The following is a 71,724-nucleotide window of genomic DNA, read 5'->3' as shown; positions in this document are numbered from 1 at the left end:
TGCACATAGAGGTACTCATACCCCTTGGAAGGCACCATGTACTTCCGTTCGACCCCCTTGGCTGTGGGTGGGATGGAAGCCAGGGATTGCCAGATGGTGTCAGCTCTAGCCTGGGTCGAACGGGAGAGCCACTCTGGTGGGTGTCTCTGCGGATAAGATGCTAGTCACCGGGTCCTCCACCTCCGGGACCTTTTCAACCGGCAGGTTGATATTCTGGGCAACACACCGCAGAAGGTCCTGGTGAGACCGGAGGTCGATCGGAGGTGGTCCCGATGATGACGTCCCAGCTACTGCCTCATCTGGGGAAGAGGAGGATGACAGCCCCGGGACGAGTGGGTCCTGCACTGATGCCTGGTCTGGGGGGATCTCTGTCTCCGGAAGGTCATGCGGTTCCGGTGCGTGTGCACCGTTTTCCTGTGAGTCAGCAGGGAGAGGTCGGCTGACAGTGGCCTCGGGCACACGGTGCTCTGAGTGACTGGAGCGTGATGGGCCAGTCAGTTCACCTTAGGCTTGACGATATGCCCAAGGTGTCCAAAAGGACCACGGAGGAGGTCTGTGGTCCAGGCCATGGGCATGCGTATCCGAGTCTCCGTAGGAGGCACTGTCTGCCTGGGAGGAGATGGATGGATGACGCGAGGGCCATGGAGGAGCTGAAGTCGCTTGGACCAGGTCTCTGCGTCCATTGGACTCCTGTCTATGCGGTACCGGCAAATGGTACTGAGAGTCATAGCGGTGCCGGGAGCGGGAGCGGGACCTGCGACCAGCGCGGTGCCGGGAGGTCGACCGGTGCCTTGTATCGCCGTGCCGAGATCTGCTGCGAGAGGTATGGCGGTGCCGGGATCTGGACCGGTGCCGAGAGTACCGTGATGGAGAACAGGATCTCGAGCGGTACCACGAGTACGACCGGTACCGGGATGGAGAGCGGTACCGGGACTGCAAGCAGCGCCGAGAGCAGGAGTGATGTCAGGATTGAGCGCGTCCGCGAGACCTGGATCGGGACTGGCGGTGTTGCACTGTGTCCAGCGAAGATAGCCTCATCATGGCAGGCTTGCCCAGTGACTGAAGAACCCACACCAGCAGTGCCGGGGATTGGGGCAGCTCAGGGTCCGTCTGAGCAATTAGCTCCCGAGCCGTGGAGAAAGTTTCTGGTGTTGAGGGCACGACGAGCTTGACCACAGCGTGCGCTGGGGAGCTGGTAGGCACCGGACTTGACGGCTCCTGAGAGACTGGAACCAACGGTGCGGAGACAAGCGGTGCCACAGCAGTTGACGGTGCCAGGCGGCCTCCTTAGATGTATGCTCCGACTGCGGCGTAGACACATGTGCCGCAGGAGCCTTGTGCCTCTTGCTCCTCGGGGAGAGGGATTGGTGCCTGCCAGCGGGTTGAGCCGGCGAAGGCTGGTGCCGAGGGGTCTTCACTGGCACCGTGCGCTCCGGTGCAGAGAAAGCACTCATCCCCGGTGCCGGAGTCGGTGCCGAAGATGGAGGAGTTAGAGCTGCCTCCATCAAGAGTTGCTTGAGGCGAATGCCCCGCTCTTTCTTCGATTGGGGCTTGAACGCCTTGCAGATTCGGCACTTGTCCGCAAGGTGGGATTCTCCCAGACACTTTAAACAGGCATTGTGCGGATCTCCTGTGGGCATCGGCCGATGACAGGCCGTGCAAGGCTTGAAACCCAGTGAACCGGGCATGGGCCCCGGTACCGGGGGAGGTGAAGTGGCTAGCCCCTGACCCTCTAACTATATACACAACTACTATACAACTACGAATAATATAAAAGTTAACTAGAACTATAGAAAACTAACTATGTACACAATAACTATATACACGAGCGAAGAGCTAGGGAGATGGAGATCAGCTAAGCCACGCTCCACTGTTCCAACGACCGACATGGGCGGTAAGAAGGAACTGAGGAGTGGATGGGTCGGCAGGGGTATATATTGGGCGCCATGGCAGCCCACCGAGTGTTGCTAGGGTAAAAGTCTCCGATGAACGTGCACGCGGCGCGCGCACCTAACTGGAATGGATATGAGCAAGCACTCGAAGAAGAACAGGAGCTTTCTTTTGCCCCCTGCTCAGGGTGTGGGGCATGGGTCTGCAGCACCCCCACAATCTGTGTGTGGAGGAAAGCAGGATAGGGCCCGTCATTCCCCCAGCTGCAGCCTGCTCGGTTACAGCGCAGACCCGGCCCAGCCTGCCAAAGGCTCCCGCAGCCTCCCTAGCCCTCGCGGGGCTCCGTCTACTGGGCCGACGTCTCCGCCTTGTCGCCCCAGCGCTGCCCCAGCTTCTGGCCACAGCTCCCTGGCAGGCTGGGCGAGAAGTGAGGCCAGCAGGCTGCGAAAGAGGGTCCGGGTCAGCGGCCTCATGGGGGGTCCAGAACATGCAGTGGGGGCAGGGGGGCTCCTCAGAACTTGCTCAGCACCACACAGTGTCTCCTGAGTGGCAGAGGCTGCCTGGCTCCCCCTGCCCCTGAGGGCTTCCTCGCCCAGACCCCCTGCCCCTGAGGGCTTCCTCGCCCAGACCCCGTGCCTTGCACCCCGCAGCTCAGCAGGTCTCCTCAGGTTGTGGCCGGCCCCAGGCCTCATGCTGTGTGTTGACTCTCCCTCAGACTGCACTACGGCTGCCTCTGGCTGCGCCCCGGGGATGGTGCGGTGGGGAAGGCTCAGCCTCGGGACCCAGCCAGGACGTTGGTCATTCTGTGGCGGGAGTCCCAGAGCAGACCTGGCTAGGACGTGTCGGAAACGTTCCCCTGCTCCCTGCTTGCGCTGACTCAGCCGCCTCTTGAACCCCGCCTGGTGTGTCTTGGCTCCCGCCTACACGGGCGTGATCAGTCATGCCGCCTTTATAACCTCGGCCCTTTACAACGCTTGCCGCGCTGGCGGGCGCCTGCGAACGGGGCTACGCTGCCAGCCAGCCGGGGCTGTTTGCGAGGCTAGCTACATACCACCCGCTGCCCCAAAATGCCTGCCTCGAGCAGAGCGACCTGAGCCGTTGGGAGGACCAGCCCGAACCCACTGGGCCGCAGGCAGAGCAAATCCCTCACCCTGCAGGGATGAGCAGAACCATGCCATGCAATCCAGCTGCAGACAGCGCCTCTACCTTTGCACACCCAGGAAGGCTGCGATACTAACATGACGGGGGCTACACAGCGGGGTTGGGGGATAGATTAGCCAGATCGTTTGGGTGATGGCTATTAATCAATATAACACCCTATTTGTATTTATTTGTAGCGGCTGGGAGCCCTAGTCAATGCCCAACACGCACCAGTCATCTCAAAAGGAAGCTGAAAGGCTGGGCCAAGGGGCCAGAGGGAATGCACGCTCCCCGGCCCCCAGCGACAGCTGCTGTCATAGACCTGTGATGTGTGGGACTAGTTACAGGTGAAGAAGGCCAGATGATCCAGATGTGGCTGCAGCTGGGGTCCAAGCAGCAGGGTGGCAGAACCACCTGGAGGACAGAGCATGTCCAGGCAGCCCTCCTGTGCTGGCTTTCCAAGCTGAGCTGGGAGCCACAGGGCAGGTTGTTTTGGAGCAGCCTGGCAGCAGGGTGCAGAAATGTTTGTGATACAGGTGGACAGGCTGAGAAATGCCCTTCCGTCGAGGGTCCAGCCTCACTTCGCTCAGTCAGGAATTCAGGCCCCCTTCGGCTGTTTTAACAAAGCGCCCGCATGAAGCGATTCAAGGTCCAGGTGCCGCCAACCTGGCCGCCATCAGGCCAAAGCCCTGCCTGGGGAGCTGCAGGCCCCTAGGGGAGCTGGTAGCAGCCTGGCGGCTGCCCTCTGGCAACTCTGTTCTCTGCAGCTTCTTCTACTCCCTGAGCGAGGGGACCTCCAGCCCCCTGTGGCTCGGCTGGGAACACTTCAGAGCCCGCTTCCTCCATCAGGGAATGGGGCCCCTACTGCCAGGACATCCTCACCTGGTTCTCCCCTCACAGAGGGCGTGGAAGTTGCTCCCTGGGAGAGGGACCCCAGTTCTCGCCCAGATCTGATGTGGCAGCGCTCTGCAGGCAGATAGGGGTGTGTGGCAGAGTCTGGAAAGGGCCAGGACAGTGTGAGGACTCCACGGAATAGCCTGGCTGGCCTTATGCCCAGCACAGCAGGAACAAACTGGTTGCCTTGTGTGCGAGGACAGAACCGGGCAAAGGGACCGTGCACCTGTGGGTTTTGGGATGGGGTACAGTCCCGAGCCACAGCTCCCCAGGTGCCTCTCCTGGCTCTGGCTGTCCCGTGGGGGTGTCATGTTATTGATTTGAACTGGGACCATATAGAACATGGCTGCAACCAAAGTCTTGCAGTGGAACCAAATCTTGTATAAAGGGAGTCAAATGAGGTGTCTAAGACCGGGTTATATGTTGCTGGTTATGATTATGCTGTCTGTATGCAAGTGTCATTTTTGTAGTTGAAGTTATGAATAGTGGCTCTATACTGTCTGTATTTCAAACTTGTGCTGTGCTTCTGGATGACACCCCAGACAGGTTGGTGTTAGCTCTGCCTAGCCTGCTTGATGGCCCATTAAGGACCATCAGCTGAGCAACTGACCCATTGAGAGAAGGCAGATATGCCTTGTCACTCAGCAAAGTATGCAGGGACTTGCCTATGTGACTCCAGACTCCATTTTGCTGTAATTTTCCACAGTAAGGACAAAGAGGTGTTCTTACACCTGGAAAAGCCTATAAAAGGCTGTCAAGTATCAGAGGGGTAGCCGTGTTAGTCTGGATCTGTAAAAGCAGCAAAGAATCCTGTGGCACCTTATAGACTAACAGACGTTTTGGAGCATGAGCTTTCGTGGGTGAGTACCCACTTCTTCAGATGCATGTGGTGGAAATTTCCAGGGGCAGGTATATATATATGCTAGCAAGCAAGCTAGAGATAACGAGGTCAGTTCAATCAGGGAGGATGAGGCCCTGTTCTAGCAGTTGAGGTGTGAAAACGAAGAGAGGAGAAAGTGGTTCTGTAGTTGGCAAGCCATTCACAGTCTTTGTTCAATCCTGAGCTGATGGTGTCAAATTTGCAGATGAACTGAAGCTCAGCAGTTTCTCTTTGAAGTCTGGTCCTGAAGTTTTTTTGCTGCAGGATGGCCACCTTAAGGTCTGCAATAGTGTGGCCAGGGAGGTTGAAGTGCTGTCCTACAGGTTTTTGTATATTGCCATTCCTAATGTCTGATTTGTGTCCATTTATCCTTTTCCGTAAAGATTGTCCAGTTTGGCCGATGTACATAGCAGAGGGGCATTGCTGGCATATGATGGCGTATATTACATTGGTGGATGTGCAGGTGAATGAACCAGTGATGGTGTGGCTGATCTGGTTAGGTCCTGTGATGGTGTCGCTGGTGTAGATATGTGGGCAGAGTTGGCATCGAGGTTTGTTGCATGGATTGGTTCCTGAGCTAGCGTTACTATGGTGTGGTGTGCAGTTACTGGTGAGAATATGTTTCAGGTTGGCAGGTTGACTGTGGGCAAGGACTGGCCTGCCACCCAAGGCCTGTGAAAGTGTGGGATCATTGTCCAGGATGGGTTGTAGATCCTTGATGATGCGTTGGAGGGGTTTTAGCTGGGGGCTGTATGTGATGGCCAGTGGAGTCCTGTTGGTTTCTTTCTTGGGTTTGTCTTGCAGTAGGCGGCTTCTGGGTGCACGTCTGGCTCTGTTGATCTGTTTCTTTATTTCCTCGTGCTGGTATTGTAGTTTTGAGAATGCTTGGTGGAGATTTTGTAGGTGTTGGTCTCTGTCTGAGGGGTTAGAGCAGATGCGGTTGTACCTCAGTGCTTGGCTGTAGACAATGGATCGTGTGATGTGTCCGGGATGGAAGCTGGAGGCATGAAGGTCGGCATAGCGGTCGGTAGGTTTTCGATATAGGGTGGTGTTAATGTGACCATCACTTATTTGCACCGTGGTGTCAAGAAAGTGGACCTCCCGTGTAGATTGGTCCAGGCTGAGGTTGATGGTGGGGTGGAAGCTGTTGAAATCGTGGTGGAATTTTTCCAGAGTCTCCTTCCCATGGGTCCAGATGATGAAGATGTCATCAATGTAGCGTAGATAGAGAAGGGGTGTGAGTGGACGAGAGCTGAGGAAGCGTTGTTCCAGGTCGGCCATAAAGATATTGGCATATTGTGGGGCCATGCGGGTGCCCATAGCAGTGCCACTGATCTGGAGATATATATTGTCATCAAATTTGAAATAGTTGTGTGTAAGTATAAAGGCACAGAGCTCAGCAGCCAGTTGTGCTGTGGCATTGTCAGGGATAGTGTTCCTGACAGCTTGTATTCCATCTGTGTGTGGGATGTTTGTGTAGAGAGCCTCTACATCCATGGTGGCTGGGATGGTGTTTTCTGGGAGGTCACCAATGCATTGTAGTTTCCTCAGGAAATCAGTGGTGTCACGGAGATAGCTGGGAGTGCTGGTGGCATAGGGTCTGAGTAGAGAGTCCACATATCCAGACAGTCCTTCAGTGAGAGTGCCAATGCCCGAGATGATGGGGCGGCCAGGATTTCCGGGTTTGTGGATCTTGGATAGTAGATAGAATAACCCTGGTCGGGGCTCTGGGGGTATGTTGATTTCTTCTGGTGTTAGTGTAGGGAGTGTCCTGAGTAGATGCTGTAGTTTCTTAGTGTATTCCTCAGTGGGATCTGAGGGAAGTGGCCTGTAGAATTTGGTATTGGGGAGTTGTCTGGCTGCCTCTTTTTGGTAGTCAGACCTGTTCATGATGACAACAGCACCTCCTTTATCAGCCTCTTTGATGATAATGTCAGGGTGGTTTCTGAGGCTGTGGATGGCATTGCGTTCTGCACGATTGATACCTCTTCTCCATTTTGTCTTCAATCCTGCTTCTTACCTCTGGAGGGACTTTGCCACAAACAGAAGCTTTGAACAAAGGACTGATGACCCACCCCAGCGGGGGATGTATTCCAGAGACTGGATTTGAACCTGCAGTTTATTCCATCACTGCTACAAGCCTGAACTAAGAACTTTGTCATTAGTGTATGTAGTTGATTCCATTTAACCAATTCTAGCTCTCATCTCTATCTTTTTCCTTTTATGAATAAACCTTTAGACTTTAGATGCTAAAGGATTGGCAACAGCATGATTTGTGGGTAAGACTGGATTTGTATATTGACCTGGGTCTGGGGCTTGATTCTTTGGGATCAAGAGAACCTTTTTCTTTTATTGGGGTGTTGGTTTTCATAACCATTTGTCCCCATAATGAGTGGCACTGGTGGTGATACTGGGAAACTGGAGTGTCAAAGGGAATTGCTTGTGTGACTTGTGGTTAGCTAGTTGGGTGAGACCAAAGTCTTTTTTGGGTGGCTGGTTTTGTTTGCCTTAGAGGTGGAAAAACCCCAGCCTTGGGCTGTAACGGCCCTGTTTTAAGCAATTTGTTCTGAATTGGCACTCAGTTGAGTCCTGCCAGAACCACATTGTTACAGAGGGACAGAGACTCCTCACACCTGTTCTACAGGTGGGGCAGGCCCTGCAGCTCGGCTGACAGTTCGTCCCCAAGTGCCCAGCCGACACTGCTGTACAAAGATAAGGCCCTTCCAGGCATGGTGCCTGCCCCAGCCAGCTCTCTGCCGTACCAAGGTGCAGAGCATCCCCGGCTGGCCTGCAGCTCTCTATGCCAGAGGCAGAGTGAAGCCCTTGGCATGTGAGCTCCTTGGGGCTGGCACCTCACCTCCATTGCTGCAGCTGTCATAAACAGATAGCTAAGGGTTAATGTCTCTTTCACCTGAAGCACCTGACCAGAGGACCAATCAGGAAACCGGATTTTTTTCAACTCTGGGTGGAGGGAAGTTTGTGTCTGAGTTTGTGTTTTCTGTCTGCCTGCTTTCTCTGAGCTGTGGAGAAGTATTTCTGCTTTCTAATCTTCTGTTTCCAAGTTGTAAGTACCAAAGAGTTTGTTTCTTTTGTATTTACATGAATATAGTGCTGGAGTGCTTTGATTTGTATTCTTTTTGAATAAGGCTGTTTATTCAATATTCTTTTAAGCAATTGACCCTGTATTTGTCACCTTAATGCAGAGAGACTATTTGTATGTATTTTTCTTATATAAAGTTTTCTTTACTGGGAAACTTCAGGGAAGTTGAGTTTGTACTCACCAGGGAATTGGTAGGAGGAAGGAGTCAGAGGGAGATCTGTGTGTGTTGGATTTGTTCACCTGACTTTGCATACCCTCTGGGTTGGGGGGGGGGGGAGAGGGAAGGGAGATTGACTCGGTGATTCTGGTTTCCAGGACTGGGAACGGAGAGGGGGAGTCACTCTGTTTGGATTCGCAGAGCTTGTGACTCGGTGATTCTGGTTTCCAGGACTGGGAACGGAGAGGGGGAGTCACTCTGTTTGGATTCGCAGAGCTTGTGTCTGTGTATCTCTCCAGGAGCACCTGGAGGGTGGAAGGGGAAAGGATTATTTCCCTTTGTTGTGAGACTCAAGGGATTTGGGTCTTGGGGTCCCCAGGGAAGGTTTTTCAGGGGGACCAGAGTGCCCCAAAACACACTAATTTTTTGGGTGGTGGTAGCTTTACAACTCCAAGCTGGTAACTAAGCTTGGAGGTTTTCATGCTAACCCCCATATTTTGGACGCTAAAGTCCAAATCTGGGACTAAGGTTTGACAGCAGCTCCAGCTCCAAGCACTAGGCCAGCACTGAGTTACCCATGTCCAGGCGGGGAGGGGCAAGGAACAGACCCCTGGGGTACCAGAAAATGTTTGCAGAAGCTTCTAGATGACTCAACAAAATGGAGATCGTCATCAGCCTGGCTTATTCTGACCCCACATGGTGATGTCAGGCTGCAGGTGGCTGGGTCCTTTTCCTTTCTCTCTGTACCATGGGATCCGTGTGGCCCTTTCATGGATAGTGAAGAACTCCTAGCGTTACCTAGCATCCATGGCACGCCCACACCTTGAATACTGCAGGCAGGTCTGGCCACCCCATCTCAAGAAAGATGTATTAGAACTGGAAAAGGTGCAGAGAATGGCAACAAAAATGATTAGGGGTATGAGAAAAGATTAAAACTTGAAAGAGGTGGCTCAGGGGGATATAACAGAGGTCTATAAAATCGTGACTGGTGTGGAGAAAGTAAATAAGGAAGTGTTGTTTACTCCTTCTCATAACACAAGAGCCAGGGTCACCCAATGAAATTAATAGGCAGCAGGTTTAAAAAAAAGTAGTATTTCACATGATGCACAGACGGCCTGTGGAACTCATTGCCAGGGGATGTTGTGAAGGCCCAAACAATAACAGGATTCAGAAAATTAGATAAATTCATGGACCACAGGTCCATCAATGGCTATTAGCCAAGATGGTCAGGGATGCAACCCTATGCTCTGAATGTCTCTAGCCTGTGATTGTCAGAAGCTGGGAATGGGTGACAGGGGATGGAGCACTTGCTGATTCCCTATTCTGTTCATTCCCTCTGGGGCACCTGGCATTGGCCACCATTGGAAGACAGGGTATGGGCGAGTTGGACCTTTGGTCTGACCCAGTATGGCTGTTCTTATGTTCCGGCAAGGCCATTTCCTGTCCTGTTATTTTGGAGAGGACCTCTCTCAGCCTTCCTGGTCTGCTATGATTACATACCACAGGGACTGCCTGCCTGCCATGTATATGAACACAGGGACTAGCAGCACTGGGCATACAGTTCTAGGTTTGCCCTCTTCACAAGAGGAAGAATCATCTTGTGGCCAAGGGGCTGGGCTCTGAGTGCCTGTGTGATCTTGGACAAACTGCTTAGTCCCTCACTTCTCTAGCTGTGAAGTGTGGCTACCACGTCCCCTCTTCCCTCTTGGTTTGTCTTATCTCCAGGGTGAGTCTCACCCCCCCCCACAGCTTGATGTAGAGTGCCTACTGCCATGGAGCGTCAATCTCAGTTGACACGACCACCCTAGAACCGAGTAAAAAGCCGATGAATATGCAGGCCGTTGTCTAGTTTCCATGCAGATACTCTCATGCAAAACTTTCAACAGGGTTTGTAGCTCCCCTCCCTCTTCTGTTGACAGAAAACAGGGCTTGGCTTTGACAGACATGCTCTAATCACAGTCCAACCTTTCACCCAGAGGCTTTTCAGCTGTGTACGTGACATGCACTAGCTCCAGCAAGAAGTTACTTAAATAGAGTGTGTGTTAGTCACCTGCCCCTGACCAGGTGAGCCTCTCTCAGTCCACCAATCATTTTGAAGACTTCACAAATGGGTGTCAATGGCTTGGCTGAAAGCCCCCAGGGGCCTGTTCTCCAATATTCGACTTTTGCCTCTATTGTATTTTTGAACACAAACTGGGGGTGTTGGCTGCCTTCCGTGGACAAGACCTTGGGAGCATGCAACCAGATTCCATTCATCAGGAACACAAGACTGCTAATATTACCTCATCTGCTCTGGATGCTCTCCACCTGCCTAAGGCCTTAAAACGGTTAGCTAATAAGTACGCTTCACACACTCAAAGAACAAAGTAATTGGCTTGCAGAAAACCCAAGCATGCCTACCTTGTGGGCCAAGCGTGGCGGTGGCTAAGCAACTGCATAGACAATGTAGGAGAGGGATAGCTGAGGGGGCCACTGAGGGATCTGGAGCAAAAATCAGTACTTGGTCCTACTACTGAAGGCAGGGGGCTGGATTTGATGACCTTTTGAGGTCCCTTCCAGTTCTAGGAGATATAGCTATTTAATATTAATTTTAAAAGGTACTCATGTTCTTTCTGCAGATACAGACTAGCAGCTGCTACTCTGAAACCTGTCATTATGCAAGGCACTGAGTCTAGCCATATGGAATGGAAATCCATCAGCTTCATAAAAAAAAAACTCATGCAGACAGCTTCCTTTCCAAATGCAAACAGATGGACATCATACCAAAAGGACTGAAAGTAAAAAATCCATTAGAATCTACGTACCACAATGTCTATGCTGACAGATTGTGCCACAGAAAGAAACTGCAGAACCACCTGATCAACATTCTATACAGCAAACAGGGAACAATTACAAATGAACTCTCAAAACTGGATACTCAAAAAACCTTCCACACAAACTTCCTTGTGTCTGGACTTTACAAGAATTAGACAAGCCATTTACAACACACTTTGCTTCTCTACAAAAGAAAAAAAAGGACACTAAACTATTAAACTACTACATGCCACAAGGGGCCACAAGAGTGGTTCCTTTAACCTATGCAGCAATATTTTTAATCTATCCAGCTATATTCTTAGCCCAGCAGAAGAATCTGTCCTATCTCAGGGCCTCTCCTTCTGCCCCTCTAGCCCCACAAACAAGATACAGTTCTGTGGTGACCTAGAATCCTATTTTTGACATCTCCAACTCAAGGAATATTTCCGACAACTCTGAACAAAATACTAACCCACAGAAACCTTCCTACTAACACTACAAAAAGAAGGATTCTAGGCGGACTCCTCCTAAAGGTTGAAACAGACTGGATTTCTACATGAAGGGCTTTCGCTGACATGCACAAGCTGAAATTGTGGAAAACTAGCATCACCTGCCCCATAACCTCAGCTGTGCAGAGCACAGTGCCATCCACAGCCTCAGGAACAGCTCTGACATCATAATCAAAGGCTGACAAAGGAGGTGTTGTCATCATGAATAGGTCAGAATATGACCAAGAGGCTGCTAGGCAGCTCTCCAACACCACATTCTACAAGCCATTATCCTCTGATCCCTCAGAGTTACCAAAAGAAACTACACCATCTGCTCAAGAAACTCCCTGAAAAAAGCACAAGAGCAAATCCATAGATACACCCCTAGAACTCTGAGCACGGGTATTTTATCTGCTCCCCAAGATCCATAAACCTGGAAATCCTGGACCGCCCCATCATCTCAGGCATTGACACCCTGACAGCAGGACTGTCTGGCTATGTTGACTCTCTCCTCAGGCCCTGTGCTACCAGCACTCCTAGTTATCTTCGAGACACCGACTTCCTGAGGAAACAATCCATTGGTGATCTTCCAGAAGACACCATGCTGGCCACTATGGATGTGGAAGCCCTCTACACCAACATTGCACACACAGATGGACTACAAGCCATCAGGAAAAGTATCCCCAATAGTGTCATGGCAAACCTGGTGGCTGAACTTGGTAACTTTGTCCTCAACTGTTATTTCACATTTGGGGACAATTTATACCTTCAAGTCAGTGGCACTGCTATGGGTACCCGCATGGCCCCACAGTATGCCAACATTTTTATGGCTGACTTGGAACGCTTCCTCAGCTCTCATCCCCCAACACCCTTACTCTACTTGCGCTACATTGATGACATCTGGACCCATGGAAAAGCACTTGAGGAATTCCATCATGATTTCAACAGTTTCTGCCCCATCAACCACCTCAGCCTGGACCAATCCACACAAGAAGTCCACTTCCTGGACACTACAGTGCTAATGAACTATGGCCATGTAAATACCACCCTATACCAGAAGCCTACTGACCGCTATACTTACCTACATACCTCCAGCTTTCATCCAGACCACATCATATGATCCACTGTCTACATCCAAGCTCTAAGATACAACTGCATTTGCTCCAACCCCTCAGACAGAGACAAACACCTACAAGGTCTCTATCAAGTGTTCTTACAACTACAATACCCACCTGCTGAAGTGAAGAAACAGATTGACAGAGCCAGAAGAGTACCCAGAAGTCACCAACTACAGGACAGGCCCAAGAAAGTAACAGAACACCACTAGCTGTCACCTTCAGCCCTCAACTAAAACCTCTCCAGCACATCAAGGATCTACAACCTGAAGGATGATCCATCACACTCACAGATCTTTGGAGACAGGCCAGTCCTTGCTTACAGACAGCCCCCAAACCTGAAGCAAATACTCACCAGCAACCACACAACAAAACACACTAACCCAGGAACTTATCCTTGCAACAAAGCCTGTTACCAACTCTGTTCACATATCTATTCTGGGGACACCATCATAGGACCTAGTCACATCAGCCATGCCATCAGGGGCTCATTCATGCACACATCTACCAATGTGATATGCCACATGCCAGCAATGCCCCTCTGTGTAAAAAATAAATAGACACAAATCAGACAGAGAATTAACATTCAAAAACCAGTTGAACACTTCAATCTCTGGCCACTTGATTACAGTCCTAAAAGTCACAATATTACAACAAAAAAACTTCAGAAACAGACTCCAATGAGAGACTGCTGAATTGGAATTAATTTGTGAACTGGACACCATTAAATTAGGCTTGAATAAAGATGGAGTGGATGGGCCATTACACAAAGTAAATTTCCCCATGCTAATTCTGCTGGCCCCCCCCAAACAGTTCCTCACATCTAGTTGCTGGAAATTGGCCATTTTTGTTACCACTATGAACAGTTTCTCTCCTGCTAATAGCTCACCTTAACTGATCATTCTCCTTATAGTGTGTATGGTAACACCCATTGTTTGACTCTGTGTGTGTATGTACATACACACACCCCTTCCTACTGTATTTTCCATTGCATGCATCCAATGAAGGGGGCTGTAGCCCATGAAAGCTTATGCTCAAATTTGTTAGACTAAGGTGTCAGCAGTACTCCTGTTTTTTGCACCATCTATAGCATTTTGGTGCAACTACAGCCCTGGTTTGCTAGGTCCAGTACATTGAAGCTGGATTTCTTTGCGCCTAGAACAAAGACAGCAATTCAGAATCTACAGCTGTCCTTGATGTGTTTCACCCACCTCCTGTTCATAGTATGCCAGGCTATTTCTAAGAAAGCCTCAAACACTGAGTAACTCGTACTGTGACCTCTGCTTCAAATCTGCAGATATTGAAGCAATAGCTTTGAAGGGAGGTGAACTGGATAGATCACTCAGGTGCCCATAAACCAAACTCAGCTGTGAATTTAACTACTTCTCCTTGGCCAAAGTTGCTACACCACTGAGGTTTGCCATTTTGCTGCAGGTAGGCACTACCATTCCTCTGCAACTTTCCCCACCAGGCAGTTTCACCATTACATTGCATGTTTCCGGCGCTGTTCCATGGATGGAAGAGCAAGTTTGTAGAAGCCAGGGGTTGAGAGTAGTTAGAACTAAGTAGCTGGGCACACCTGGAAGGTGGTCAGTTCTTGGCAGAACCTCCCAATGTCACAGCCACCAAGCCCACACGTGAACCAATCAAACCATTGCTGAGAACAATTTGTCAGTGAGATCATCCAGTAGCCATAGGTGTTTGGATGGCGAGGGGAGGTATTTCATGACAGTAGCTGGGGAATTTGGAGCTTTATACCACTAGGCACATGGCATGGCTTATAAGCCATCACTCTGCAAAGCAAAGAGTACTTAACTGCTATAAATAGCATAGTGCTTTAGGTGGGTAACTAGGAGTCTAAGTGGTCTGAGGTGGTCACTATTTTACAGTTAGCAATAAGACACAGTATGGAAGCTTTCAAGTTTTATTTAATGAGACAGCAGGTAATGCAGGAACAAAGCAAATTAAATATCCCATCCCAAGTCAAATTTCAGTACAAGAGCAAGAAAGTATGAACAGAACCTGTAGTAATTAGTTTTAACTTGTCTAACTACAGGACAGACTGTCTTATTCATATGCTTAGTAGCAGGCAAAAAGTTTACAGAGCCCAAGAATTCAAGATGCATGCAAGTGCTATGGCAACAACTTCCAACCACATGAGTTTCCCCAAACAGTACTGAGACTTAGTCCTATCACGTGAGTGCCACATGGTCACCTCCTTGTAAAAGGGATCAAGATTGCTCTGATGGCAGCAGCAGCAGAGTTTAATGTACGCACTTGAATTTAGCTCTGTCTTTCATGGCCAGGGCCAACCTGCTTCAAAGCTCATTAATGAAGTCCCAAGGGCTTATTTTAGCCTCAAAATGGCAGGAGCTACTCTTCCCATCCCTGAGCTGCGACTGAACAGGTCTGGTCTAAGTTCCCTGCAGATTCAGCTCCAGCACAGGCACCAGGAGTCTAAACCCAGTTGTATTTAAGTGGGCTGCACTGGGGGCTCAGAGCAGCACCCTGCTGTAATGGGGCAGGGTGAGTGCTTTAGTAGGATATGCTTTTTGGCTGCAGCTAGAGACAGCAGCATTTAATAGAACCTAAACAGGCTTGAGGAACTTACCAGTTAAGTACTAACATATTTGAAGGAACAAGGGAGTCTACTTGGTCTTTGATTAGGGAGCAGATGGGGACCCCCAAAGCCTTGCTGTCTGCTCAACTGACTAGTCTCTAGTGATGCTAGTTAGGCTGATGTTAGCTACAAAATCAGTTGTACTGGCTCACATACACCATAATGAGACTGAATGTGGCCCACTAAACAGTGGAGTTGTCAAAATCCAGCACCATATGTTCACCATTGCAATTCCTCAAGCCTTTACAGTCAATTCCCTTCACCTTTTAAGGCAGATTAAACAGCCTTGCTATTCTAATATTTGCTAAATAGTCAGACCCAGCAGTTACGTACCTAGATAAATTACAGCACAACAACTTGAAACAGTTTCACCTACAGAGTGGATTTAAAAAAGATTCGAGTGCCTAATACACACTAGCATCTGCACCACACAGGAAAGAACTAGAATTGCAGGAATTTGAGGATGTTAGATACTAACCATCAAGCTCTGTAGATGTCATTGCATGATAAGCATAAGAAAATTATGGGAAACACTGTTCCCGATAAATTACATACACCCTTAGTGCAACATATGGAGATCACTGCCTCCGATATAACACCTTGGTAGGCAAAAACTACCTTGTTCTTTATACATTATGGGAGACACTGCTCCCGATAATGAGTTAGGTTTTCATGATACATAAGGTACTGGAAATTTTGCAGCAAAGCTGCCATGTGATTGTATTGCTGCCTGATTTTAGAGGTACATGTCTGCATGTGTGTACAACACCCTAGGTTTAGCAAGGGTGGAACCAGGGCTATGGTTAACCCAATTAATGCATCCTTAAGACCTGTTAACCTTTATCTGCCAAACTCAGAGGTGCTTTTTGCATCAAGGCCTAAAGCAGGTTATGGAGCTGCACTCCCTGTACAAATGACAGGTCATCAACTGAAGCAGAGTAAGATAGAAGCCTGACCTCAGGGCTAGGCAGTAAGTCCAAGGGAAGCTTAATTGCAGTTGTCTGCATCTCAAAATTTAGGGGTTTTCAGGAGTCACTTTAGAAATGAGTAAGCTTTTAATCTGGTTCTAAGTGCTCACTCAATATCTCCATGTGTTTTCCACATCTGAAAACCATGGAAAGCTGAATTGGTAAATTCCTAATAAATTTAAGCTTCATGGACTATGGCTTCATTTTAAAATTTGGATGCAAAATTCCAGTATCATGTTTGATTGTAATAGCAGATGCTGCTTTTATTCAAAAACGACAGTATAACTGTCATAATTATGGAAGGCACTGCTTCCGATAATTATCTTCTATAAAAAAACCACACCATTTATAGTGAACTCTGTCACTGATAAATAAATAAAAATAAATATCTCAGTGCCAAATGAGAGCCTTCCTTGAGTTGCCTAATTTACTTTGTTCACCAAGTTTTGGTTTGGCAAAGACTCTTGATTGCATGAAAGGCCTCACAGCAACAAGGTCTGAAATGTCAGCTGTAGCCATCCAAAGCTGTGTGTTACCATGTGGTTTGTTTTATCTGAAAGACTGTGCCAGGACACTCAAGGGGCATAAATTTATCTCTGGATTTCACCCCCTTTGTGATGTAAGTTTCTGTAAGAGGGTTAGTCTTTAAGTCACTTCTTCTTGGGAAGCCAAGCTGTTCATTCACATGGTAACTCAATGTATTGGGTAGCTAGACACTTCAGAACTGACTGACTATTTCAGCAGCTAAGGGCTACTACTGTGGAAAAAAATAATCAGCTTTTTTACTTGAGGTCAAGGTGTCTTCATGGCCCCAGAAGGGAGGCTGGAAGCACTTATGAATTTCCCCATGAATTGTTATGAAGGCGATCTTCTGCCTTCACTAAACTTTAGGACTGACCTCAAAAGGGAAAGCCAACATTTTAGAACTCAGGTAGACAAAGGTACCTCCCCACTCAAAAAGGTACCAATTTAGTTTTAGATCAGAATTTACATTTGATTAGACTGTATCTTGGTTTTAATCAGTCCGATCTGTTTGTTCAAGCACAATAGAAAGGTAGCACCACAAACAGTAGTGTTAGCGAGATTATACTGAATCAAAGACACCTTGTTCGGAGGGAGATGCAGGTTTAGTGGGTATAGACTGAAATCCCTGCTTAAACAACTGCTTGTGAAGTTTCCCTATCAAAAATTAAATTTGAAGTTCTACATTTTGATCAAGTAAGTTTCCAAACACCCTGTCAGATTTAGTGTAAATGTTCACTCAGTGTCCTTGAAGAGTAGGGTTCCCTGTTTCTGCACCCCAGTACTAAGGTTAATGCATTATGCATTTAAAACTCATTGTCTATGTTCCAAATGTCACCCGATAAGGCATTAGCAGCACCCTGAATAGTCCAGGTTGCCAGAGCCAGTTGGTTCTTGAACAGGTCTGGGTTGAAGGCACTTGGGTTGGTCTTCCGGAGGCTCAAGTGATCCAGCAAAGCTGACAGAGTGTGGGAACCCGAGCCAAAGAAGATATGACGTAGAGGAGTATCCTTCGGAGAGACGTATGGAGAAAGGAAGTGGTACTCCACCTTAAGAGGAAATATAAAATTTAGAATTGCACTGACAGTGGCAGGAATTCAGTCCAATAACTGAGATAAGTGGTGAAGTGGCCAGAAGCCAGGGATTATCTAGGAGCTGGAAAAACCCACACTGAAGTGGTTTCAACAGCCACTCCTAGTGGCTTGTGTGTTAGGTTTTGCATGGCTGTTCTGCTACAGTGTTGCTATTAACATCTGGACATGTTTCTAGGGGAAGTGAATTAAGGATTTACCAGGGCAGCCACATGAGCCAGACAGATTTTCCTAATCCAACTGTAATAAGGCATGAAGTGACCACTTCGTAAGTGCAGGCCCTCATCCAGGAGGACAGCTCTGCCTCTTGAGATGTGGCTGCAGGTAGAATACGTCAGCTAGTCCACCAGTCACTGGGTATAAATCCAGTGGACTCTAGTCCAAATATACCCTAGAACCCTTCATGAATGCTCACTCAATTTGCTATTGGGCTCCTTTGGTTTACTGAGTGAAATCAACTCTAACCGAGCTCAGAGCACTTACCTTCATGATGCGGTCATTCATAATGCGGCAGAGGAGCCTGTTGTTAAGGTCAGTGTTTTCAATCTCTCTTCTCAGTGCCTCTGTAGCTCGACTGAAGTCTCCACGGGCAGAGTACAGCCACTGAAGGGTCAGATTCATTTCCTGGTAGGGACAGGAGCTACAGTAAGTAATCTTACTCCTGATTTATCTGGAGACAAGGTTGGGAATCTGAGTTGGTAAAAGTCTTACCAGGAGACCATTTTGAAAGATGAGGGCACAGCTGCACTGATGCAGCCATGCAAGCTCTAGCGTAGCCATGCTAAGTGGATGGGAGTGCACTCTCCCATCAGCTTTACTGTGCCAATCCAGTGAGCTGCAGTAGCTAGGCTGGCAGCAGCAGCTCTCCTGCAGGCCTAGTGCTGTCCATACCAGCACTTATGGTGGTGTAACTTGTCATGCAGAAGGGAGATTTATTCACACCTTGAGACAAGTTATGCTGAAAAACTGAACTATAGGTAGAGCCTGAGTTACTGATAGCTTTTTTAGGATGAATACTGCTCAAGAAGCTGCTATACCTTCAGAGGCCCATTCAGATGAGGTTCAATCTGGGTATGTGAATGTGCACTACTGCTAATGCTATTTGTTGGGTGCTATAGCCAGCTGGAGATATTTCCATTCTAGCTTGGATACCAAGCTAGAAAGGGAGCTTTAGGAGTTGAATACAGGCTACTCATCTTCATATAGCTACAGCACCTCTGTCCAGCATCTGATAGTTGGCTCATTTTGCCAGGTCACCACATTGGGGCTCTCGTTGGCACCCCCAAGAGAAGCCAGGAATTGAATGGACAAGGATACCCTCTCCCCCACTGATGAGCTAGGGTTAAGACACTGGCAGATTTCAGTGTTTAGGGTTAGTGAAAAGCCTTGTATAACCTTAAAATTCATTCATTAGGAAGGTACTTACTTTTATCTCTCGTTTATATGGAGAAATCTTTATTATGAACTTGAGCAATTCCTGGTTGTATTGGTCATAGTCAAGGTAAAGTTGGTGATCATATGTCATCTTAATAACCATCTGGCCAGCCATTTCTGTAGCTGTCCGAAACATCTTCTCCAGATGAGTTACAGATAAGGCAAGATTGCGCCAAGTGTCCTCCTTGGTGCCCAAGTAAGGATACCCTTCCTCATCCTGCAAGATGGAAAGCATTTGCACTCAGTTCTTACACCTAACCCTGGTTTTGAATACGTGTTTCTCTAGCTAAGACTTTTACCCTACTGTGGCTGTACTGTAAGCAGCACTAGAAGGGACTGGAGATAGGTCAGTCTTTTTGCTCAGACACTGAACGATATTTGGCACCCCTGCAAAGCACTCATTCTGCCCTACAAAAGGCCAAGCTGAGGGATAGGGAAGTGTTACTTATATGCATGCCAGCACCACCACTTTGGCAAAGCAGCTTGCTGCCCACTTCCATGCAGTGTTTCCCAGTTTACTGGTGATTAGCTAATACTCCACAGCACTGCAGTACAGCTTTACCAACAAACTCAGATGTCAGCCCTTACAACCCTTGGTGGCTTTCTGCAAAAGAAAAGACAAGTTCCACTGGCAAGAACACTTGCCAAAAGCCATTTGGACTCAGCAGATATTGTTTGAGTGGATACTTATGCGAGAAGTTATAGCGTGAGTTCCAGCAAACTGCATGACCAAATATTTGCAGAAGCATTAGTGCAGGTGTCAAGAGTTGAGGGTTTAACTTCGTAAAGCTTGAGCTTTTTGAGAACAGTAATTTGACTTCTCTTCTCAGCTAAACTTTGAGTATTTAGAACCGGTACATAGTTATTGTATTAGTGCTATTAATTCTACAGAGAAAGTGAAACATGACACATCTGGGTAAACAGGAATTCCAGCTCCATTCAAAAGGAATGTGTAGGGGTGTTTAGAAACTCCCATTGATACACAGGCTTCATATCTACATACATACTTTCCTGTGTAAGCAGTGTCTGGAATGCAGACAAGCTGTGCAGAATTCTGTTTAGTTCACCATGATTTTGTCTTACTGTATGAACCAATGGCTGAAGGAAGAGTAAGAATTTAAGTCTTGAATAGCTGAAGTTTGGATGAGCGCCAGAGACAGATATCTAGTCTAGCAGTAACTGCTCTACCTCTGGCCCACCCATGTGGCCAGATCCTGATCCTGCCTTTCATTAAATAACTAGGAAGCTGCTCATACAAGAGATTGCATTCACTGGCTAGAAGGGGAGTACTGAAATAGGACAGTTAACCTTGACACCACAGCTGTAGGGTTATAAGTTGACCCCTGCACTGTTGAGTTCAGCTTCCACATCAGTCCAGGAGGTAGTTAAGAATCTGCCAGGAGTTGTTCTTTAGCAGATTCTAATCCACTGTGAAGTCATTAGCACATGTGTTTAAGATGAAACCAGATTAGATCAGTTAAGTTCTTCCAACTAGCTAGACCAGGAGAGTCAAACCTATCACAAGTTTACTGTAAGCAAGGAAGCTTAAGTTATATTTACATTCTTACTCCATTTGGCAGAGGTTGTTTACCACAAATACAAAGTGACTTACATCATAGAAACTGAATGAAACGGCTGGGATTCCTGCATATGCTAGAAAAGGGAAGGCTGCATTATCCATACGAAAAGGAACACTGCAATGAGAAATTGGCATTGTTACTCAGAACTGTAGGGTACCCAATCCAACATTTACAATAACTGATACTTTAAGCTAAAAATAGATGGCCACACCTGGCCAGGTGGCACAGGGGATTCTTGTTAAGTGGAGCTCTAGGAAGCCAGTTTCTGCAGTCCCATGAACACCAGCATCTCCTAGAAGGCTGTTCTTGGACCAGCTGGAAAGCTAGATTAGTATGTGATCTAGTTTGAACATGCAGTGTTCCAAACCAAGTATGGCACTAAACTATTGCACTATTGACATGGGAATGAAGTCATAATGGGTAAGGGGTTGTCCTAATGGTTTGCTGTGGTTCAAGGATTTGAATGGAGTAGCAACAAATTTAGAGCTAAAGCTAGAGTGACTGCTGTGTCAGTTGATTCATTCCTATATGGGGGTTTATGAGGGGATCATTTGGGTTTAGAGGGGTTAGGTTAGCTCTGTTGCTCCAGACAGGAGAACATTTTGAAATTACTGTTTAAACAAGCAGGAGACTTACACTTTTTTGGCCCAGTCAGAGCCAACTGTGTCATACAGACGACTTCTCCCATATATTGGATCCTTCACCTGCAATAAGGTGCAAAGTAAAGTTACTGTCCAAGCACTTCCCTGTACACCTGGATCATGCTTCAGACTAGCCCAGAGAGACTAGGACTCACCCCCATCATAGTCTGCTCCACTATTTTGTACAGCATTGGGCTGGCAGAAATCCTGAAGTTGCTTGAACCTGTGATGGTAGAAGTTAGAGATTTGGAACACGTTGCCAATACAAGTACAAGAATGATAGGAATAAAGTTGCATTGTGGTTTCTTTTGTCATTACTGCTGAAAACAGAAATGGCCCTAAGTGTTTTAGGATACATATAGTACAGTAGCAGAATTAACCCAAAGCACTGGACATATCAGCTATTGGGCACTGGTAGCTATTTAAATTTAGCCTTGTCCTTTTAGTGCTTCACACTGGAAAAGTGAAAGCTTGCCAAGCTCACCTGTTTTTGACCTGTTCTAATTTTATGGAATTCTGTAGATTTGCTGAACACAGAGCAATAGTTACCTACAACTGCAGCATCCAGGTTGATGTATGCAAAGGCTTTGGTGTGCAGTGTGGCAGAATAACCCTAAAAGTGGGAGAACAATGCCTGTTAATAGGCAGTAACTTTAAAACTATGCTTTTAGTATAGTTTGAGACAGAAGAGGTAAGCTCTGATTAGGTACAAGGCATCAATGATCAAACCAAGATTAGTTACCTCCAGCCACTCAGTGGCACCAACAGCTCCAAATTCTCCTGCGCTCCAGCTGGCAAAGACAATGCTTCTTCTGGGCTTATAGCCACCTTTAAATAAGAAAAAAGGTTGAGCTCTGGGCCCCCATTACCTTAAGAACAGAACAAGTGAAAGATGTAGAGTGGTAGTTTGCAGTGTACTTGTAATAAAGTTCCCCAAATACCAGGACTGCAGGCATTTAGCTGGATTAGGATGTAGGAGCAACAGGTATAGATTGTGCCTTTGAAAGAAGAGAACAATCCATCCAAGAGGGTCCATATAACAGAAGGAACAAAGCAGGTCTTGATTTTGTTGAGTGCCACATGTTTTTATCCAAACTTGACACCTAATTGTGGTCAGTTTTATCTGAGGGGGGGTTAAAGCCTCTTTAACCAAGTCATTCACACAAGTTACCTCAGGTCACTTTCAATTTGACTACATCTGGCACTGAATAGTTGTTCTCTTCCCCATTCCAAAAAGTGCTCTAGTCTGTCACCAGTCCCCAGGAGCACATATTCCTTCTTGACTACCTGAGGAGTGCCCAACACTCAGATTCCAAGGCCAGAAGGGACCATTGTGATCTAGTCTGATCTCCTGTTACACAGGAGAGATCATTTTCTCAAGGTAATTCCTTCTAGAAGAGGTTCTAGTTCAAGAACATCCAATCTTAACTTAGTGTCTTTGAAAGTGCACCATGATCCTTGGTAAACTGTTCCATAAACTTGGTTATGCCTCACTGCTACAGATTTATGCCTCATTACCCATTTATATCATGGTGGGTACTGCAATGTATGTATGTCAAATAGCCAAAATGCAAGTTCAATAAATGCTATTTATACATGAAGATTTGAAAATTCTTCCAAAATGCTTAAGTTAAGCAATCTAATGTTTGCTACACCTTAATTTGTAAGATTACTCAGTGAAACACTTGCTGTGACAGCCAAACACTTAACTAGGTTGCTCCTGTGCTGAGACCACAGCTTATTATGCTAACACTGTCATTGACAGAGTACTGGAAAACAATTTGCCACCATGTCTTATACTCTGCCCTATGCCAAAGAATTTGGGGTCTTTGTACTGCACCTGGTACTAAGGCTTGGTCCATGGCTGGGGACCTTAGGTACCACAGCAATACAAGTAGCTAGCACTTCCAGAAGAGGCATGCTTTGATAGATTGAGACAAAGTAAAGCTGCCACTGCTATAGAAGGAGTTTCTGCTAGCAGATAAGCTTTGAAAGAACCTAAGCTAGTGGTTCTCAAACTTTTGAATTGGTAACCCCTTTCATAACCCCCCATATTACAATGCTACATATCGTAACACCATTACAAAAGCTGGAGGCAAAGTGGGGTTTGGAGTAGAGGCTGACAATTCACCCCCTTCCCCTATAATATCACCCTGAGGGGGCCCAGCTCCCAGTTTGAGAACCCCTGACAAACTGACTAAAAGCAAACCACTGCTGAATTCTACTTTCTTTCCCCTACCCCAAGACAGACCACAGAAAACCTTGGCAGGCTGAGTTCTTTGGTAGAGGAGCTTAGCTGTTAGTTCAACTGGCAACTTCAATTCTGTCTTATCCAAGTGGCACTTTGATCAAGTTGTGGCAGGGCCCACAGTGGTGAGGAGACAGTTTAGCTAGCTCAAATGAAGGCAGAGATTCTTCAGGAGCATTTTGTTCACTAGTATTATGTTAATACTAGCAATTAGTAAGCATATTCTGAACAATCAAGCAGGACTGATTGGCTTGCATTTGTTCTTTTTACAGCAGAAAGCGTACTTGGGCTTAAGTGTTTTGTTGTTTACCTGTTTTTACCATAGAAGAAATTGCACGGGCAAGCTCCAGCAGCATGACTGTTCCCACACCAGCCTTTGCTGCTCCCGGACCCCAGGAATCTCGTTGGGCTCCAATCACAACATACTGATCTGCAAAGAGGGCAAGAGCAAATGAGATGCAACCCTACTATTTCAGAAAGCAGTCAGAACCAGAACATTTTGGCAAGACACTTGTTACATGGAAGAGTAAACATTTTGGCACTAGTGGGAAAGCTGCATGCAACTTTTAGGGAAAGACTGAATTTTAAGAGGGCTCTTCATTAGCTCAGTATTAGGGCCATTCTTGAAACTGTCTGATCATGTCTGAAATGCCATTCAGCTCAGTGCCAAGTATATAGAGGAATATAGAAAAGGTAAATCCTGTAAGGAACCTCCCACTATCTATGCATGCTAGTTCTGATTGAATGTTAAATTACATAGGTTAAGAAAAGTCTGTGGGTATAGTGCTTAGATTATCCACAAATGCAAAGTTGTAAGATATGGTACATAAATTTATTCACCTAAATTTAGATTTAAGTTCAGTAGTAGCTGCCAAGTGTTTGGGTACATCACTCATGTGAAGTTACTGCTATAGTTGCTTTCAACAACCAGCTCTAAGTGAAGATTGTCCCTCAGTAATTGAGAATTTAATGTCAGTTGTGCACTTAGAAAGTCTCATGGATCAGTTACTTTCCCCACTGTGCTTATCAGCACTCCAGCTCATCCCTCCTGGTACTGAGGATGTCCCATCACCTGATGGCTTCTGACACAATAAGTTGCTGCATCAGCTGAGTGTAGCACTAATTCTGCATTCTCACTTGTCCATGTGTCCAGGGCTTTGACAATCAGTACATGCACCTCAACCTGGTAACACTTAGCTCGGGGGGTTGGCCAAATGGGTGTTTTTCCTCTACCTTTTGAGCTTGGTGGAGCAGAAGGCCAGGGTCCTGTTCTCCAAGGGCACTACGATGGCCACCATCATCTTCTGGTGGTCATTGGTGAGGACTGGCCATAGTTGGCAGTTTGTTCTAGGGAAGGTGGTGATCATGTCCACCTTTGTGATGTGTGGTGGGATAGCTCTGACTAGGTGATTCTAGATGGTGTTATGCTACAGTTTCTAGGGTCCAGAATGGGGCTTGCAGCTACACAGGATAGCATCTCATTGGCACAGCTGTGCTTCCTGCATTGCTTGTCCCATTCCCATGGTTCTGTTCAGTGGAATGCAGTTGAGCTGGGCCCTGTGGATGAACCTCCAGTTGGCAAAAAACAGGTGAAGTTGCCCCCAAGGAGGAAGTGGTTGCTGGTGTCCCACTTGCACATCACCTTGAATACCTTGCCCTGGTCAGGCTTCCATTTCAGGTTTCCCCCTTTGTGTATGGCAGCTGATAGCATCCTTCAGGTCCTCTCCAGCACGGCTCTAGCACTGGAGTGATGATTGTGTGCTCTGCATGCTTCACCTGTGGCACCAGGACTCCCAGCTCATGGCATTCCTTGCACCTGTCCGGTGGCAGCTGATATGCTTCTGTTATGTAGTGTTGCAGGCATGTGTCCAGAACAAAGCAAAGCCTCCCATCTCTTCCAAATTTCCCTTCCTGTGAGCTGCTCAAGTAGGTGGCATCATCTTGGTTGGAGGGGATCTTGAAAGTGGAGTGCTATGCAGGATATTTCTCACCATGGCATCTCGTCACATCAGAAGGTATGACTGATCACTGCAGTGTGGCACAAATCACCCACATGAAGGATGCTGGTGCCATCCTGCCTGTGAGAGATTCTTCCCCAGAGAGCCAGCAATGAACTGGTGTTCAATACCCACTTCACTAGCTGCCTGATGGTGTTTGCCTTGTTCAGAAGTACCTTTGCCATGGCAGATCTCCTCAGGACCAGTGATATGGGGGAGATCAGAAAGGTATTCAAGATGTTGATCTTTGCCATGGTGCTAGTAGGGAGGAACTGATCCTGGCCACATTTTGTAGGATCCCTGTGATGATATCCTCAGATGTCTGCTAAATGTGGAAGCTTGTGGCTGTGCTGAGATGTTGGTATGCTTGCCTGCTGAGGAAGAACATGGGTTTGCTCTGGACCCAAAATGGTGTCACCTGGATTGAGTCCCTACTATGCCACTGATAAGAAGGGATGTGCATTTCTAGCACTGAAGTGGAGTCCCATCCAGATGGTAGCCTGGCTGGTGATGCTGAACATGTCTTGGAGACTCAGGGTTGTCTGCAATCTGTCTCACAAGTGGTTTGGAGCAAATAGTCTTGTGTATTTACAGTGCATGGGAGAATGAGGCTCAGATCTTGATGGGTCTTTAGGCACTAAGTGTACAGGTCTGGGAGACTTGTTATGAACAGGGCTTAAACCATAAGCCAGAACATGCATTGTTTGTTTAAATTGGTTTAAAATCCTTTGTTGGATTGGTTCAAATGTGTGTAGACAATGGGCAAGTTTAACCAAACTATGACTAGATGCAAGATCATTTAGCCAGAGAACTTGGGACAGTGTCATTAAGAGGCAGGCCAATTCAGGAAGTAGCCTGCTTACTCCCCATGAGTTGTGTACAGTTAGTTCTCCCATATTTACCCTTTGATTTTCAATGCTCCTGTGTTACGGGGAAAGGTTTTGTTTTGCCTGTTATCCAGTGGCCTAGTAAGAGACAGTAGCTATTTGCTTAAAGATTTCCATGTAATGACGACTTTACATAAAAAGTTTATTCAACATTAAGACAAAGAGGTTTAGTTCAGGACTCCCCCAGTCCACTCTCAGGCAAGTTATGCCAGTTACAGACTAAACAAGCTAAATGAGGCCAGCCTCACCAGTAAGATATTAGCATAGTTTTTACCTGGTTCATCAAAACCCTGGATAACGCCAAAGATGTTATGAATTTTTCTCTCTACCATTTGATTGTTTACTTCAAGTGTCACTTTAGTTCCATCGGTGTTCTGTGATCTCATTTTGTAAACTGACAGGCTACCTGTCCACTCTTTAGGGGTGACTTCTCCATTCATTTTCCTAGGAGGAAAAATGGTATTCAAATATCAAATATTTTTACTTCATTGTCACCTTTAATCATATCGTTCAGAGCCTTACTACGGAGCTGTAGAGTTGTTTGTTGGCAAGGTTTAGCCCTTTACTGACCAATGTCTTTCCACTGGGTGGGAATCAGTGATGGTGGCAAGACTAGGTCCTGATTTTAGCCATCAGCATGCTGGATTAAGAGTACACTGCATTGGTGCAACACTGGGGAATTCCAAACCTCAGACTGAGGTGAAGCATTCTACAATTTTCACATTTGTTTAAAGCCTGCATTTAAGCAATGCTATAGGCCAATGTTTATATTAAAATAGGAATAACTGTTGGATACAAGACTCCATTTGATGAAAGTCAAGAATTTGGGAGTCTTATATTGATGAATCTGCAGCTAACTGTACAGACTATAGCTCATACACTTTTAGAGGACAGGAGGAGAGCTCTGCTTATAAGGACTCATAGCAATTTCATGGATTACTCATAGGGATCCAATTGTACTACTGACCCTTGGTAAAACACCTGTAGGCAATATTACCTGAACAAGTCTGCTGCAGCATTACTAGTGATCGTTTGGACAGGAATGCCAGGGAGTCCAGAAGATTTAGCTGGTGGGAACTGAGTGTGGTTGAATGAAGGGAAGCCAGGGGTGAAAGGGTCACCAGTTCCTAGATGAGCCTGTCAATGAAGGATGTTACATGCAAGATACACATAGTGGTTTTTAAGGTCTGTAAGAGTGAGGTGTTAGAGATCTGGCTGGATCCACACTACTGGTGTTTTTATTTGCAAAGCTACAGCTGTGCATTGTTAACCACTATGGCCCTGCATCAAGGAAGCATTATGGTCAAGTTCACGTAAGTGGAGAACTGTCTCTTGCAAAATGCTTCTAGAAACTGCATGTTTGTTCTCTATGCAGTCCCCCTCTGCATCTTCCAGAGGGAAGCCAAACAATGTTCGCCAGTAGTACTTACATGTCCAAAGAGAACCTCGCTATGGAGTTTGTAATCAGCAGGATCAGGGTAAATCAAGACACCTACTGCATTCAAGCCTTCAGCATTAGCAACCTGGAAGAGGGTTAAATTGATTAAGCTGAAGAGTCTGAGCTATGTCATTGTATGAAATGGACTCTAAAGGACAGAATCAAGGTTGCTTGGGCACCTTCAACTAACCTCTTGTCCACACATGTTCACATCCATCTCTACCCAGATATAAAGCAACTTGATATAACCCAAATTTGGATACAATGTGGTAAAGCAGTGCTTGGGGGTGCCACCTGCACACTCCAGTGGATCAAAGCAAGTTTGGTATAATGTGGTTTCACCAATAATGCAGTAAGATTTTTTGGCTCCTGTGTGCTAGCATAATTCAAGACTATGCTGTCTTGGTGTACAGAGAAGATCTATGCTGGAGATGAAGCAGGGTTATGTACTGAGACTTGTCTAATATATGACTTCCGCAAAAAATGAAGCTAGAGGTTTGAATGTGTGCAGGGATTACAGGAAAGGAAGTGATACTGGACTAGATGGACCTTTAGTCTAAGCCATTATGGCTGTTCTTATGCAAGTTACTTAAGTTACATGGGTTGGAAATTCTCAGAGTTCCTGTGTGATGCTGGACACAACCCAGTCTTTTCATGAGTGGTCACTTTGGGTGCTCCTAGACAGCCTGGTGGGGAAATCTGCAGAAGCACTGTACAGGTGAGTGCCATAGAAAAGCCCATGCTGAAGTAACTACCTTCAGAGCAAAGTGTGCATAGTATATAGTAACCAAGTTAAGGAGTGATGAGCTGCTCATTAATGGAGTACTACCCATCCTGTGCACACGATGGGGCAGTATCCAATGGAAAATATAGTATATCATTATAGTACAATTACATGCCTATGTGGGGAAAAATGGAGGTTACAAGGGCAGCCTTGTGTGCTGGAGTGGGCAGACTATCCATTTCTCCCCTAGCCTATGGGGCTGCCCTTCCTTGTCCCATCTCTTCCTCCACCTCTGGCACCTGATCCCATTACTTCCTTCCCCACTCCCTTATCTAGCTTTGCCAATGACCACTCAGTCCCAGGTTCCTTCTCTGGCTACTCAGCTCAATCCATCCCAATGCTTTTCTCTATTTCAGAGGCAGCTTCCTCTTCTATGCTGCCTGGAGCCAGTGTGGGGCAATGTGCTGGGAGACCCAGAGTGACAGGCTCTTCTACTCTGAGCTGCTCCAGGCACCAGAACAGATCTGCTATTGCCATGAGCCCTAACCAGCCCAAGACTGGAGCATATGCAGTCAGTCTTGGGCTGATTATGGACAGAATCTTTGGCCAATTTAGCCATGAGGGTCTAGTGAGATTCTACAGAATGTGCAAGAGTTTTTCAATGGCTTAATGGATCAAGCTTGGTCAATTTCTGCAGGGGATGGCAAAAGGCACACTGACCAAAGGTCATCTGTCAAATTTTAAGTTCCTGCTCCCAAATGTGGATATAGAAGTTTCTCAAAGAGGTCAGTTTCTTTCCCATGAGTAAAATAAGTGTTTCACTGGTCTCTCATGAGTGGCTGAAGTTGTGTGTCAGGTGACTGACAAGTGGCATGGAAAGTTTCTACCGAACTTCAACTGTTTGGACTAAGCTGCAAGCCACTATTACAAGACCCTGGAAATCCTCTTCCTGCTAGATGCTGGGACTAGACAAGGGATGGATTATTTGAGCATTGCCTTGTTCTGTTCATGCCCTCTGAAGCATCTGGCATTTGCCACCATCAGAATATTGGGCTAGATGGACCATTGATCTGACCCAATATGACCATTATGAAAGTGTCACTCAGTCTTTACAGGCAATGCTACCAGCCCCACCTAGAACTCCAGAGTGTTCAGTACTTGCTGAGTGGAAAAAAGTTGTCTACTTACCCCCACAGTAAAGAGACTTCAGTTCTCACTATTCTTTCGCACAGTAACTGAAACAGGCTACTCCTTTCTTCAAATATGGGCCAGAAGTCTGGCAGCATGAACAATTGCCAGGCCTATTAATATATGTCAAGGAGGTATACCCCTCCTCACCCTACCCCTGCAGCACTCAAATACATCTGGGATAAAGCTAAAGGCTGATCTGACCAACCTGAAGATGACAGCTCTAAATACAAAAAAAGTGTAAAATATTAGCTATGTGATTTATGACCACACTATTCAGAATAGGAGCCAAGAGCTGTTACCTTCTCAGCAAAAGAAATTTTCCCAGCTCTGACAAGGACCACAGATCCATTTATGGGGATATTCATCTTGTTTAGTTCTTGGAAGTCCTCTGTCCGGCCATAGTTAGCATAGACTAGTTTACCCTGGAACAAAGTAAGATGGATGTAGCTGTAGCAGTCACTGATAACTCACCAGATCTGTCTAAAGCCATGGGACCTGGACCACTGGCCTTATTTACAGAAACTGCATGAGAAAATTTAAACTCATGCAGCAACTTGAATGTCCTAGCTTCAACCAAGTTTCATGCATTTAGCAGCAAATAATCTAGGTTCAAGCTGTAGCAACTCCTAGCTGTTAGAACACCAGCTTTCTGGGCAGAGGTTCCCCCTGTTAGGTGATCAGTTGTTCTGCATCTTCAGTGAAAGTAGGACACTAGTAATGTGCTTAATAGGCAGCAAGAGATTAGTTAGATCACTCCCTCACCATATTTAACTTACAGTTAAGTGCTGGAATAGGCAGCCAAGGGAGGTTGGGGCATCCCATTGGGAGTCAAGAGGTTGGACAAGTCTGTCAGGGGATGGTCTAGGTATCTGATCCTGCCCCAGCACAGAGACTTGACCAGACAACTTCTTGAGGGCCCTACCAGTCTTTTATGATGGTTCTTTAAGGACACCTGGATGGGCCCTAGCTAGGACCCCTCTAAAGAGGGAAGCAACCACCAGCTACTTCAAGCCTTGGTGATTGGGGGTGGTGGAAAGGGGTTTGTGGAGATTGCCCTGCAACTGCCCTGGTGGCAGTAGAGGCTACTTACCATAAATGGGACAAGAGTTAAGCATGTTTATCTAATCCTGAGGTGATAAGCCAAGCATTTACAGCTGTTACTAGTGAATGTTAAATCAGGGACCCGAGTTAGTTTACTTTACTAGATGTGGGTGTGATGCAAGAGTTTGAGTTATGTCTTAAGCACTCTTGCTTCATGAGCTGGAGCTTGGAAATACTTGGGCCATGTCCTCAGCAGTAAGCCTCAGGAGGGATGACCTCTTACTACCCTGCAGAGCTGTTCTGCCTAATAACCTGTGGCATTACTCCAAGCCACCATATCTAGCTCTGCTTGGCTGTAAGTGATGTAGTCCAGTGCCTCAGGGGTGAAAACCAGACACTTTAGAAAAAGAATGAAGTATTAAGGAGCCAATAACTGTTCAAGTCTCAGTCCTAGTCAGTGACTTGTCCACAAGTGAGATGAACTGACTTGTTAGCCAAACTCAGCATAGAGAGACTGTTTAAAAGAATGGTTTGCAATTCATGAAGCTAGGTAACTTACTGTTGCCATTGCCTTTGCACTGTATGCCACATATCCATCAGTAATTTCCAGTTTTGTTGGAGTTTCAGTTGAAGAAACAATAGTCAATTTATTTGGTGAGCTATTAGACAGCAAGAAACAGCATTAAGCAGAGCTACCTAAGATACTAGTTCTAAAATGGTAGATTTCTAAAAATGGTTAGCACAAGCTATTTACTTTGAGTATTCTGTTTAAACAATGTGTTTTACCATAGAAATTGATTTGGGAGTAGTGGACATGTTTAAATGAAGACGAGGTCAAACAGTCATCCAGCTGTCCAATGCTACTCCCCACCCTCCCATATATGTATATAAATATTTGTTGTATACATAGTGCATAAAGCTAGTTTAAGCCAAGCTCCACAAAGCCTATGTTTAGATTATAGTAATGAGCTACTAGGCATTGATGTCTGGAGTCATTAACCCTGAAAAGGGATGACAGGCACTTGCATGCAAGTGTTGAGTAGAGAAAGAATTAGGATACTTGTGAACTTAAGTCACTTAGTGCTCCCATATGTGAGTAATGTAGAAGTTAGGGACTCTTGCTTTCCCAACACCTCTCCTCCAAGTCTGCCTTCCCCTAACATGAAGGATTTGAGTTGATAAGAGTCTTGCAGGCCAAGACAAGTTTATGGCTATAGCTATGGGATCTATATATCCCAACAGAAATGGGGTTGAACTAACAGATTGACAACTTCAGTGCATATCTTCAGCCTTGCTTTTGGTAAAAGTCATTAGTCTGGGGCCTGGTCCACACAGGGGCAGGGGGAATTGACTTAAGATTCCCAACTTCAGCTACAAGAATAGCATAGCTGAAGTAGATGCATCTTAGATGAACTTCCCTTGCATCCTCACAGTGCAGGGTTGATTGCTGTGGCTTCCCTGTCAACTCTGCTGCCACCTCTTGCTGAGAGGGAGTACACAAGTTGATGGGAGAGTGATTTGAGATAAATTTGTCACATCTAGTACAGATGCAGTAAATCAATCCACTAGATCAATTGCTGCCCACCAGACTGGTGGGCAGTGTAGACATACCCTATGCAAAGCTTAGTTCTACAATTTAGCACTGTGGTAAGAGTCTGCCAACTCTGTCTACTTCTGTAAGGTAGGCTTTTTTAAAAAGAGAGTTTTGGACTTTAGGCACCCTAGTAGCTGCTATCATAGGCTGAAGTGATGCCTAGAGAGACTTCTGCTTGGATTTCCCTCAAACAATGTTAACTAGCCTGAGTTAGACCTTAAATGTTTGCTCTAGCTGAAGAATTTTACTGTTGAACTAGCAAGATCCATTCCTGAACAAATATAAGCAGCTTACAGTCTTTGTCAGATTAACATACCTGCCCTGGACCTGCAGTGTAATGTAGTGCTCATCATTCCAGACTTTATCCAGTTTGAAATCAGTTAACTGACCATGAATATTGTTAGCAAGACTTTCATCTGCTTCAGAGCCAGCTTCATAAGATGACAGCTCCCTGGAATGGAAGAAAAGGAAAGGGACTGTAAAGGCACACCAGGCTAAAAGCCAGCAATCCAGTACACTGCCAGGTTGTGAACAAGCCACTTAGTGTTTAGTCTAGACTACTCATGATTGTAACTGAAGTGGCAATAGTCTTCAGTTATTTAAACACACTTGTTTGACAAGGCGGTTTGTTTCAGACTAGCAAAATTCAGGATCTGAAACAAATAGCTCCAACTAGGACATTACCTGACATTGTTAAAGTTAACAGAGCTCAGCTCATTTGACAGCATCATTTTGAGATCATTCCAGTAAAGAACAGGTTCAATTTCAGGCTCTTCAATGTACTCATCATTATCTCCTGTGGAAGGTGTAACAGCAGGGTTTCTGCATGTATTACTTCCATCTGAACAAGTGCTGGTTGCCTGCATTCGCCCACGGTAACTCAAGTAGCCAATCAGAAACCCTAAGGGAAAAAGCCATAAAAAACTGAGCCAGCCCAGTGTTAACTCAAGCCACCTGACTATTCTAAGTAGTTGTGGAGTTTTATTGGAGACTAGCTTGTTCCCATGCAAGCTTTAAAGCCAGTATAATTCATAAGAACTTGCAAGGTTCATTGTTTAACTGATTCTGCATTTTAAGATCAAGTGTGATTAGATCCTGTACTGAATTTTTTAATCTAAAAAGAGGTCTCCAATACCATTCAGGTTTTTGTTTACTTGCAGTGATAGACTCAAAGCAAATGTAGCTAAACTAGTCATCATCTAGTACTAACGCAGAAAGTCCACATCTTCCTGAAGACTCACTTGATCTGCTTCCAATATTAATACACTTATTATAGCTTTGTTCCTCTGTTAAGCTGGAAAAAACCACTTACTAACTAGTTTCCTCATAATACTGTTTGCCCTTTACCTTTAGGCATTGTTTTACTACAAAAATGAAGAGTTTAAAGCATCAACAGGTATTCACACTTTCAGCCCCAATCATGAGGTACAAGAGAACTTCCAGTCAGTTCTTAACTCTGGTCAACCACACTTCATTTGGAACTGAAAGTATGCAATCAGGCAGCAGAAAGTAAACAGTACTGTGTTAAAGCAAATTTAATTTTCTCAACAAGGTAAGAAAGTCATCTGTGCTTGTTTCATTTAAAGATAATTAAAAGCAGCATTTTTCTTCTGCACAGCAAAGTTTCAAAGCTGTAGTCAATGTTCAGTTGTAAACTTCTGAAAGGCCCATAATGTTTTGTTCAGAGTTATGAACAATCTCCAGTCCTGAGGTGTTTAACTGAGATTCTCTTGTAGACTACAGTACATGGTCTATAGTAAGACAGACACTAAAGAATCACTGTAATAGAGCACAGAGGTACCAAGCCATACTTTGTACAATTCCTTTCCCACCATCTTTCCCCTTCTAGCTTACCAATTAAGAAGAGAAGGCCTCCTGCAGCAACCTTGCACCAGAGGTTTCTCCCACTATTCCTGGGCTTTGCTACATGGGTATGAACATTGTCAGTCATTCCATTTTCTCCAACTTCCTCCTCTTCAGCCAGTTTCATTTCCACATGACTACTGTCTCCATCCATTTGACGAGCCAGACTGAAACGGGTGTATGACAATGGCCCACTTCCAAACTAAATGGGAAAAGTCAGATGAGTGAGGATTACATGACTGATCAGCAATATAGTGGGCTTTGCAGTGTTACAATCTGGAATGAACAAAATCCCAGAACACATGTAGAGGGTCTTATTTATGGAGGATCCACTCTAAAAGCCAATTGTTTTAACTGTCAGTGATTATGTCTAGAGTCAGATTGGATGTTTGCTATAAACCCAATTTGGGAACTCATTTAACTCTGCAGTCGATCTAAATCTACTAGTTAAAAGGTTTGAGATTGTCAGGTCATCTTTTAAAGTTATGAAAAGGGAGTTCAGAACTTTGATAAAATGCTGATAATGAGCTGCCTTAGGTTTTACTTTTTTTAAGGTGTTGGACACCCTCATCTGTTCTAGAGGAAGCACAGGACCATGAACTCATGTATTGACTCAAGATTGTCTGAAGGGACCATCATGATCTAGTCTGATCACCTGCATGAGGTGGGCCAAGCCTCACCCACTCATTCCTGTAATAGACCCTTAACTTCTGGCTGAGTTGCTGGTAAGTCCTCAAATCATGGTTTAAAGACTTCAAGTTAGAGAATCCAACATTCACACTAGTTTAAAATCTGCAAGTGAACCATCATGCTGCAGAAGGCCAACCCCCCTAGAGTCTCTGCCCATCAGACCTGGGGAAAAATTCCTTTCCAGCCTTAAAAGGAAATCAGTTAGACTCAGCTACTGGGCAAGACCTACCAGGCAGACACCTGGGAAAGGATTCTCTGTAGTAACTCAAAGCCCTCTCCATCTACCATCCTGTCTACCTGTTGGGTATTTGCTACTGGCAGTCACTAATTGCCTACAATGGCATATGGCCTGTCTCAAAGCATCCCCCTCATAACATAATGGCCATACTGGATCAGACCAAAGGTCCATTCTACCTAGTATCCTGTCTGGGGACAGTGGCCAATGCCAGGTGCCCTAGAGGGAGTGACCCCAACGGGTAGTGATCAAGTGATCTCTCTCCTGCCATCCATCTCCACCCTCTGACAAACAGAGGCTAGGGACATCATTCCTTACCCATTCTGGCTAACAGCCATTAATGGACTTAACCTCCATGAATGTATCTAGTTCTCTTTTAAAACCTGTTATAGCTCCAGCCTTTACAACATCCTCAGGCAAGGAGTTCCACAGGTTGTGTGCTGTGTGAAGAACTTCCTTTCATTTGTTTTATACCTGCTGCTCATTAAATTAATGGCCTCAGTTCTTATATTATGGGAACAAGTAATTTTTCCTTATTCATTCTCCACACCACTCATGATTTTATATACCTGTCATATGTCCCTGCTTCGTCTCCTCTTTTCCAAGAGGAAAAGTCCTAGCCTCTAATCTGTCCTCATATGGGACCTGTTCCAACCCCCTGATCATATGAGACCACATCTGTATACAGTATTTGAGATGTGGCCATACCATGGATTTATATAAGGGCAATAAGATCTCTCCATCTTATTACCTATCATTTTTGAATGATTCCTAACATCCTGTTTGCTTTTTTGACTGCTGCTGCACTGTGTGGATGTCTTCAGAGAGCTATCCACAGTGATTTGAAGATCTTTCCTGATTAGTTGTAGCTAAATTATCCCCATCATATTGTATGTTTAGTTGGGTTACCCACTCCCCTGCCCCGTAATGTGCATTGCTTTACATTTATACACATTAAAATTTCGTTTGCCATTCTATTGTCCAATCACTTAGTTTTGTGAGATTTTTGAAGTTCTTCAGTCTGCTTTGGTCTTAACTATCTTGAGCAGTTTAATATCGTCTGCAAATTTTACCACCTCACTCACTGTCTACCCCTTTCTCTAGATAATTTATGAATAAGTTGAGTAGGATTGGTTCTAGGACTGACTCTTGGGGAACACCACTAGTTACCTCTCTCCATTCAGAGAATTTACCATTTATTCCTACCCTTTGTTCCCCTTCTTAACCAGTTCTCAATCCATGAAAGGATCTTCCATTTTATCCCATGACAACTTAATTTACACATAAGAGCCTTTGGTGAGGGATCTAGTCAAAGGCTTTTGGAAAATCTAAGTACACTATGTCCACATGTTTGTTGACCCTTTCAAAGAACTAATAGATTAGCAAGACATGATTTCCCCTTAACATAAATTTAAGCAAGTCAACATGATTTCTGTACTTCTAGGTGTCTGACAGTTTTATTGTTTGCTATTGTTTCAGCTAATTTGCCTAGTAATGTTAGACTTACTGGTCTGCCAGGATTGCCTCTAGAGCCCTTTTTAAAATATTGGTGTTACAGTCACTATCTTCTAGTCATTGGGTACAGAAGCTGATTTAAAGGACAGGTTACAAACCACAGTTAAGAGCTCAATTTCACATTTGAGTTTCCAGAACTCTTGGGTGAATGCCATCTGGTCCTGGCGATTTGTTACTTTTAAGTTTATCAATTCCAAAACCACTTCTAGTGACTTCAATCTGACAATTCTTCAGATTTGGCACCTACAAAGGACAGCTCAGGTTTGGGAATCTCCCAAAAATCCTCAGCCGTGAAGACTGAAGCAAATAAGTTAATTAGTTTCTCTGCAGTGAAACATCTTTAAGTGTTCCTTTTTCATCTTGATCATCCAGGGGCCCACTGCTTGTTTAGCAGGCATCCTGCTTCTGATGTACTTATTACTTTGAATTTTTGGATAGAAGTTTGAACAGTTTTGGCTTCTTATAAATTTTAGACTTAAATTGGCGGTGGTTTATGCTCCTTTCTAGTTACCTCACTAGGATCTGACTTCCACTTTTTAAAAAGATGCCTTTTTATCTCACTGCTTCTTTTACATAGTTAAGCCATGGTGGCCCTTTAGTTTTTTTACTGTGTTTAACTTGGGGTACACATTTACATTAGCCTCTTATGGTGTCTGAAAAGTGTCTATGCAGCTTGCAGGGATTTCACTCTAGTCACTGTACCTTTTAATTTGTTTAAACAACCACCTCATTTCCACCCCCCGCCCAGTTTCCCCTTCTGAAATTAAATTCTAGTGTTGGGCTGCTGAGGTGTTCTTCCCACCCCAGGGATGTTAATATTATGATCACTATTTCCAAGCTGTCCTGTTCTAGTTACCTTGTGGACCAGATCCTGCACTCCACTTAAGAATAAATTGAGAACTGGTGACTCACTGCTTTATAAAGCCCTGGCCTTCCTGATAGTCAGGGGGCAGGGCTAAGGCTCAGCCAATGAGCCAAGGCTTCTAGATTTCAAACCTTGTTTAGATGCCCCATAAACTTATCAGGTTGTCTTGAAGCCAGTTAGGTTTTTTGCCCTTCCCCTGGGAAGGCTGCTGCAGAACTTCACTTCTCTTAAGATTTGAGGCTGTTGCCCAATTTCAGCTTAAACTTGGCTAGTTTCTCTGTTCTTGTGTCCACACTGGTGCTTAAGTAACTCCTCTCCCACCTCCACCCCTTATAAGAGCTCTGTTTTATAACACTGGCCCTACCAGTCTCTACAAACAGAGCAGGAAAAATAAGACCCACAAAATTCAACTTAGTGCCCCCTCCAGTGAGTGCAAAAGCAATTCTCTGAAGTCCTAATCCTTCATTTTAAGAAGGAGACTACAGGAGAGTGCTCCTGCTGACAAAGGGAATTCACACTGCCACCTGCTGCAGCAAATCTTGTAGGGGGGAGTAGCGGACAGGGGGACTTTACCTGTGAAAGACAGAAGTTGTGTCTATACTGCTAAGTTGTTGACAAGCCCTTAGTCTGTATAAGGTCTACAGAGAAGTCAGTTTCCCATCTTATATCTTAGCCATTTTCAGCTTCCCTGGTGAAACCAGGTTAAAAAAATCATATTTTGACAATTTCGAGCTGATGGTGGTTCCTCCATTCCCACTACCAAAATATTAGTCAGACTGACCAGTGACTGCATATGCCCAACTTGACACCATCAGGTGCAGGGGGAAAGCTATCACTTTGACTAGGGGTTTTTGGGTGCTCAACCTGAAACCTGACTTGTGAAAAACCATGGCCCAGGACCATTTAAAATAGGAAGAAAATTACATGTCAATTTTAGATTTTATTCTTAAAAGTGTTCATTACTTCTGGTGAAAGTTAAGCTAGGAGCAAGTGTTCAGACTACAACATTACTAGACAGGAAATCTTACCAAGTTGGAGATTGCTGATCGAGCATGGTCCATAACTTCTTGGATGAACTCCCTTCAACTCAACTGAAACCTAAAATGTCAGAAGACTTGTACATTAAGATTGTAATTCCTATCATGCACATCAGCTTCAGCAGCATTACTTAAATCTGCTAGATACAATTACTGTGGTATGCCACTTAGTGCTATGTAGAAGTAGCTTTTCTATATGAAGTATTTCTGGGCCTTCATCTTAAGTATTACCAATAAAGTTATTCAGTTTTGCCAAATACCATACAAATTGTAAGATTAGTTTCACCTGGATAAATGTACAATATTCATTCTGGTTTGTGTATTGGAGTGTTGCTAAGGTCAGTTTTAACACTGATGCAGTTGCCCTAACCAAATGCATCCCCATACCATTTAAAGGCTTAGTGTGGGGAAAGAAGGGAGGAAATGGTGATCAACTCAGCTATGTCTCTAAAGGGAAACCCCAAAGTTTGGTCTCTTAAAGTCCCCAAACCAAGTTTAAGAAACACCAACAAGCTGAAGTTATTTTATTAACTAAAGCTTATTGCTAAGAACCAAAGTGTAATTTGTGATTTCTAAATGAAACTAGAATACAATCACAAGCTCCCATCCAATAAGTAATCCTTATAGCCAAGGCCAGAAAGAGTGGTTAGTCTTAAGTCACCTTTTGTTTTGGAACTGTTAGAAAAGCAAATCCAATATTTAAACACTTTAGTGAAGTGATTACCATGGCAGGAAATACCAATGTTTTTGTACGATTCCTAGTGATGAAAGACTAGTCAGCCACCATCTAGATAGCAAGACCCCAACCTATTAGTGGAAGCATGCATGCTAAGCAAGCATTCCTATACTTCTTAAAGTCCAGTGACTGGCAGTGAGCATGTGGGCTCAGAATGGCTCCAAAAGAGTAGTGTCTCTAACACCTAGAACAGTGCTTCTCAACCACTCCTGATTATTGTACCCCTTTCAAGAGTCTGAGTTATATTGCATAACTCAAGTTTCACCTCACTTGAAAACCACTTGCTTACAAAAAAAGACAAATATACATCACAGCACATTACTGAAAAAGCTACTTAATCTCATTTTGTCTAACATTTTAGTGCATTACTTTGCTAGTGCTTTTTATGTAGCCTGTTGTAAACTAGGCAAATATCTAGATGAATGCTATACTCTTTAACCCCCCTCAGAAGACCTCTGCTTGGGTATGTGTACCCTGGTTGAGAATCACTGACCTAGAACCAAGAAATAAACTTAAGGTTAAATAAACCTGTTTCTAAGATTGCACATCTTTTATGGACTAGAAGTGTAACAATCCTGGCATCTTTTGCTAATTGAATTTAGCAAGCAAGATGTGTTGTCCTGCACTGTACTGGAATGTCTCATGATGCTCTCTAGAGGGAGCACAAGGTAAAACTTATCACTAAGGTTAATATTTGGATCATGGTTATTTCAGACAGCTCATGGGCAAAAAACAAACCAAATTCACAGAAGCCTGCTACTTGTCTGAATTTTACAAAAGCATGGAGCTGAAAGCTCAAGCAGAAAGTGTCAGAGGCCACTGAAAGTCATGGAAACCATGACTGAAATCTTATCACTTACCTGATAGAGTTGTAGCCTAAGTAAGACCATGTCTACATCTAAAATTTTGCAGCGCTGGTTGTTACAGCTGTATTAGTACAGCTGTATAGGGCCAGCGCTGCAGAGTGGCCACACTTACAGCAACCAGCGCTGCAAGTGGTGTTAGATGTGGCCACACTGCAGCGCTGTTGGGCGGCTTCAAGGGGGGTTCCGGGACGAGAGAGCAAACCGGGAAAGGAAACCAGCTTCCCCGCGGTTTGCTCTCTTGGTCCCGGAGCCAGGCAGCAAACCGCAGGGAAGGAGACCTGCTTGCTCGGGGTTCCGGGACCGAGAGAGCAAACCGCGGCGTTCCCGGTTTGCTCTCTCGGTCCCGGAACCCCGAGCAAGCAGGTCTCCTTCCCTGCGGTTTGCTGGCTGGCTCCGGGACCGAGAGAGCAAACCGCGGGGAAGCTGGTCTCCTTTCCCGGTTTGCTCTCTCGGTCCCGGAACCCCGAGCAAGCAGGTCTCCTTCCCTGCGGTTTGCTGGCTGGCTCCGGGACCGAGAGAGCAAACCGCGGGGAAGCTGGTCTCCTTTCCCGGTTTGCTCTCTCGGTCCCGGAACCCCGAGCAAGCAGGTCTCCTTCCCTGCGGTTTGCTGGGTGGCTCCGGGACCGAGAGAGCAAACCGGGAAAGGAAACCAGCTTGATTACCAGAGGCTTCCTCCTTCCACGGAGGTCAAGAAAAGCGCTGGTAACTGTCTACATTGGATTACCAGCGCTGGATCACCAGTGCTGGATCCTCTACACCCGAGACAAAACGGGAGTACGGCCAGCGCTGCAAACAGGGAGTTGCAGCGCTGGTGGTGCCCTGCAGATGTGTACACCTTCAAAGTTGCAGCGCTGTAACTCCCTCACCAGCGCTGCAACTTTCTGATGTAGACAAGCCCATAGTTTCAACATGGAAGTTATTTGACTCTTCCTCCATCAGCCTCAACTAGAACTACAGGTGCAAATGTTGCTAGCATTTTCTATTATAAGACCCAATTTGCCAAAATTACAAGTAACTGGAAACTAAACATTTGGGCTGAAATTCTGTACGCCAGACAGCCTCACACAGGTTTTGTTGTAACAGTGGAGAGGAACAGGGGAAGGCAGGTGGGTCTGTCCCCCATAACCATTAGAACATCTCCACAGAAAGAATTAAATCCAAGAGTCATAAGTCATTTTGCTGCTGTCAGAAGATACTTTGCCAGTGTGCTTCATGTTGTCACCCCTCTAGTGACTTGTCCCTAGAGAGGATAACAGCCTACCACTACTAGCAGTCACTCAGCTAGCATAAAAGATCTGTGCTGTGAATTTGGAGACTGGAACCCTGTTGATATTCCAACTGGGGTGGTGTCAGTAGTTCCATATGATGCAATTTTTAGTTTTTATTTTTAGAGATTGGGGTTAAATGCTATACCAAAACATTAAGGTTGGAGTCAGCACTTGAATTAGCAAGTGTGAGAATTAAAGTTGCCTCTGTAGCCTTGATTTGCCTCCCTCCATTCTGCACACATAGTTAAAGATAGTATCAATTCTACTAATTTTCTATAGGACCCCGTATCACTCAGTGTACAATAGTGCCCTGGGAATCAAGGCTGTGTAGAGAATGAGGTGGTTGTCTACAGGACCTTACTTCATTTGTTGAGGGGGTAAGAGGAGGGGTATACTGAATTAAGTGGAGGAGTGCAGAAGTATGGTTTTATGGGTAAGCCAGTTAGAATCTAGTTCTCCACCAGAGCATCTCTGTATATGCCAGTGTTCCTATGCAATGCTGGGCAACTCATTTAACACCAGAGTTCACAGGTGACCATTAATTGCACACTGTTTTCTGGGTGCACAACTTGCCTGTGGCCAGATTTGAGAATGCACAGCACATCTGCTAAGGCACCTGAAGTCACATGTGCTAAATTTAGTGCTATAAGAAAATCAAGTACTCTTAAGAGTTTTAAGACCTAGTTGTCTCAAACTGGGCATCCAAAGTTAGTCAAACTTTCTGATAATTTGGCCAGAAACTCTGCACTCCAGCTCTCTAACTATGAAGAGGGGACACCAGCACCTAAACTCAAAGGGATATTCTGAGTTTGTTTTGTGAATCAGATACTATAGTGAGAGCACCATACCTACACCCATGAGGAGGTTAATCTAGCATCTACCATCAGGTTTGGGTGGAATGGATTAAATATCACCTTAGGCCACAAGTTAAATGAGAATACTTCTAACTACTCATTCACAGAATGAGGCAGATGTGCTGCAAAAACAGCATGTCAACATTACAGTGCATTTATACAAACAGCCAAATTAAGGCTGCATGAGCAAGTTTTGGCCTTCCCTGAGCACTTGACTGGGCAAGCACATTGTCTTTTTTAATAAGTGTTTTGCTATCACTTGGTACATGTTGTTAATACCCCCATTATTGGGGCAGACAAACATACTGCCCTCCAAGCTGACAAGCAGTTTTATTTGGTATGTTAGACTCACTCACTTAAGTTGAATTAAGTAAGCTAAATAACTATTTTAATGTTTCTTGCCCAGATGTCACTTATGCACGCTAGGGTTCTTAAATGAGAACTCAATAAGCCACCATGTGGTGGTCTATAGAACCTGTTCCCTTTAGCCAGAGATATTTGCATCCTGTTCAAGAATCACAAGTTGTGCACTGGCATTGCTGGAGTTAACACAAGAATGTTCACCCTTCAGGCCAGGTCTAACTTGTTATAACTTATGGTCAGCCATGTGAAGAGTCTACACAGCTGAACAAAGTTGCATTGACTTAACTCCTGGTTGAGACAGCACTACATCAACAGGTAAGTTTCTATGATGGGCACATCTACTGCACACTGACAGCAGAAGCTCCCATCAGTGGGAGTTGTAAATTCATGTACACTGTGCAATTTAACTTGCTATGCATTAAGGCAACTGCTGCTTGAGTACCTCAGAAGGACTTGAGAGGAGGCACACTGGCCAAAATCTGATTAGCCTATGCCACATCCAGAACATCTAAATCTTGCCAATTCTCTTTACAGATCTCTTATCCAGATTCTCATCATACTATGTCTCAATTACAACATCCAATTCTCTTGCCTTGACACCTTCAGTCTTACCCCAGTCAACACACCACTGCAAGGTTTTCTAGATCATTTTGATCATGTCACCCCTTCTGCAACCCTCTACTGGTTCCCTCTTCTCCATCACATCAAGCACAGCTGCTTAGTTTTGCTCTCAAATCCTTCACATCCTATTCTTACTGTATTCAGTCTCAGAAAAATGCTCTGAAGTAAATAAAATGAAAATCAAATAAGAACAAATGCAAAGTACTCCACTTAGAAAGGAATCAGTTGCAGACATACAAAATGGGAAGTGACTGCTTAGGAAGGAGTAATTCTGTTGCAAAAAAGCAAATATTCTGGGATTTATTAGTAGGAGGAGTATTGCAAGCAAGACACAAGAAGCAATTCTTCCACCCTACTCCATGCTGATTTGGCCTCAACTGGAGTATTGTGTCCATTTCTGGGCTCCACATTTCAGGAAAGATGGACAAATTGGAGAAAGTCCAGAGAATAGCAACAAAAATCATTTGAGGTCTACAAAACATGACCTATGATTGAAGATTGAAAAAATTGGGTTTAGTCTGGAGACAAGACAGAGGGGACAAGTTTTCTAATACATAAAATGTTGCTACAAGGAGGGAGAAAATTCTCCTTAACCTCTGAGGATAGGATAAGCAGCAGTGGGCTTAAATTGCAGCAAGGGCAGTTTAGGCTGATATTAGCAAAGGCTTCCTGTCAGAGTGGTTAAGCACTAGACTAAATTGCCCAGGGAGATTGGGGATGTGATCATAGAGACTCCCTTAGGAACTTCCAACTGATGTGCCAAGACTACTTCTGCCCTGGCTTTCCCTTCCAGCTTGCAACTCCAGCACCCTGTCTTGTTGAGCCAAACACCAGTCTACTTCAACACAGACCCAGGGTTTGAACCACATGCCCAGGAGCTGCAGACTTAACTGTCTTTCAGTTAAATGTTCCTGTCTTCAACACTCAGATGCCCAACTCCCAATGAGGTCCAAACCCCAAATAAATCCATTTTACCTTGTATAAGCATTATACAGGATAACTCAAATTGTTTGCCCTCTATGAAACTGATAGAGATGTGCACAGCTGTTTGCCTGCCTCCCTGCAACCCCCAGTATCAATACATACTCTGGGTTAAGAAAAGTGATTTTATTAAATAAATACAGAAAGTAGGATTTAAGTGATTCCAAGCAGTGACAGAACAAAGTGAATTACTAAACAAAATAAAATGTGCAAATCTAAGCCTAATACAGATAAAAATCTCACCCTCAGATGTTTTAATACATTTCTTTCACAGACTGGATGCCTTCCTAGCCTGGGGACAATCTTTTCCCCTGGTACAGCCCTTGTTCCAGCTCAGGTGATAGCTAGGGGATTTCTCATGATGGCTTCCCCTTTGCTCTCTTCAATCCACTCATTTGTTTTGCATAAGGCAGGAATCCTTTGTCCCTCTGGGTTCCCACCCCTCCCTTCTAAAGGGAAAAGCACCAGGTTAAAGATGGATTCCAGTTTACAGTAACATGTGATCATGTCACCTGAGACTTCATTACCCACTTGCCAGCACAGGTATACAGGAAGACCTACAAGTAAAACAGAGCCCTCTACAGTAAATTGTCCTAGTTAATGGAATCCCGATGGCTCCCAAACCACCATTAATGGCCCATACTTTGCGTAACTACAAATAGGACCTTAGTTATATTTCTAGTTTGATACTTGGGGATACATTTATACAAATAGGATGACCACACTCAGATAAGCTTTACAAGACACCTTTTGCATGAAGCATTTTAGTTACATTATACTTTCATAAAATCAGAGTGCCATGTCAGTGGAATCTTCATCCCTGAGGATTTTTAAGAGCCAGTTGGACAAATACCTATCAGGCATGGTCTAGATACTTAGTCCTACCTTGAGTGCAAGGGACTGGTATAGGTGACCTCTCAAGGTCCCTTCCAGTTCTGATTCCTATCAAGATAATCATTCCTGCCTCTATTGACCAATGAGGCCAGCCTTCTTCACTATGTATATTTTCAAACACCTTCATGCTTTCTCCCATGCTGTTCTCCACCCCCCACACCTTGGGAGATGCTCCCCACAAACATCAATAAAGCTACCTCACTATCCTCCTTTGAATCCCTCAGTTATGATGCTACAAGCAGCTGGCCATGCTTACTGAGACCACCACCTGTCATTCACTGTAATGCTTTACACAGATGGTCCCTGCCTCAAGAGCACACAAACTGTCACATTTCGCACAATAGGTGCTGGTCTATAAATGGAGCTACTAAAAACCACTGAAACAAACATAATCCAGGGGATGTACATCCAGGTTTTTGCTAGACACCCAAGAAACCACAGCTGGCTTCAAGTTCAGAACTGGAAGTTACCCCTTAGCCACTTCCCTCCTTCAAGTGGAAAAACCCATGGCAAACAAGGGTCCCCAAGTAATAGCCTTGGCCTACAAGGCTTCATAGTTCACGTAGCATGAGTTAAGATGACCGAGCCAGATCAGTAGTGAAGTTTTCCCAGAAACAGAATATCCAATCCTACAGGCAGTGCTTATCTAGGCTGATACAGCAGCAGAGAGCTGCTGAAGGTACCCCACCTTTCAAGTGAACGATTCCACAACTTCCAGGGAACACTCAGCAAATACACCTCTGAGCTTTAAGTGCAAGTCTTGTGCTGATACAAGATCACCACATTAGCACAGCAATAGTGGGAGTGCTTTGGTCAATCAAATGCAGTGTGACCTGCTCTGACAAGGTTAGGCAACTACAGCCTGCCTGTACTTGCAGTAAGGACAGCTGGAGGTAGTACAATATGGAGACACGTGCTCCTGCCCTGCCAAAAGCACTAGCATAGCCTAGAGGCCACAGGCTAAGGAGCCGGCACAATAGCAGTGACTTCCCTTGACAGTCTAAAAACAGAGCTTGAGAAGTATGAAAAGGTGTTAAATAACGTCACCCTGCCAGAGAACTGCAGAACTCTGCTGTGTGTCCTGAGGTCACAACGAAGCCGGCTCTGAGAGGCCATTTTATAAAGCTAGACCCGTTTGCCAACGTGCACGCCGCTGAGCTGCCCTGCCCCAGGAGCTCCGAGCGGCAGCCTTGCAGCTGCGGGCAGTGCCCCGTCTCCAGGCTCAGCGCGGGGCGGCGATGGGCTGCGGCAGGCCCAGCAGGACCGACTCCCTGCAGGGAGCGCGGGCTTTAGGCCGCCGGGGGGCGGGGCAGGCCCAGGCCGAGGGGAACTGCCCGGCCTGGAGCGCTGCAGGGACCCGGGGCCGGGCAGAGCGCGCGCGGCCCGCGCTCCGGCCTGTCCCGCGGGCGCTCAAGGTCACCGCGGCCCTGGCAGCGCCGCGCGCCACGTGCGCCGCGGGGCAGAAACTAGCCCCGACTGCGCACGCGCCGAGGGCCCTGCGTGCAGCCTGCCCGCCCCCCCCGGCCAGCGGGGCTCACCGGCCGCCTCAGGAGCTGCCCCCTCCCGCCCCCCAACGGCCGGGCAGCCCCAGCCTGGGGCCGCCCCGCGCTCACCTCCGCAGCAGCCCGGCTCGCAGCACGTAGGCACGGGCGGGGGGAGGGGCCGCTTGGGACTAGACGCGCCCCGTGGGGCCGGGCGCCCCCGCGCTGCGCCTCCCTTCTCCCGCCCGCGCCAACGGCCACGCGCCCCAACGCTCCGGCCGCCCGGCAGGCCACTCACCTGCCGCTCCTGCAGCCACCGCCTCGAGCCACCCTCAGGGAATAGCGGGCCTGTGCGCCGCCTTTTAACAGGCCGCCGGCCAATCAGGAGCGCGGAGCGTGGCGAGCACGTAACACGCCGCTTCCCACCCCGCTGCAAACCGCCCCCCGCGGCTCGCGCGCAGAGCGGCCGGGGGGAGGGGTCTCCCCTCCGAGGTGGGGGATGGGGAGGCTGAGGGCAGAGCGCTGGCGGGAGGCTCCCATACTGCCCGCGCCGTGCAGCTCCTACCGGGGGGGGCACGGCCTGGGGCTCCCCCCGCCAAGCGCGGCCCGGCGCCTCCCGTCTGCCATCGCCACAGCCCGGAGCCACCGTGTGCGAGCCTCATGGCCCAGCACCTGAGTGCCAACCCCACAGCCTGGCGCGTCCCCTCTGCCAACCCCACAGCCTGGCACTGCCTGAGTGCCAACCCCACAGCCTGGCATGTCCCCTCTGCCAACCCCGCAGCCTGGCACTGCCTGAGTGTCAACCCCACAGCCTGGCACTGCCTGAGTGCCAACCCCACAGCCTGGCACGTCCTCTCTGCCATTGCCACAGCCTGGCACTGCCTGAGTGCCAACCCCATAGCCTGGCACGTCCCCTCTACCATTGCCACAGCCTGGCACAGCCTGAGTGTCAACCCCACAGCCTGGCACTGCCTGAGTGTCAACCCCACAGCCCAGCGCGTCCCCTCTGCCAACCCCGCAGCCAGGCACGTCCCCTCTGCCATTGCCACAGCCTGGCACTGCCTGAATGTCAGCCCCGCAGCCCGGTGCGTCCCCTCTGCCATCGCCACAGCCTGGCACTGCCTGAGTGCAAACCCCAAAGCCTGGCGCGTCCCCTCTGCCATCGCCACAGCCTGGCACTGCCTGAGTGTCAACCCTACAGCCTGGCACGTCCCCTCTGCCATTGCCCCAGCCTTGCACTGCCTGAGTGCCAACCCCACAGCCTGGCACGTCCCCTCTGCCATCGCCACAGCCTGGCACTGCCTGAGTGCCAACCCCACAGCCTGGCGCATCCTCTCTGCCATCGCCACAGCCTGGCACTGCCTGAGTGCCGACCCCGCAGCCCGGCGCGTCCCCTCTGCCATCGTCACAGCCTGGCACTGCCTGAGTGCCGACCCCGCAGCCCGGCGCGTCCCCTCTGCCATCGCCACAGCCTGGCACTGCCTGAGTGTCAACCCCACAGCCTGGCACGTCTCCTCTGCCATTGCCCCAGCCTTGCACTGCCTGAGTGCCAACCCCACAGCCTGGCACGTCCCCTCTGCCATTGCCACAGCCTGGCACTGCCTGAGTGCCAACCCTACAGCCTGGCACGTCCCCTCTGCCATTGCCACAGCCTGGCACTGCCTGAGTGCCAGCTCTGCAGCCTGGCGCATCCTCTCTGCCATTGCCAGAGCCTGGCACTGCCTGAGTGCCAACCCCACAGCCTGGCACATCTCCTCTGCCATGGCCGCAGCCCGGCACCTCCCATGTGCCATCACCATAGCACGGAGCCACCCATATACGATCCTCATGGCCCAGCACCTGAGTGCCAACCCCGGAGCCTGGCGTGTCCTCTCTGCCATTGCCACAGCCTGGCACTGCCTGAATGTCAGCCCCGCAGCCCGGTGCGTCCCCTCTGCCATCGCCACAGCCTGGCACTGCCTGAGTGCAAACCCCAAAGCCTGGCGCGTCCCCTCTGCCATCGCCACAGCCTGGCACTGCCTGAGTGCCGACCCCGCAGCCCGGCGCGTCCCCTCTGCCATCGCCACAGCCTGGCACTGCCTGAGTGTCAACCCCACAGCCTGGCACGTCCCCTCTGCCATTGCCACAGCCTGGCACTGCCTGAGTGCCAACCCCACAGCCTGGCACGTCCCCTCTGCCATTGCCACAGCCTGGCACTGCCTGAGTGCCAACCCCACAGCCTGGCACGTCCCCTCTGCCATTGCCACAGCCTGGCACTGCCTGAGTGCCAGCTCTGCAGCCTGGCACGTCTCCTCTGCCATTGCCAGAGCCTGGCACTGCCTGAGTGCCAACCCCACAGCCTGGCACATCTCCTCTGCCATGGCCGCAGCCCGGCACCTCCCATGTGCCATCACCATAGCACGGAGCCACCCATATACGATCCTCATGGCCCAGCACCTGAGTGCCAACCCCGGAGCCTGGCGTGTCCCCTCTGCCATTGCCACAGCCTGGCACTGCCTGAGTGCCAACCCCACAGCCCGGCATGTCCCCTCTGCCATCGCCACAGCCTGGCATGTCCCCTTTGCCATTCTCACAGCCTGGCACATCCTGAGTGCCAACCCCACAGCCCGGCATGTCCCCTCTGCCATCGCCACAGCCTGGCACTGCCTGAGTGCCAACCCCACAGCCCAGCGCATCCCCTCTGCCATCGCCACAGCCTGGCACGTCCCCTCTGCCATTGCCAGAGCCTGGCACAGCCTGAGTGCCAACCCCACAGCCTGGCACTGCCTGAGTGCCAACCCCAGAGCCCGGTGCGTCCCCTCTGCCATCACCACAGCCTGGCACTGCCTGGGTGCCAATCCCGCAGCCCGGCACATCCCCTCTGCCATCGCCACAGCCTGGCGCGTCCCCTCTGCCATTGCCACAGCCCGGCACATCCCCTCTGCCATCGCCACAGCCTGGCGCGTCCCCTCTGCCATCGCCACAGTCTGGCACTGCCTGAGTGCCAATCCCACAGCCTGGCACATCCTTTCTGCCATGGCCGCAGCCCGGCACCTCCCATGTGCCATCGCCATAGCACGGAGCCACCCATATGCGATCCTCATGGCCCAGCACCTGAGTGCCAACCGCGGAGCCTGGTGTGTCCCCTCTGCCATCGCGACAGCCTGGCACTGCCTGAGTGCCAACCCCAGAGCCTAGCACATCCCCTCTGCCATTGCCACAGCCTGGCACTGCCTGAGTGCCAACCCCACAGCCCGGCGTGTCCCCTCTGCCATCGCCACAGCCTGGCACTGCCTGAGTGCCAATCCCACAGCCTGGCGTGTCCCCTCTGCCATTAACACAGCCTGGCGCATCCTCTCTGCCATTGCCACAGCCTGGCACTGCCTGAATGTCAGCCCTGCAGCCCGGTGCGTCCCCTCTGCCATTGCCACAGCCTGGCACTGCCTGAGTGCAAACCCCAAAGCCTGGCGCGTCCCCTCTGCCATCGCCACAGCCTGGCACTGCCTGAGTGCCGACCCCGCAGCCCGGCGCGTCCCCTCTGCCATCGCCACAGCCTGGCACTGCCTGAGTGTCAACCCCACAGCCTGGCACGTCCCCTCTGCCATTGCCCCAGCCTTGCACTGCCTGAGTGCCAACCCCGCAGCCTGGCACGTCCCCTCTGCCATTGCCACAGCCTGGCACTGCCTGAGTGCCAACCCCGCAGCCTGGCACGTCCCCTCTGCCTTTGCAACTGCCTGGCACTGCCTGAGTGCCAACTCTGCAGCCTGGCACGTCTCCTCTGCCATTGCCACTGCCTGGCACTGTCTGAGAGCCAATCCCACAGCCTGGCACGTCCCCTTTGCCATTGCCACAGCCTGGCACTGTCTGAGTGCCAACCCCACAACCTGGCATGTGCCCTCTGCCATCGCCACAGCCTGGCACTGCCTGAGTGCCAACCCCGTAGCCTGGCACGTCCCCTCTGCCATTGCCACAGCCTAGCACTGTCTGAGTGCAAAACCCGCAGCTCAGCTCGTCCCTTCTGCCATCGCCACAGCCTGGCACTAAGTGCCAACCCAACAGCCTGGCATGTCCCCCCTGCCATCGCCACAGCCTGGCACTGCCTGAGTGCCAACCCCACAGCCTCGCGCATCCCCTCTGCCATCGCCACAGCCTGGCACTGCCTGAGTGCCAACCCTACAGCCTGGCGCCTCCCATGTGCCAATGCCATGGCCCAGCGCCTCCCCTCTGCCATCGCTGTGTCCCACTGACTCCTGTGTCATTGCCACAGCCTAGCACCTTCCCTCTGCCATCACCACAGCCTGGCACTGCCTGAGTGCCAACCCCACAGTCTGGCACATCCCCTCTGCCATTACCACAGCCTGGCACTGTCTCAGTGCCAACCCAACAGCCTGGCATGTCCCCTCTGCCATCGCCACAGCCTGGCCCTGTCTGAGTGCCAACCCCACAGCCTGGCAAGTCCCCTCTGCCATTGCCACAGCCTGGCACTGCCTGAGTGCCAACCCCACAGCCTGGCACATCCCCTCTGCCATTGCCACAGCCTGGCACTGTCTGAGTGCCAACCCCACAGTCTGGCACATCCCCTCTGCCATCGCCACAGCCTGGCACTGCCTTAGTGCCAACCCCACAGCCTGGCACGTCCCCTCTGCCATTGCCACAGCCTGGCACTGCCTGAGTGCTAACCCCGCAGCCTGGCAGGTCCCCTCTGCCATTGCCACAGTCTTGCACTGCCTGAGTGCCAACCCCACAGCCTGGCACGTCCCCTCTGTCATTGCCACAGCCTGGCACTGCCTGAGTGCCAACCCCACAGCCTGGCACGTCCCCTCTGCCATTGCCACAGCCTGGCACTGCCTGAGTGTCAACTCCGCAGCCTGGCACGTCTCCTCTGCCATTGCCACAGCCTGGCACTGTCTGAGAGCCAATTCCACAGCCTGGCACGTCCCCTTTGCCATTGCCACAGCCTGGCACTTTCTGAATGCCAACCCCACAGCCTGGCACGTGCCCTCTGCCATCATCACAGCCTGGCACTGCCTGAGTGCCAACCCCACAGACCGGCGCGTTCCCTCTGCCATTGCCACAGCCTGACACTGTCTGAGTGCCAACCCCACAGCCTGGCGCCTCCTATGTGCCAATGCCATGGCCTGGTGCCTCCCCTCTGCCATCACTGTGTGCCGCTGACTCCCGTGTGTCATTGCCACAGCCTGGCACCTTCGCTCTGCCATCTCCGTGGCCCGGCACCTCCCATTTGCCATCGCCATAGTACGGAGCCACCTCCCCTGTGCCATCACCACAGCCCGGCCCCTCCCTTGTGCCAATGCCATGGCCTGGCACCTCCCCTCTGCCATTGCTGTGTCCCAGTGATTCCCGTGTGCCATCGCTGCAGCCTGGCACCTTCCGTCTGCCAATGCCAAACCCCTGCGCCTCGTCTGTGCCATCACCATGGCCTGGTGCTTCACCACATGTGTGCCAAAGCGATGCCCTGGTGCCTCACCTCTCGTGTCCAAACGCCACAGTCCAGTGCATCCCTTGTGCCAATGCCACAGTCTGGTGCCTCATCTGTGCCAGCACCAGAGCCCGGTGCCTCCTGTTTGTCAATGTCATGGCTCAGTGCCTGCTGTGTGCCAGGACTTCATCTCCTGTGTGTCAATGCCACAGCATGGTGCCTCACTGTGCTTGTGCATGGCCCAGCACCTCTTGTGTGTGCCAATGCCACAGGCCAGTACTGCCTGTGTGCCAATGCTCTGGCCCAGTGTCTCCCATGTGCCAATGTCATGGCCAGGCGCTTTGCCTGCTGTGTGCTAATGTCACAGCCCTTCACCTCACCGTGTGTACCAGTACCAGGCTTGGCAGTTTGCCTCTCGTGCCAGTACAGTGGGCCAGTGCCTTGCTGCATCTGCCAGTGCCATGGCCCAGAGACTCACTGCACATGTGCCAATGCCACTGTCTGGCACCTCACTGGGTGTGCCAGCACTATGGCCCAGTGCCTGGCCTCCCGTGTGCCAGCACCATGACTCGGTGTGTCGCTGTGTGTGTTTCCGTGCCAACATGCCCTCAGCTCACTGGTCTCTCCCCACCCCACCAACAAAAGAGTCCTTGTGCCGACCCGAGCTAATGAATATGACTGTTTTACAGAGCCATTACGTTCTTCTGTTACTTTATCATTTTTCTTTCCATACCCAGCCCGCGGGGGTGTGAACGGCAGAGCTGCCTCATGTGTCGCAAGTGAAAAATAAAACAAAATGGCACATTAAACCAACAAGGCAGCACAAAAACTGACCAGGACAGTCAAAAAACAGCCAGGTGGCAATCCTACTTCACGCTCACCTGTGCCAATATCAACATGATGCATCGAATGCCTCCGACACACCTGTGCCAACATCACCACCAATTAAACAAGTCTTCCGCTAGGCCGGTGCCAGCTTCACCGCCCAGCACACTGAATCCCCTGACACACCTGTGCCATCATGATGCACTGGCTCCCACATCAATGCTGGCATCAATCAACCTATATGAAATCTCACATTGCCAGCCTCAGTGTACTCCAATCATGTGTCAGCTCCTCCGAAATCATGTGATTTGCTTTAAAATTATAAGATTAAAAAAAGAAATGAGGCTTCTGTTTGAGTTTGCTTTGAGATCTCTTGGTGAAAAGCACCGTATTGTAGCTAGGTATTATTATTATTTGCCTGCTGTTTCTTGAGCCTTTAAGACACACTGAGGTCACATTTTCAGCATTATACCGCGCGACTGTGAGGGTTAGAAATGTACTTTTTATTTAAATGAAAGCTGCAATTTTCCCATAATCTTTTGCCTCCAGGAGTGGGGCTTTAACGGAAATATATTGTAGGACTCGCGATAAAATGGTGAGAGTTGGCAACAATTTGGATTGTGCCCATCTCTCCCCGGGTCACTGGGGCCGCTTGGCACATTTTTCTGATTTGGGTGCAGTTTTTAGACTTGCTGGGTACAGCACTTTCCCTAAGCTCTGTTTCCCAGCTTGGCATTGCTGATTAAATGATTTTGCAATCATAAAAAAGGGAAATAATGGGAGGTCTGCGTGGGATGGAGGTGAATATCAGTAAGGAATGAAACATGCCCCCCCAAACCTCAGCAAAGCGCAGCAGATTTTTTACAAGGATAATAACCATGTAGCCATTTGAAGGGATGCTGCCAGCTTCACATTTTGCTCATTGCAGCAAAAATCACATCTGAGTATTTTTGTTAAATTAAATTCTGAACGCTTGTTCTTTTTTGTTGTTACCATGTTTGCTTTGGTTTGGGGCGGTTGTTTTTCATCCCCCACTTCTGTCAGAGACCCAACAAGCACCACTGGCCAGACAAGGCATTTCAGTGGGTATGCACAAGAGCAGTCAGCCCTCTGCACCACACAGAAGCCACTGGGAAGCAGCCCAAAGGGCAGGTGTCTCTCCAACCTCTTCTCTCTGCTCCAGACTCATGCCCCTGTTCATAGCTGGAACTGCTCCTCTCTCCCCAAGTCCATGGAGGAGTCTGGGGATGGAATGGAAGACTCCGCTGCTCTCCAGCCTGCTGCTGTTCCCTCTAGCCCCAAGGAAGGGTTCAGGGGAAGGGGGCGTTGCAAGCAAATGACCCCATGCCTTCCCCACCCTGTGGAAGGATTCAAAAAGGCCAGAAAGAAAGATTTCTGAGCAGACATTGTCCCACCCCAAGGGGAAATTTAGGGAGGAAGAATCTAGATGCCTGACTTGGGAATTTGAGCAGGGCACAAGAATTAGCATCTCTCTTCTTTCCCAAAGGAGCCATTTTATGACCAGGTGTGATCTGCCCATCAGTTTCTACATCTCATTTAAAAGATGACATCTCCAGCAGCACCGACTTCCTTAGACCAGATTTGAATTTGCTTCATAGCCATGGTGGTTTGGCTGCTGGATACAGAAAATCTCCACGTCACAGTAAGATTCATTTTTAGATTATAGTGCTACAACCTGGATTAGTTAAAACAACATCAAGAGAATACAGTTTAGACTGAAGATGTTAAAATCTACAATGCAGACAACTGCCAAGGTAGAGGTCAGTGTCCTTTGAACCATGACTGCAAAATCTACCCATTTCATCATCCTTTTTCCACAGACCGAACCTGTTGCTTTCCTAGTTTTCATCTTTCCCCGTTTTCTGACATTTGTGGAAACCTGTGGGCCTGCATATACCATCTGGTCAGTGTGCTTTACCTCTCAAACCTCTGAGCCACCAAAATGTGGTCCAAGACAAACAGAAATAGAACAGAGCAATGTGAAACATGAGCATAACTGCTAATTTAATTGGAAAAATATGAGCAAACGATCAATGAAAACACTGTATAGAAAAGTGTGAAACCTGGTTTTGGGCACAGCAGTTACATGATTCAAAAGAAATATTCTTTAGTAGGGGAAAATAATGGGTTCCTTGGCCCTTTTACATGTGGACATAAATACCATATTGGCCAAAATGTCAAGGCTATGAGAGAAATGTGCAGTGCCTTGGATTGCCTGTTTGTGGGGACAGCTGGTGCTTACACAGACGAAATTGAAAGGATTAGGTTCATGGGAGAAGCATAAGGAAGGAGTGGACCTACTGGTCTTCACAAATGATAGTTTTTCAAGTTTTCTTCTTATTTTTTTAATCCCATCTATGGGGCTAGACAGCAGTTTATATAGCATGCACTATGTGCACAATTGTGTGATCTCGAATGCAGGGGAAAAAGCTCGGACAAAGGCTGAAGACTGTTCTCTAAACTATGTGGGCTGAACTGGATATCTGGGGACTTCTTGCATTCTGAGGCTAAGGGAGCCTTAAGACTTTAAGGTGTCCTTTCAGGGCAGTTTTAATGCCCCATGCGTCACCGGAGCAGTGTACTCTAGGGGCTGTAGCAGGGGTGGCCAACCTGTGGCTCTGGAGTCCCACGTGGCTCTTCAGAAGTCAATATGCAGCTCCTTGTACAGGCACAGATGCCGGGGCAGGAGCTACAGGCGCCAACTTTCCAATGTGCCGGGAGGTGCTCACGGCTCAACCACTGGCTCTGCCACAGGCCCTGCCCCCACTCCACCCCTTCGTGCCCCCACTCCACCCCTTCCTGCCCCCTTCCCTGAGCCTGCCGTGCCATCGCTCCTCTCCCTCCCCCCTGCCTCCTGCACACCATGAAACACCTGATCAGGAGGTGCGGGGAGGGAGGGGGAGGCGCTGAGAGTGGGGGAGGGAAGCTGATGTGGGGATGTTGATGTGTTACTGTGGCTCTTTGGCAATGTACATTTCTGGCTCCTTCTCAGGCTCAGATTGGCCACCCCAGGCTATAGAATGGGTGAGGACACAGGTGCCAGAGATGGGGGGAGGAGGAAAAGAGTCATTGCTCCCCCAGTTTTAAAAAGATGGGGCCATACCCCCATTTTTGAGAACCTGTCCTTGGAAGGGGTGCAACGGGGCAGAGGACCTGCTCCCTCTCCCCCTTGGTCAATGAGCAGAGCTGGATGGCAAAGAGGTGGTATGACACAGGGAGACTCTGGGCCAAACCTGAGCTAGTGGCGTTGTGACCTGGCACACGGAGTGGCAGCACCCCTGGGCACCCACCTTTTTGCAGTCCTTCTGGCGCCCCAGGTGAGGATCTGCTCTCCGCTTCCATGGGCCACTCTGACTATTTATAAATTTATATCTTTGCTTTTCCACAGAGTCAGTCTTTGTTCTGCACATCATGGTGCATTGTAAACAATCTGTGGTGTATTTGTGGCTATGGGGAAGATACACATGAAAGCTCCAAAGGTAGAGCGACCAGATAGCAACTGTGAAAAAATGGGGTGGGGGTGGGGGGTAATAGGCGCCTATATAAGAAAAAGTCCCCAAAATGGGACTGTGCCTTTAAAAACAGGACATCTGGTCACCCTATCCAAAGGGTTAATCAATTCTGCAAAATTGCTAGGTATTAGCATCCTGCTCTCAGGATCACCGACCAACCAAAGGTCTGATGATGTAAGTCATTTTTCTTGTGTTTCACTGGGTGAATGTGATTTCAAGCTGCTTGCAGAGGTGTGGAGTGGGGGGAATTCTGAAATGGACAGAATTTTGCTCCTTGTGTACTTGAAGTTAGCACTTAGTAAACAGCAACTCTAATGATGGGGAGGTGTTGGTCACAGACTCGCACCAGTGACTGTGAAAACGATCACTAAACTGACTAAGCCGAATGATCTAAGATCAGGCATTTGTGAGCGTAGGTTTAACCTTTGGGTATACCATTCTGGCACTGATGACAGACAGTCTATTTCTTTTTCAAATCCGAGAAACTCCACCCTTCTCGTCATTTTGAGAAAGGGAGGGTAAGAAACACTTTCATTAGTTGTGTGGTGGGAAACAAATACAGAACTCTTTCACTTCTGATAATTAGCAAGTGATTTTCAAAAGTAGTTTATGGGTAACACATATGAAGGGCTAGATTTTCAGAACAGAATGAACAAAAATATGTTGGCAATTCATGAGCCTTATTTACGTGCAAAATTACCACGATGAGCGTTATAATGGTGCTGAGAGACTCCAATTGAGATCAGGACCCCACTGTGTAGGTGCTTTACATATACATAGGAAAAGATAGCCCCTTTCTAAAAAGCTTACAGTCTAAACAGGCAAAGGAGTATGGAAAAGAAAGTATCTCAATTTTACAGATGAGGAGCTGAGGTAAAGAGACATTAAGTGATTTACCTGTGATCACAAAGGAAGTCTGTGGCAGAGGCAAGAACTGAGTCCCGAGCTCTTCAGTCCAAGTACAACGCCTTAACCTCAAAAACCGTCCTTTGTCTCTGCAAACTGAGTATTTGTGCCTGCAAATATCTAGTTATGGATCTAATTTCTCTTTGTGTGTGCACATAACCAATTTGCACACACAGTTACAGTAAGTGTGTATGCAAATTTGGTGTGCAATTGTGCATGCATTTTTGTGCAAGCAGTTCTAAAAATCTGAGCCCTAATTCTTTCTGTTTTGTACGAGTGGTGCTTCTGGGCTTGTCAGCAACTCAGTTCCCACAAATTGGAGAAAAAGGACTTGAAACCACAGGCAAGGCAGTGGGGCTTGTCTCTGAAGGCAGCCGGCCATGTAGTTAAATGGTTTTCCTGTTTCATTTCTAAGAAAACCAGAGGAGAATTGGATGCCATTGCAATATTTGACACTGTTAGAAACTGCTTTGAAACTGCAGCTTCAAGTCATATATTTTATACTGATTATCTTCTGTATGACTCAGACAAGCAAAAGGTCAATGAACCAGAAGTGAAAAAGAGAGACATTGGTGTCTAAAGGGTGAACAAATTAAGATTATTTTTTATGTAGGACTTCCAAGCCCCCAAGTCATCCCCCAGAAATCCCCCAAGCCACGACCTTCCTCACCATGTATGTTTTTAATAGTAAATGCTTACTGCATGCTAAGGATAAATGGGCTGTTAAGGAAATAATACTGAAGTAAGTTGATGTCCAATGATAAAAGCCAGATTTGAACTAGCAAAGGGAGATAAAATGGAAGTGAAGAAAATAAATTGGATTCAGTTTGCCCATTCAGTCATGTCCCATTGCTTTACTATCAAAATGCAATGTGAAAATCTGGTTTGAAGTTGCTTCGGTTTGCATACAGGTAGGATTACTATGTGTGGAGAGCTGCAATTTGATATCTGATCGGCTATGCTGAATTCAAATGCTTGAGGAAGTTCTGTGGGTACAGAATTTACACTGGTGCAAAGGAGCAGAACACCTGTGCACTGTCCTTAAGTCCTTTTTGTTCACTGAGGACCTGGTGCAGCTTCCGCCCGAGTCACTGATTTAAGTGGGAGTTGGGTGAGGGCCTAAGGGCTTCAATGAGTGGGCAGAAAAAGAGCAATGTGAGTGAATTTTTGTTGTTAGTTCTCTTTCTCAGTAGGCAGTTCTGCTTCAAAATGCAGCTCAAAGGCAAGATATAAAATAATAAAATGCAATAGTTAAAGATACTCACAGAGGCAAATGCAAGACATAGGAGAAATGCGTCGAAGAACAGGGAGGCCTGACATCAATGATGCATGCAGTGTAAATGACACTATAACTCTCAACTACTTTTAAAAATGTACAGATTGTCCAGAGCAGTTTTGCACTGTGTAGTTGGCTTGTGTAGCTCGGTGTGCATGTAAGTGTGACCTGCCAGTTTTAAGCTGCGAGGGAATTCTTACACCCGGAAATACTCCTAATTATAAGTCTTTCTACCACCATGCGCTAATGCAGCCTGCAGGGGTGTGTTGGCCTTGCTGTGGGGATATCTTTGCCATCAGTTATCATTCTGCTCTCAAAACTGTTGTTAATTACTCAGCTAGTGGTGTGCAGCTTCATAGCAATCCACAGATTCTTATCCTATAACTGTGATTCTCAACCTCTTCCATACCAACACCCCCTTTTTTGAGACCTTCTTGGAACTCTTCACCTAGCCAGGACCTCTTTCCCATTTAGCAATGTGGGAAGGGCAGGGTGGTGGTGCCCCCCAAGCTGAGAACCCATTTCCTATAAGGAAGCCGTTATACACTAATAGTGAATTCCATAATCAGATATTTCTTTAAAGGAATTATGCTGTAACCCTGATATCTAATCCGCGGCTGTCGATCCAGGTCTTCAGGGCTCCATCTGAGACTCCTGGGGCATTTAGAAGTTTGACAGAGGTGTGCACTGGTCACGCAAGTGCTCTCCATGCTGTTGTGGTTCCTACATAGCCCTCTATAAGAATGGAAAGAGTTCCAGACCAAGAGATCAGGGCTCAGAACATATGCGTTCATAACTCCTAGCTAGATAAGAAAACGCCTGCCCCCATCAGCCCTGCACCCCACTAAATCTTCATGACCCAGATGGAACTCAATGGGCCATCTGCCTGTGCACTGGCTCTGGCTGTGTGGCAGCATAGTGCCACTAGGATTCATGTGAGTACGTCCATTGAGAGGGCTATTATTATGGGAATGCTCATGTGCTTCAACTTAAGCAAGTGTGGGTTAAGGATTGGGGTCTGAGACTGCCAGCTCTTTGAGGCAGGGACTGTATCTTCCTATGGGTTTGTACAGCACCTAACACTAACTGAGGGGGCCCTGTTTCTGATTGGCACCGTTGGGGGCTACTTTAACAACAGTAATACATAGTGAGGCCCTAGGCTGTCATTTCACATTTATGCTGGCTCACGATTACCGGTTTGGCACTGTAGGGTTGTGCTGGTTTATTATACATGGGATGCATAACATTGGAAGAATCACTCATGATGGGTGTTGTGCTACCGGCATTAATTTCTGTGTGTGTCTCGAACGCCTCCCTCTCCAAGCGGTGTTGTAGATTTTAAATTGGCCCTTTGAGTAACAAACAGCATAGAAATCCCCTGTTCTTACCCATCACCGATCATTTCCTTTTACTCTCTAAAAGAGAAGTGTGATAAAGCTGCACTGGTTAGAGATTTGTAATAACCTGAATACACTGTGGCTACAAGCGACCTTGGTCTTAGGCGAGTTTACTTGTTGGGAGTGTCCATTGTACAGCGTTAACAGAGAACAGGGAGGAGAATGGTTGCAAAGTCTCAAATGGGATTAACGAAGCCAGAAAAGGCAAATTACTTCTGATCATGTTTACATTGGCTGGATTTTCAAGAAGCTGATTTACAAAATATGCCACTGAGGTTTGCTAAACTGATTCCACTCCCTTCTTTGCTCGCTGCCAATCTCTTAGCTAGGCTTACCCAGGTGAAGCAACAGTCACTTTTCCATTTTTTCCCCTTCATTTCTAATTAGTAAGAGGCTCCATGGACCCCCAAGTTCTTGGCACCTACAACCCAGGTTGAATTAGAGCCAGAGAAGTGACTGTGTCTTGTCAGGTTCTGTGGTTACTTGCTGCCATATAACCTAGGACTGTGGTGCTCACAGGGCTGAGATCAGCTGTGTTGACTTTTCTCACCACTCCAAGGTTTGGATCAGGCAGGGAGTTGGGCCCTTTTAGAATCATAGAGGAAGAAGACAGGGCCTTGTCTGTAGAATTTTCCCTGGAAGATGCTCATACAGGTTCTTCTGTGGCTATCAGGATCCACCGTAAACCCTTCTTGTTTGGGTACATTTATTAATGACTAATGCAGGGGTCTCAAAGTTCTGGCCCGTGGGCCACTTGCAGCCTGAGAACCTCCCAACTGCAAACCACGGAGGAGAGATGCAGGCAGATACGCTGCCAGCAACGTCTCCTGCAGGCACCGCCCCTGCAGTTCCCATTAGCTGATGTAGAGGGACAGAAATATCATCACTGGTTGCGGCAGGGCAGAATCAGCCATGGAGGCAGCATCACTTTTTTCCACAATGAATATAAACAAGTCAAAATACCAAACACAACTATCCAATGCACACCTTGCTGCAATCCTGAAGGTTTCAACTGCTCTGTCACTGAGGCCAAACATCAGCAAACTGACAGAACTGAAGCATTGCCAGGTATCTGGCAAACACTAAAAACTCTCTGGCAGGCAAAGAATTGTATAAAGTTGTACAACAGTTTTATTATTTCTAAGAAATTTGAAATAAAACATTCAATATAAATGTTTTCTTTTCTGAACACCATCTTCAGTGACATTATTGACCCGCTGGGAGGATTTGAGGACTGGCACTGGCCCTAAGGTCAATTGAGTTTGAGATCCCTGATCTAATGTCTCCTCTTCCATGTATTTTTCTGAGCAAGTAGGAGGTCAAGGGTGGAGGGTGGAGGCTGGGGTTCTCAAATGACTAGGTTCTCAAACTCAATTCCTATTTTTTTCACTAGTGTCTAATTTTATTTACCAAGGGGCTGCTTTGACTTTGGGCACTTTATAAATGATTTAAATAAATGAAACAAAAGCTTGTTCAGGTCTGCAAGTCAAAACACGATGACGCTGCATGCCAGGCTCTGAAAAGCATGCTGCATTCTCTCTGGCTTGCCCAGCATCCTCTATAAGAAGGAATCAGAATACAGCTGCTCTTGATTTTCATGGTGCCTGAGGCAGACGAGAATCCAGGTCCCCCTTCTCAACTACACCAACCCATAATAATGACATTTAACAGCACACTAAGCAGATGAGATTTGGAAAGCACAGATGGAGCAGATACAATATGTACCGTGACAAGCTGCTCTTTTTGCAGTCTTTTTTCAGAACCCAAATGAGGTCTTTTATAGTGCACTCAGTTGCACTTAGATACAGGATAATAGCTTTGGTGTAAGACTTTGTCCATCAGGTTAGTATCTCCCATTCTAGGATTTCAGTGCGCTTGACAAGCATCAGTAGTAAATTATGCAACTCCACATCATGTGTGGGGTAGGGAAGCAGTGCTAGCCCCATTTTACAATTGGAGAAACTGAGGCACAGAGAGGTCTAAGCAACTTGCACCACATCTGTGGCACAGCCAAAATTCGCAGGCTTGTGCTTTAAGCACTGGACCTGTCTTCTGTAATCAGTAATTGAATTAGCCTGGGATAGGTGGGTGTATGCCAGTATTTCCAGTGCAATGATTGCAAAGAACAAAAAAAGATGGAAAAGGGAAAAAAAAACAGAAGAGCTGGAGAATATCAACCCTAATGCAGTGACACTGCATTTCTTTCTCTCTCTCTCTCTCTCTCTCTCTCTCTCTCTCTCTCTCTCACACACACACACTTTTCACTGACAGTGGCTTTCCTGCTTCTTTCTGCATGCCCTCCCTCCAGTGCTGTCACCATTGGTAAAGGATGTTGTTTTCCTCAGGCTGGGTCCTCCTGCCAATGTGATGCAGTTTGGGAAGAGGAAATACTAAAATACGTAGTATTTTCTATGAGTATAGCACTTTTCATTTCAAAATTATTTACTTCTATAGCAAGTTGATATACATGGGTCACTTGATCTACCACTGAAGTCAAGCTTCATAAATGCACACAGTCAGGTTATCTCACAGTAGAGTCAGGGAGTAATGAACATCATTTCCAGTTGAAATTTCAAATCTAATATAGAGAGGTAGACTGCAATGACCTGAGTTGGCACTTGACCAGGGCACTGGGGCAAACACTCGCTGTAACATTCCTTGCGACCTTTCACAGCCAGAGTGTTGCTGTACATCTCATTTGAAGAGAGACACAATACCCAGAGTGCCACAATGGGGTTTTGGTTCAGAATGGATTCACCGGGAGCTGCACCACATACAGGATCAGTAACTGGGGCTTCCTTGGAAATCAGCCATCCAAGTACTGATCAAACCCAACTGCTGGGTTTGGAAGAGTTATGGGGATTACGCTGTACTGTACAGCCGTACAACAGTGAGCATACAAAGCCATGTGCCCATTTTCCTCCCTCCGTTGACAAGTACGTAAATACAGGTCTCAGTGTTAAATATCAAATCTTTTGTCATTCATAGAGCCAGCTCTGTTTACAGCATGATATTTGTTAGCCTGCTAGTTCCACATACTTTGCAGCCGAGGTGCCTTCTTTTCCTGCTTGAGTCATTTTCAGAGCCAGCTGCACTTTACTGCTTGAAACTATGAGGAAAAAAGGAAAGGAAAAGACATTGGCTAAACTGTAACGTGTCTAATTTATTGATTTATGAATTACAGAGCTGGAACCGATTGGCAGTTGAACCCTTTAATTCCTCAGAGCCACTAAAGCAATGTATTTTGAACATGCTCACTAGAATTTTAATCAGCATCTTTGCACATTTGATTGAAATTTCCTGACATTCAACGCTTTGTAATCAGCATTTTGTTGGAAATTCTTAACTCTTGGCACTGAGTGGAAATATTCCCAGCACCCCTGTCATAAACAGATAGTTAAGAGTTAATGTCTCTTTTACCTGTAAAGGGTTAAGAAGCGCAGTAAACCTGGCTGACACCTGACCAGAGGACCAATAGGGGGACAAGATACATTCAAATCTTGGTGGAGGGAAGTCTTTGTTTGTGCTCTTTGTTTTGAGGGTTGATCGCTCTTGGGACTAAGAGGGACCAGACGTCAATCCAGGCTCTCCAAATCTTTCTGAATCAGTCTCTCATGTTTCAAACTTGTAAGTAATTAGCCAGGCAAGGCGTGTTAGTCTTATTTTTGTTTCCTCAACTTATAAATGTTTCTTTTTGCTGGAAGGATTTTACCTCTGTTTGCTGTAACTTTGAACCTAAGGCTAGAGGGGGTTTCCTCTGGGCTATATGAATCTGAGTACCCTGTAAAGCATTTTCCATCCTGATTTTACAGAGATGATTTTTATCTTTCTTTCTTTAATTAAAAGCTTTCTTTTTTAAGAATCTGATTGATTTTTCCTTGTTTTAAGATCCAAGGGGATTGGGTCTGGACTCACCAGGGATTGGTGGGGGGAAAGGAGGGGAGATGGTTAATTCCTCCTTGTTTTAAGATTCAAGGGGTTTGGATCTGTGTTCACCAGGGAAGTGGTGAAACCTCTCAAGGCAACCCAGGGAGGGGAAAGTTTTGGGGGAACAGAAAGTGCCCCAGACACTGAAATTCTAGGTGGTGGCAGTGTTACCAAATCTAAGCTAGTAATTAAGCTTAGAAGGGTCCATGCAGGTCCCCCACATCTGTACCCTAAAGTTCAGAGTGGGGAAAGAAACCTTGACATGACCCCACTCATAAAAACATACTACAATTCATGGGAAAGAATTTTTTTTTTCTTCTGCTTCAGTGGAAATGTTACCTATTATATGAAATTCATAGGTGAGCCAGAGGGTTTTGTATAAGCATTTCACTGTGTTTTTCCAGTGTTCCACCCAGGACCGGCTCTAGGCACCAGAAAACCAAGCAAACCAAGCAATTTTTTGCTTTGGCAATTGCATTTTTTTTCTGCTTGAGGCAGCAAAAAACTTAGAGCTGGCCCTGGTTCCACCTACTGTTCCCAATTTCTGTATGTTCAGAGAGCTTGCTCTTGGTGTCCTTTGTTTTATTTCTTGCAGTAGGAATCAAACACAAGTTCTGAAACACTGTGCAACATTTTGGAAGCCTGGATGTAAGAACCAGTCTATCAGGGCTAAAATAATTTGCTTGATTTCCTGGTTTGGTTTTACACTCTTGTGTGAAAAAAGTGTGTTTCCTCTATTCAGTGCCAGTCACCTAAATCAGGACTTAATGCTAAATGGTCTCGCACAGCACCAGAATGTTTGCTAATATTTCAACATTTTAGTTTTTACATTTCTAAGTTCTTTCCCCTCTCATTAAGAAAACAAACTGGTAGTACTAAGACCTCAATTCATTTCTTAAATTCTCTCCAGTGCAAAGCAGGGCTTATCAAAGGAGAACTTGAAAGTCTGGTGTTGTAACATGTGATTGTAAAGAGGATTAAGTTTTATAGAAAGGAATTCATTCCTGCATTAATAAAGAAGGAATTAAACAGACCTGAAGCTTGACATGGCAGTCTTGAGCCAATTTTTCTAAGCTGGCCACCAAAAGAACACCCATAAAATGTATACTTGTGCCTGGTAAAGAAGGCTTAACTCATCCTCCAGTTCTGTGGTAATTATTTGTCAATGACAAAAATAAGGCAACATGTAAAAATCAGGACAACTGCATTTATTAATCCCAAATTAGCATGCACAAAAGTAGAGATGCATATGCAAAATGGGTCATTATGGTGACTTTTGCATGAAATTACACATTTACATTTACACATTCAGGACCTGAACAGGCTCCATTTTGAGATTTAGGCCCCTGTTGCATTAGCAACAATAATTAGTTTACAGAACAAACAAATGTGGATTAGAAGTCAGCTCTTCCCAGAAGGACCCGTCTTTCTGGGTACATCTTCAATAGACACACTCAGGACAGTGGTAGGAGAGGTTCTCCCGTCACTGCCGTTAATCTGCCTGTCTCCTGGAGAGCTGGGAGTTACGGCAACAGAAGAATTCTCCTGTCAACCTAGCGCTGTCTACACGAGGTGCTTGGTTGGCATAGGTACGTCTCTTGGGGGAGGGGTGGATTTTTCAGTGTAGACCAGCCCTTTGTTCTGTGTGTGTGCAGTGCTTAGCACTGGGGCTCCTAGGTGTCTACAAATAAATAATAATAATAATGAGACGCAACCGTGCTGTTAAAAGTGTGGGAGGATCCTGAAGAAAGCCAGCCTTGTTGTTTGGACACTGCGACTGGGGAAATGAGGGCTCAGTTCCTGGTTCCACCACAGGCTTTGTGTGTGACTTCAGGCAAATCATTTGACTTCTTGGTGTCTAAGTTTGCCATCTGTTAAAGGAGATAATAACCATTCCTTTCTCCCACTCTTTATCCCTCTTTTCTGTTCGAATCGGGGCAGGGTCTCTTTACACGTTTGTACAAAACCTACTCTGAGACCTTGATCTGAACTGGTGCCTCTAAGCCCTACTGAAATATAAATACAAATAATAATAATAATTAATAACTCATTCGTCAAACTTAGAACCCAGGCCAAAATTATGAGGCTTGCATTTATAGCAGAGCTTGGGAAGGCTGAGGTTTGTCCTGAGGACCCGACATACACAACACAACACAACCTGAATTTAAAAAAATAACTCACTGGAGCTGCAAATACATTGGGACAACCATGTTTTCTTGTTGGACAGCTGTGACCCAGGGACCTCTTGATGCCAATAGACAGAGGGCACAGGCATTAGTAAGAGTTACAGCGGTCCCCTGGCACTGGTGTCTATATTTTAGTTCACTCAAAGAGTGTCATGAAACTTCTCCAATGAAAGCCTGCATCAAACTGACCCTTGTAATCACTGCGACACATATATACGGATAATATATACGGAGTCATATAGAGATATTGACCATTATGCTCTTAAGGTCTGTGACTTGGGGCTGGTCACCAGCAAAGTGAGAAACAGGTTTCTTTCAGGCAAGAGATGTTTGTCAGTCTGTCTGTTCACACGTAAATTGAGTGTTGCATGGTTCACAATGGGCACCCACTTGCAGTCTGAGCAAAATGCTAAGCAAGTGAATAGAAAAAAGTTATTTATCCCTTCATGTAATACAAGAGCCAGGGATCACTCAAATAAATTAATAGGCCTCAGGCTTAAAACAAACATAAGGAAGTACTTCACATAACACACAGTCAACCTGTGGAACTCATTGCCAGAGGATGTTGTGAAGTCCAAAAGTATAACTGGGTTCAAAAAAGGGTTAGATAAGTTCCTGGAGGATAGGTCCATTGATGGCTGTTAGTTAAGATGACCAGAGACAAACCTCTTGCTCTGGATGTTCCTAACCCTCTGACTGCCAGAAGCTGGGATAGGATCGATCACTCGATAATTGCCCTGTTCTGTTCACTCCCTCTGAAACATCTGGCCCCAGACACTGTCTTCTTACTGCCTCGGGGGACTGGGATATTGGAGGAGGAGCTAGGAACTAGTCCACGGGAGGAGTTTTGTCTCACCAAGCGGGTCACAGAATAAATAAATTAATGGGGCACCATAAGCCGCATTGAGCCTCCCTTGGCAGGCACAAAATGGTGATTTAAGGGCATGGAAGCATAGCAGGTCAAACCGGGGAGCTCCTTGTAGCTCTGAAGAGCCTAGAGGCGTGGAAGCAGAAAGGGGAGTGAACGCTCACACATTGGGAAGAACTGGCCACAGCAAATAGTCTTTTTAGAACAATGTTGAGCTTTGCATTCCTCTGTCCTGTATCAGCCCCTATCAGGGACCGTGTCAAGGCCTGTTTGTGTTGTTAGATGGATTGACCTTCTGCTCAAAAATTGTCTTTGGCTGGGAAGATTCCAAATTATATGACATGTGTTGGGTGTCAGCTGAGAAAAAGAAATTGATAAGAATATGCAGCAGAAAGTAAAGAATTTCTTGTTCAACTAGTTGTGAGAGATTGTTACTCCTCTCAGGGCAGGAGGAACTGAGCCCCCCGCAGCATCTCACAGGAGGAGTTCAGCACCTCACAGGATTAGGCCCTGCAGTTCCGTGTAACTACCAATTTTCCAAAGCTGCCACGTCTCCATATGCAAACCTCACATACTGTGCTCATGAAATTAGAGTGTTTTTGAGGAAAAGTTGATGCTTGGTGTCAGAGATAAGCTATGTTCCCAGAGAGTAGTTCTCAGTGGTTCACAGTCAAGCCAAAAGGACATAATGAGTGGGGTCCTGCAGGGATCGGTTCTGGGTCTGGTTCTGTTCAATATCTTCATCAATGATTTAGATAATGGCATAGACAGTACACTTATAAAGTTTGCGGAAACCAAGCTGGGAGGGGTTGCAGGTGCTTTGGAGGATAGGACTAAAATTCAAAACAATCTGGACAAACTGGAGAAATGGTCTGAAGTAAATAGGATGAAATTCAATAAGGACAAATGCAAAGTACTCCACTTAGGAAGGAACAATCAGTTGCACACATACAGAATGGGAAATGACTGCCTAGGAAGGAGCACTGTGGAAAGGGGTCTGGGGGTTATAGTGGATCACAAGCTAAATATGAGTCAACAGTGTAACGCTGCTGCAAAAAAATCAAACATTATTCTGGGATGTATTAGCAGGAGTGTTGTAAGACACGAAACACGAGAATTCTTCCGCTCTACTCTGCGCTGATTAGGCCTCAGCTGGAGTATTGTGTCCAGTTCTGGGCACCACATTTCAGGAAGGATGTGGACAAATTGGAGAAAGTCCAGAGAAGAGCAACAAGAATGATTAAAGGTCTAGAAAACATGACATATGAGGGAAGATTGAAAAAACTGGGTTTGTTTAGTGTGGAGAAGAGAAGACTGAGAGGGGACAGGATAACAGTTTTCAAGTACATAAAAGGTTGTTACAAGGAGGATGGAGAAAAATTGTTCTTCTTAACCTCTGAGGATAGGATAAGAAGCAATGGGCTTAAATTGCAGCAAGGGAGGTTTAGATTGGACATTAAGAAAAACTTCCTAACTGTCAGGGTGGTTAAGCCCTGGAATAAATTGCCTAGGGAGGTTGTAGAATCTCATTGGGGATTTTTAAGAGCAGGTTGGACAAACACCCATCAGGGATGATCTAGATCAGTAGTTCTTGATGTGGGTGCTTAGACTGCAATATAACTGCAGGTAAGCAAATTCAGCACAGTGTGAAATGGACTTACACATACACACACAGAGCTCTCCCCTAAATTAAATCCAAATGCACGAGTTTGCATTACTGTATCTCTCTGTAAATTTACTAATAAAAGGCACTCCTGAAGCTGTGGATGTGAGATGCCCTTTCTGCGGGTGTGAGACCTGCCAGATTTTTTTAGACGGTGAATCATTGAAAACACAAATTAAGCATAGGCACGTAAGTACAACTACTCTGTTTCATCAAACCTAAGCATAAGATAACACTTGAACTGACATACTTCAACGATTTTTGAGAGAACGTATTTTGAGAACCAAAGGCCGCAGTGAAGGTTAAGAACCACTGGTCTAGATAATACTTAGTCCTGTCTTGAGTGCAGGGGGCTGAACTAGATGACCTCTCAAGGACCCTTCCAGTTCTATGATTCTATGTACGTGTAGGAAAGACAATACAACGCCCGTGTTCTGTGGTGCACATTCTCAGCACAGGCACGGACGAGCAGAGGTCAGATCTACTGCAGTAGAGTTAAGGTTGGTTGGCAACTTTAACTGGACTTCCATATTTGCAAAGGTTTGAGTGTCTTGTATGTTTAACCTTAACTCTGCCTACAGGCCCCAACCAGGATCGGGGTCCCACTGTGCTAGGCCAGGTGCGGTACAGATGCACAGTAAAGCTGTAGGATTATCCCAGTTTGACACAGTAGGAAATGAGACACACAGTGATGAAGTGACTTTTCCAAGGTTACACTAGAAGTCTATGATAGAGCTGGATACTGACCTCAGGTTTCCTTACGTCCAGTCCAGTGACTGAATCACAAGGCCATTCTTCCTCCCTGACATTCTCGATCTCCCTGATAGACATCTACCATCCTCACTTAACCACCTCCCTGGTAGTCTAGTGGTTCGGCTTTAGCACGTTCACTGCCATAGCCTGGGCTCAATTCCCACTCAGGGAAAAGTAACTTTAAACTAAAAAAAGCTTCAGTTATTCTTCACTTGCAGTGTAAACAAATTCACTTAGTGCCTTTTCCTGTGTGACAGAGCCCTGCGTGTATACACTCAAGAGGCAAACTGGCACCATTAGATCAAATCATTTGTGTGCATTGATCTTCTTCCATTTTGCCAATGGAACTAATTAACCAGTGGCCTTGCAGTGGGTGGGCCTGCGGAGAAGGAGATTAGATTGCCATGCACACACTTGCTAGCCTCTTGCCTTTGTCTTGCTGGCTCCTGGGCAGACTAGCAGGACCCTCCCATTATCTGATTGTGTGCACTGCAGTTTTGTGCTGCTTGTATTTGTTCTGATAACAATGGAGCACAGCTGATGCCTTCCTGCTTTTATCTCACAGGTCACACTGTCCGGTCTAACCCCTGGAGCAGTACGGGGGTGATGGGTGAACCTTGAAGGACTTTACAGACCTCTCAGACTATTTTGTGAAGTCAGCAAAGCGAATTCCACATCCCGGGATCGGAGTTCATCTCAACCCAGGATGTCTGAGTGGGTCTGAAACTGGGACAAAACAAGTGTGGCAGGTTCTGCGCGAAAGACCTACATACAGGGATGAAGAGCTGGTGTCATTGCTTATCAAAAAGGTGTCAGTCTTGGACACACTTCTCCAGCAAAGAGGGGACTGGACAACTTGGGGTATTGATACTTAGAGGCAAGCAAGTTTTTTTGTCTCTGGTTCTCTGGATCAAGTCTGGCTGGGGTTTGCCGGGGCTGAAAGTTGACCATATTATGGTGACAGTTTAATAGCGTGTATGAAATGAACGTGTGGTCTCAATCCAGTCCCCATTGCAGGCATCCACATCCCTGCCACCAGTTGACAGTCTAAGCTAAGGACTAAGAGGAGTCATATAGGCTAGAGCAGGGGTGGGCAAACTGCGGCCCGCAGGACTGTCCTGCCCTGCCCCCGAGCTCCTGGCCCAGGAGGCTAGCCCCCGGATCCTCCCTGCTGTCCCCCTTCCCTGCAACCTCAGCTCGCTCGCTCTGCCGCCGGCACAGTGCTCTGGGTGGCAGGGCTGTGAGCTCCAGGGGCGGCGCAGCTGCAGAGCTGGGCCTGACCGGTCTCTGTGCTGCGTGGTGGTGGCGATATGGCCTGGCTGTAGCTGAGCCGTGTGGCTGTAGTGCCGCCAGCCACCGGTGCTCCGGGCAGTGCAGTAAGGGGGCATGGAGCAGGGGGAGTTGGATAGAGGGCAAGGGGGTGGGGGTGTGGATAGGGGTCAGGGCAGTCAGGGGGGAACAGGGGGTTGAATGGGGGCAGGGGTTCTGGGGGGCAGTCAGGAAGGAGGGGGGGTTGGATGGGGTGGTGGGAGTCCAGGGGGCAGTCAGGGGACAGGGAGTGGGGGGGTGTGGATGGGGCAGAGGTCCCAGAGGGACTGTCAGGGAACGGGGGGTTATATGGGGCAGAAGTCCCGGGGGGTGGGCAGATAGGAGGTGGGGGCTGGGCCACGACCCCCTCCTCTAACTGGCCCTCCATACAATTTACGAAATCAGATGTGGCCCTCAGGCCAAAATGTTTGCCCGCCCTGGGCTAGAGTCTGCTTTTTCCCCTAGAGATGATCCCTCTGGGTCAGTATTGAAACATATCGGAAGGGGACAGAGGAGGAAGTGTACATATTTGCAGCCAGGGCTGGGGTTAAACAGAGAACTTCAGTTTCCAGGGCTCTCAGTGCCACAATTTTCATCAGCACTGAAAAATCCTCACTTTTCTTTCTGCCTCTCATCACATGCTCTTCCACTAAGCTGGTGTCACTCTGGTTGAATTCTGTTAATGCCTCTGCAAATGTTTAGCTCTTGAAAAGCTCACAGTGCATGTACATTCACTTAAAAGGTAATTAAGCTCTAGGAAAACATTAACAATCTCTCATGGGCAAGTTATGGCTAACAAGTTCCTTGCAGTTGCAATGAGAAGCACATTCAGCTGGAAATTCTGCTCTGGTAATTGCAGCCAGACCGTCCCAAAGAGAAGGTGCCTGTCTGAACAATTCTATAATTAGCAATTTATTTATTACTCTGGTAAAAATTTTTCTTCCTACCTGGGGCAAGTGAA

General features: G+C 47.2%; 1 protein-coding gene across 2 annotated transcripts; it reads right to left on the bottom strand.

Moving 5' to 3' along the window:
• Positions 1–14,367: 14,367 nt before the first annotated feature.
• On the bottom strand, positions 14,368–47,103 carry TFRC (transferrin receptor). Of its 2 annotated transcripts, none has more exons than XM_030575243.1 (19): positions 47,001–47,103; positions 38,630–38,699; positions 34,288–34,498; positions 33,118–33,334; positions 32,750–32,884; positions 31,399–31,498; positions 30,098–30,220; positions 27,876–27,968; positions 27,443–27,582; positions 26,720–26,889; positions 23,872–23,991; positions 22,056–22,141; positions 21,863–21,926; positions 21,469–21,536; positions 21,309–21,376; positions 20,705–20,786; positions 19,085–19,309; positions 18,142–18,282; positions 14,368–17,616 (listed from the first exon to the last, which is right to left on the bottom strand). In XM_030575243.1, the coding sequence occupies exons 2-19, from the start codon at positions 38,660–38,662 to the stop codon at positions 17,374–17,376; spliced, it is 2,319 nt and encodes a 772-aa protein (XP_030431103.1). In that variant the 5' UTR covers positions 38,663–38,699; positions 47,001–47,103; the 3' UTR covers positions 14,368–17,373. The 2 variants fall into 2 exon arrangements, with proteins under 2 accessions (XP_030431103.1, XP_030431104.1); XM_030575244.1 differs by lacking the exon at positions 47,001–47,103 and adding an exon at positions 46,835–46,867.
• Positions 47,104–71,724: the final 24,621 nt, after the last annotated feature.

Source organism: Gopherus evgoodei, chromosome 9, assembly GCF_007399415.2.
Source record: "Gopherus evgoodei ecotype Sinaloan lineage chromosome 9, rGopEvg1_v1.p, whole genome shotgun sequence".
In the NCBI taxonomy this organism is placed as follows: Eukaryota; Metazoa; Chordata; order Testudines; family Testudinidae; genus Gopherus; species Gopherus evgoodei.
Note: the sequence above shows the minus strand (reverse complement) of the source record. Positions and strands in the feature narration are given on the sequence as shown.

Excerpts from the sequence above, each read along its gene's own strand:
- TFRC (XM_030575243.1), bottom strand. The coding sequence starts at position 38,662 with ATGGACCATGCTCGATCAGCAATCTCCAACTTG. Across the intron at positions 27,583-27,875 it reads GCGAGGTTCTCTTTGGACAT|GCTCATCTAGGAACTGGTGA; the intron begins GTAAGTACTACT and ends CTTCATTGACAG. Across the intron at positions 21,377-21,468 it reads TGGAGCAGACTATGATGGGG|GTGAAGGATCCAATATATGG; the intron begins GTGAGTCCTAGT and ends ACCTTATTGCAG.